Source organism: Pseudochaenichthys georgianus, chromosome 9 (assembly GCF_902827115.2).
Source record: "Pseudochaenichthys georgianus chromosome 9, fPseGeo1.2, whole genome shotgun sequence".
NCBI lineage: Eukaryota > Metazoa > Chordata > Actinopteri > Perciformes > Channichthyidae > Pseudochaenichthys > Pseudochaenichthys georgianus.
In genome coordinates this window covers 30,193,783-30,265,871 of record NC_047511.1, presented here as the reverse complement: position 1 = coordinate 30,265,871, position 72,089 = coordinate 30,193,783, and positions in this window count along the sequence as shown.

Genomic DNA, 72,089 nt, shown 5'->3' with positions numbered 1-72,089 from the left:
GCACCTGCACGAGAACACAGAAAGCCTCATACACACCCCTAACCTAGCCCTCACTAAAGGCTAAAGACTGGGAAAGGACAAGGGGCCGCAGCGAGGTGATTACCCTGATCCTGATCCGCACAACCCAGCCTGTTGCCAGTTTTTAGATCAGCTAGTAATAGTGTGCAGCTTGGCACTAATCCAGACAGCACGCCTGCTGCTCACTTCTGAACTGACCATATGAATAGACAACAAGTCCTGTTGTCTATTTTTGGAGCCAAAACTGCTCTAACAAAAGTAAAACCTGAAGTTGACCCCAGTTTTCTTGAAAGGTCACATGTGGGATTGAATGCTGCTGTGTGCTGGGAGGCTCTGCCATGCGTGTATAGATGGAATGCTACCCAGCATCCATCTCTGCTGTCTGTTGTGCTGTGAATGTCAAACCCAGAGGCTCTGACACCCACCACCCTTTCAACCCCCCCTTTACGCCCCCCTACCCTACCTGACCCTCCAGTCCCAAGCAGCCCCGGCCTACCTGATGAACAGAGCTTCCTGCCTGGGGCTTCTGTGCTCCAAATGAGCCTTATAATAATAATGTTACTTCAAATGTCAAAGGCAGGGTTATTAGCGCATGTGTGTTTGTTCCGGGGTGTGGTGCATGGTGTTTGGGGGGGGGGGCTGAGTTTCTTGTATAGCTGCCACAGCCTTCAATCCATCCTTCAGTGTAATCAAATGCATTAATGTGTAAAAATGCCATTTAGCACAACACATCCGACGGGCTGGTTAGTAGGCACTGATAGACAGATAGGGTTTGACTGACAGTCCCCGGCTGTGGCCTGTCTGTGGGTGTCAATGACACACAAGCCATTCTTCATGCTTAGGCTCAATCATAGAGCCCACTTTCTACTTGTGGAATAGCTATGCAGTGAAAACATAGTCACTAAATGACACACAAGGACACACCAACACACACTCATGTAAGACAATGCACACACTCTAACATTAACCCACACACTGTGATTGTTAATGCACAATATAATTGCTAATGGGACCTGTCTTAGGGGTGAAGTGGTGTTAACCTCTGATCAACCCCAGGTCAACCACTTATAGGCTAGATAGAATTCATTACATTTTACCCACTTCATCATCAGCATCTGACTGACCAATTTCACACCGGTGACAATGACAAACACTCGAGCCGAGGAATGAAAAAGGCAAGCAACGATTTTAGCAATGACCCAAGTAGATACAATTTATTCTCTGTCTCGCATATGAGACTCGTTGCATTTGTGATTGCGCCATGCTGGCCTGCTGGCCTGCTGATTGGATATTTTTTGTTTGTGTTTATGATCCGGCCAAAAATGTTTCCTCAGCCAGCTAGCCTGCCAGCTAACTATTCAGTCAGCCTCCAGTACTTGTGTCAGGAAGGCTGTGTTTAACTCACTGCCTGCCACAGCACAACATAGCCAACCAGGCGGCAATTAAGATGTTAATAGATAGCTTCATAAGGACGAGAAACCAGAAGGAGGAGGAGGGGGGGGCAAACCGCAACAGATTTCCAAGACTTCTAATTAATAGCGATGGCAATTAAAGTGTAATTCAGCCCATTTCCCTCTGTAGTGCTCACACTCCCTTGCCTCCAATTGCCTTTTCTCACTCGCCAAAAGCACTGTAGGATTATGACGCATCCTTTTTATAAAGTTAAATGTTTTCATGTATGCTGTTGGCAGTTTGGATAAAACACCCATGTAGACAAAGTGGGCAAATAACTAAATTACCGAGTCATCTCCTTGGGGCTAATCCTCTGCTGCTTTATTGAAGTATATTTTTGATATGGATGAATGTTTTGCATTTCTATCTCATGTAGATGTGTATGTGTGTGTGTGACAGTAGCGCCATGCAGTAAGGCAGGGCCAGGTGAATGATAGAAACTCTAATTAGCAGGGTTGTGGCTCCTGTGCGGCGCTGCTCAAGAGACAAGTCGTCGGGGACTCTGAGGTGCCAGGCTCAGTGGGGAGTACTCAGAAAAACAGCCTTAATTGGCGAGAGATATTTATAGATAAAGCACCTCTTTCAAGGTTAGTGGGTGAAGTCTGTTCAGCCCTCGATATGGGGACCATCATGTTGGTGGCAACAAACAGGCCGCTGCCAAAAAAACTGCCACACCTCCCCAACTCTCATCACCATACATACATGTACATCATACATCCAATGCTGCACACATGTACCTTCCCCATGCACATAGACATACTCCTGACACCCTCTGTGAAAAAGCGAGTGAGAGAATAATGGAGACGGGGAGAGAGAGAGAGTTAGGAAGATGTGGATGGAAAAGACAAGGTGGGGAGGTTGCTCCTGGGTTGAATCCCTCATTGGATGCGTCTTCATCTGCCGCCCAATCCTCCCGGGGGCCCCTGCTTCTCCATTTCATTAGTTTGTCAGCCTGCACGAAGGATTGTGCATTAGGCCTTTAATTTAGTGGATAGCCAGGGGCTGGTTGTGTTGCCTGGTGTGACTCTCAGCTCCAACAGGCTGGGATCTAACTAGGATCAGCTTAGCTCAACCTAATGCAGATACCCAGGCACGTGCACCCACCCAGTGCGACTGTAGGAGGTCCATTTATCTACTGTGTATGTTTATAAGAGCACTGCAATATATGGAAGAGATCCAACATTAATAAAACACCTCACTACTTTAAAACTGATGAAATGCCCAAAGCTTGAATTAAGCACCCCTATATAATGTTGAAAAATGAAGGAACCTGTTCTCTAGTTTAGTTTGTTTAATATTCTGATTATCTGTCTCAATACGACCACACACATTGGCTTTACACCTAGTATTATAATAATAATAGTTTACTTATATGTGATGTGTTTTGAAAGTCTTTTGGAAACCTGTGTTTTGTTGTGTAAAACTAGGAGTATTACATATATCTATCCATCTACTTACATCCATCAATCTCCTGTAATGTATTTATGTATCAACTGTTTGTAATGAGCTGTTATAGAATTAGTCACACTCTTTAGAGGGTCTAACCAACAGTCCAAGCTGATGGCAGCTTTCTTCAGTGAGTGTGAAGTGATGCTGGTAGCGTTACCCGTGGCATCAAAGGCTTTTCTCTTTCAGACTGAAGGAACTGCACTTTGAAGGCCTGTCTCTCAATGTCATTCAAGATATCTATTCATCAGACTGACATGCAGTGAGGACTGGGTGGGATGTGGGTGGACTTCCAATAGGGCAACAACTGTATGCTCCAATGCAACCAACAACAAGCGCAAGTACACATTCTGAACTGCCCAATTATAAACCCTGATGTGTGCATTACCCTGAAAGCCTTGCACCCACGCAGTGGCAGGAGCGATGTTACACGGAACAAAGAGCAAAAGACAAAGCCTGTGCGAGAGAGCAAAGTTGTCCATCTGACACCCCAGTTGAAAATGTCCCTTCACATCTTCTCTTGTTTTCTTCTTTAAGTACTGCTCCCCCCTTCTCTGTGACCCATCCCCCCCTCCGACTTTTAACCCTCCAGCACCCCTCACTCTCACTCCCCCGCCCTGGCTAGCTCCACGGCTCCCCCTCCATGTTCTTTTGGGATGGGAGAAGAGGCTAAAAGGGGTGCTGATGGTGGGGATGGGGATGGGGGCCCTTCTTTTGTTTCCTGTTACAACATGCATTTCATGGGGAGGCCTGGCTTCTGACCCTGCTGAGCACACACTGCGCCGTGGTTGGGAGCTCCGAGGGAAAGGCCCATCTGTGGCATCCATCAGGGCTGCGCTCCCCCGCTGAGGTACTGTCAGAAGCCGGAGGGGGTGATGGTGGTGGAGGGGAGACTTACGGGGGCACTAAAGGGAGGGGCCGGGGGGAAGAGGTTTGTAAAATAATGGGAATGAGGAGGGTAAAATCAGGCTGAAAAACAGACATAAGGATCACAGGGTCCTCCCCAAATTTGAAGTGGAGCTGGTGTGTGTGTGTGTGTGTGTGTGTGTGTGTGTGTGTGTGTGTGTGTGTGTGTGTGTGTGTGTGTGTGTGTGTGTGTGTGTGTGTGTGTGTGTGTGTGTGTGTGTGTGTGTGTGTGTGTGTGTGTGTGTGTGTGTGTGTGTGTGTGTGTGTGTGTGTGTGTGTGTGTGTGTGTGTGTGTGTGTGTGTGTGTGTGTGTGTGTGTGTGTGTGTGTGTGTGTGTGTGTGTGTGTGTGTGTGTGTGTGTGTGTGTGTGTGTGTGTGTGTGTGTGTGTGTGTGTGTGTGTGTGTGTGTGTGTGTGTGTGTGTGTGTGTGTGTGTGTGTGTGTGTGTGTGTGTGTCCGGCCAAGAGTGTATACTAAACATATGGAGCATAAGAATCTCAATGGAAGAAAGGGGTAAGGCTGACAACAAAACCAAAATTCAGTAAACAACAGAAATAATTTCAACTATTTAAGATGCTTGTTGCACAATATTTTACATATACATTTGTAATATGGTATTGCGTCATACAATACTGAAAAAACACAAATGCAACTTATTTTCAGTTTCTCACAGGGATTTTTGTTAGACGTAATGTTTTAAAAATGTAGCTGCAATGAATCATCAAATCATCTTCTATCACAAAGACCACCTGGATATTTGCATGAACCCTAGGACACACACCAGAGTTGACACACATACAAATGGATACAGATGAAACAATCGTTTTATTTTCTGAGGGCATACCAGAGACAGAGGTTTTTAAATACCAGGAGCCCAGGTAGAAGCTGCGGAGGGTGGAACTGAAAGACACCAGATGTTGCTCTTTGCCTTCCCTCTGCCATTCCTGTTTCTCTGAAGAGTCTCTTATGTTGTTGCACATACCTGAGGCACTACAGAGGGAGAAAAGTGGATTGGTTTGAAGGTCAGTTTAAATAAAAATACTTCAGCAAGTATGACAGGCAGGGTGTGCTCTGGATAAATGCAGTGCTCTCATGCCAGCTCGCTGAAACTGATTGATTGACTTGTAAGATGTCATGGACAGGCTGGGGAGGCGGGGAGAGTGAGGGAGGCAGAGAGATGGCGAGAAGGATATGGCTACTGTTAGATGGAATATGAGACATATATGCATGTGTCTGCACACACATACACGTACACACACAGCTGGCCAGCTCTGGCCTGGTTCTGGTCAGTTGCCCGTGGGCGCAGGAGTCAGCTGTCAGGCTGTGACGGATTGATACAGACACCCCCACCCCTCTGCCTCCGCCACCGACCCTCCCAAACCTACACCTCCATCCCTCAATCTCTCCAGCCCTCTACCCCCTCCTCCTCCTTCTCCTCCTCAGCAGCCGGCCCATGCCTGGTGGGCATGTTTGAAAGACCTATCGAGGGGGGGTGGAGGAGGGGGAGCCAGTCTCCATCTTCACTGTGGCCTGTATTAGAGCATGCCCCCATGTCACCCTCACTCAGCCACTCTGTTAGCTTCATATCTGTTAGCTGTGTTAGCTGCTTGGCTGTGGTCCTTCTATCACTTCATCTGGCCAGCTGACAGCAGCCTGCTGGAGGTCCCTCTGTGCCTGTTGCCCTGTACAATGTGGACTGGATGTCTTACTCTACTCCAGCATCTTCACTCCTATGTGGATGATGCTTTGGAATTGTATTGGACCATTCGTGGCAATGTTTTCATCGGTGCAGAAACATTTGTACAATGTCTTCTGGGGTTCTGGAGTATTTCTTTCTTATGTGGTCATCACGATAGAGCATGGAGATTAACATTGTGTGTTACAAGTGTTACAAACTGGGGGTGTGTAGTTCAGAAGAACTTGGTGTTTATTAGGCAGTCTCTAAAGAAAGACACCATTGAGTTACATTGTGTGAAGTTGGATCTGTTGCTTTTAGAGCCTGACCAATACCAGGGGCTGAAAATGTCAGCCTCTGTGCTAGTGGATTTTTACAATTTGATGTCCCGCTTACGTAACAAGCCTTAAACCTGACAAAGATGTTGGTTGACCTATGATTGATAACCATTCAAAACATCAGATAGTTTTGCCACAGTTCTTCCTGGAAGGATTTGTATAAAAATTAGGGCTGTCAAGTTAACGCAAAAAAAAATTAACGCCACTAATTATTTTAACGCTGCCAGACCACACTTCTGAGGTTACCTACTGTAACCCAGCTTCTATGAGTAAATGGCGCAGCCCTCTCAGGCTATCGCTATTGGGTTATCTCTCTGCGCCCCCGCGCAGCACTGAAAACTTGTAGTCCACGCCCACCCGCTAGGTGGGCCCCACCCTCGGGCCTCCTTCCGGTATAAGCAGGAAGGGGGCCCGGCAATCTGCTCCCATACAATATAACTTTTCTTCAGCTATTCGTAGAGCCAGTGGGGCCCAGCGCTTAGTGGGCTGCGCCATTTACTCATATAAGCTGGGTTACAGTAGGTAACCTCAGTTCTATTTCGTATATGGCTTCGTCCTCTAAGGCTATCGCTATTGGGTTAAGGGCGAAGCATGATGTAGTCTGCGCCGCACTGGGTCCGCCCGGCACTAGAAGCACAGACACACCTGCTCAATAACACCCCCCTGCCTGTTGTGCCATGGGTAATGGCGCATCACCGTCCCTGGAACATAGCAAAACATGCCTATCTTCCCGACGGGGTGAAGGCTGGGAACAATACATACCGGCCGCTGTGAGAAAGTAGAGACGAAGGTCCCACCTTGCCCAGCGATCATAGAGGGGGAACAGCTGCTCTCTGCGTGTCAGACAAGTAGGAGAGCGCACCGTTGGATCCCTGACGTCACTCACTCTGACCAGACACTCCGTACAAAGTGTGTCAGAGGAAAAAGGAACATCCCTCCTATAAGAGGGAAAAAGGGCCGCTCTCCGTGTGCCGAGAGGCAGGAGAGAGGCGCACAGCTGGTTCCCTGACGTCACTCACTCCGACAGGACACCCAGTACAGGGTGTGTCAGAGAGGATAAAATAAAAATGAATACATGAACAGGGGGAAGACCAAGATGCAGCAGTGCACATATCTTCCACTGACATTCCTCCGTGCAAAGCCGTGGAGGAGGAATTCCTCTGGTGGAGTGCGCATTAATGTTCTCCGGGGGCTCCACCCCAGAGGAGACATACGCCTGCGACACAGCCAGTGTGACAGCCAGTGTGACAGCCGTTGTGCAGACAGAGGTTGCCCGATCGAGTCCTCTCTATAGTGCACAAACAGGCGCTGAGAACGGCGCCAGGCCGCCGTGCGCGCCACATAGCAGGACAGCGCGCGCACAGGACAGAGGAGATGAGACGTGGCTTCTTCCTCCGACCTGTGAGGAGGGGGAAAGAAGCCAGCCAGGGTGATCACTCTTGACCTAAAAGAGTTGTGATGACTTTAGGCATGAAGCCGGGTTAGGGCGTAAAACAGCTGAACTGCCATCTCCTTGGATCCGGAGCTCTGACGGAGCCACAGAGAGAGCAGACAAGTCACTCACCCTTTTCTCTGATAGAGCCAAAAGTAGTACTACTTTGGCTGAACACAGTTTAAGGGGAACCTGATCAGGTTCAAATGGGGCTTTGCTTTAGTGCGCGTAACACCCGAGCCAAATCCCACTGAGGTGCCAGTGTGCGTGACACAGGTCTGAGTCTCAATACTCCTCGCATACAACGGCTGCTGCGAGGGAGTTTCCACACGCTGCATTTCACTCCGTCTCTCATCATGAGGCGCGTACACGCCCAGAGGATGAGAGGTGTGTATGCTGTCCACACGAGGCGTTATAACGGTGCTCGTGGATTTATTATGACCGTGTGTAGGAGGCATATCTGGGACAGAGGAATGCTGCGAGCTCTGCAGTTTATAAACCAATAGGTTAAAAACAGCAGGCTTCTGCAGCGAATGAACCACCTCTGGAATGTCCCCCTGTTGGAAGAGACCCAGGGGGATCATCACGTGACCAGCTGACGCCAACGCCGAGCACCTGCGTCACGGAGAGGGCTGTGTGGGTTGTGACATGCCGGAGGAGAGCTGTCAGTTTCTCCACTCGCTGCCGCGAGAGCCGCGCTCTGCTGGCTGAGTTTAATTCCACTCCCAGATAACATTTGTCTGAGAGGGAAGAGGACAGCTCTTCTTCCAATTTATTTAGAAACCCAGGCTTTGACAGATGTGATATGAGATGTACCGTCTTCCTCCCTGGAGCGAGCCAGCAAATAGCAGGTCGTCCAGAGGAAACCACACTCTCATCCCTCCTCTGTGTAGCGGCTCCAGCCTTCTCTACACAAAAATGGGAGGAGCCAGGAAATATCCGAACGGCAGACGATTGTCTGGTCTGATATTCCCTGAAATGAGAAAACGCAGGAATTTCCTGTGTTTCGGGATGAGGGGTATGTGGAAGTATGCATCCTTCAGGTGGAAGTGAACCAGTCGTCCTGGTGAACACATTCCAGCACCTGTTTGATCTTCAGTATGTGGAATACTGACAGATCGAGGATGTCTCATTGCCCCAGTCTTTTTCGGTATTAGAAAATGAACGGGAGTGAAAACCCCTGATTTTCCTCCCTTTGAGCAACCCTGGAAATATCCTCTTTCAACAGGAGTTCCAGCGGCTCGGATTGGAGCGCAAGACATAGCTTCTGGGAGGACAGGAGTGTTTCCTGTATCCCAGCTGAACTGTGGGGGGGGGAGAGGCGAACTGCAGGACGTATCCTCTGCTGATCAGCCTGCTCATCCATCTGTCCATCAGACCCACGCGCTGCCACTCTGAGAAAAACTCTGAGAGTGGGCGCACGTGCTCGAGATGTGTTTTTGGTCGTCATGGTGACGAGCCACGCCAGAGCCCCTGCCGCCGCTGCCCGTGAGGCAACCCAAGGTGAGCTTGGACCGAAAGTGCTGCGCGGGGGCCTCCACACGCTGCGTCTCACTCCGACTCATCAAGAGGCGTGTACTGTACACGCTCAGGGGATGGATGGAGGTGTGTGCAGTGTTGCCCACATGAAGCGTTATAACGGCGTTCATGGGTTTATTAAGGCCGTGTGTACGAGGCGTATCTCGGACAGAGGCATGCTGCGATCTCTGCAGGTTATTAACAGGGGTTAAAACCGGCAGGCTTCTGCAGCGAGCCCTGCTGTCTACTTAATCAACAGATTAGTGGCAGCCGGTGTCAGTACCAGATGTGTTCGGGCTACCAGATATGTTCGGGTGTATTTCCGTCATATCCTCACCTCCCTCTGCTCCCAGCGCTCTGCTGCCACACACCGGCCGTCTGCGGAACTGCAGCCGGAGGAACTCGGTACAGCTTGTTATGTGTGTGTACTCTACTACTTGTAGAACAACATATCTAACCACATGTACAGGTACCAACAGCATCTGATTTTGTAGCATCCAACCAAGCTTTAAAAACATGTAGTGGTACTAGCTTGGTAATTTTCCATTCTTTTTGCAGACTGTTCTATGTTAGTGGAGCTGCACATCTAAAAGCTTTCTTCCATAAGACAGTCCTAGCACTTGGCACATTTTAATAAAACCACAGCATGCGATCTCAAGCAATAAGTACTTTCAATTCGCGGAGAGATCAGGGAGCAGATGATCAGTGGGCCCTTGTTTTTACTGAATGATGTGTTTTTTTATGGAGAATTCAAATATGAGCTTATTTTTAGGATTTTCGGAGACTTTGCACACGTTTTCACAAACATGTTCACGCTAGGAGTACTTCCATTCGCTTCGTCTTGATCTGTATATGTGATTTGATGTGTCGTGTGTCTCCCAACTCCTCTCCAAAGTTCAGATACTATATAAAAATACTAAAGGGTAAATAAAACATTAAATAATTACAAAATAACAACCTGAAAGATATGTATTCTATCTACACATTTCGTAATTATCTAATCTCGTGGCCTTATAAAAGTGATGGCTAAAGTAACGCAGAATATATATATTTTTTAATTGTAAATAATTAGAAACATTATTTATGTGCACAAGTACACACACATAACAAGCTGTACCGAGTTCCTCCGGCTGCAGTTCCGCAGACGGCCGGTGTGTGGAAGCAGAGCGCTGGGAGCAGAGGGAGGTGAGTAGACGGATATGATGGATGACGGGGGCGACGGAAATACACCCGAACATATCTGGTAGCCCGAACACATCTGGTACCTACACCGGCTTAATTAGCGAGCTCTGCAGTTTATTAACCGATAGGTTAAAACCAGCAGAATTCTGCAGCGAGCCCTGACGCCGTGGCGCTGCGGGCGCTGCCGCTGGGGCACTCAGCCTGGAATACTGCTCCTTCCCCCGTTCTGGCTTCTCTGTTATGTGCCGTAATGGTCGTCATGGTGACGAGCCACGACATTGCCTTCGCCGCCACTGCCCGTGAGGCGAAAGGGCTGCGAGGAAGCCTCCACACGCTGCGTTTCACTCCGGCTGTCATCATGAGGCGTGTACACGCTCAGGGGATGAGTGGCGGTGTGTGCAGTGCTGTCCACATGAGGCGTTTATAACGGCGCTCATGGGTTATTATGACCGTGTGTAGGAGGTATATCTCGGACAGAGGAATGCCGCGAGCTCTGCAGGTTATTAACTGATAAAAACCGGCAGGCTTCTGCAGGGATCCCTGCTGTCTACTTAATCAACAGATTAGTGGCAGCCGGCTTAATTAGCGCGCTCTGAAATGTATTAACCGACAGGTTAAAACCAGGCTTTAGCAACAAGCCCTGCTGGCTATTAACCGACAGGTTATAGGCAGCTGGTTTACACAGGGCGTGAGGCAACCCCAGGTGGGCTGGGACCGAACGGGCTGCGCGGGGCCTCCACACGCTGCGTCTCACTCCGACTCTCATCATGAGGCGCGTACGCGCTCAGGGGATGGATGGAGGTGTGTGCAGTGTTGCCCCCATGAGGCGTTATAACGGCGCTCATGGGTTTATTATGACCGTGTGTAGGAGGCGTATCTCGGACAGAGGAATGCCGCAAGCTCTGCAGGTTATTAACCGAAGTTAAAACCGGCAGGCTTCTGCAGCGAGCCCCGCTGTCTACTTAATCAACAGATTCGTGGCAGCCGCGAAAGGGCTGCGAGGAAGCCTCCACACGCTGCGTTTCACTCCGGCTGTCATCAGGAGGCGTGTAAACGCTCAGGGGATGAGTGGAGGTGTGCGCAGTGTTGTCCACATGAGGCGTTAAAACGGCGCTCATGGGTTATTATGACCGTGTGTAGGAGGCGTATCTCGGACAGAGGAATACCGCGAGCTCTGCAGGTTATTAACCGATAGGTTAAAACCAGCAGGCTTCTGCAGGGAGCCCTGCCGTCTACTTAATTACCGGCTCTGCGTCCTCGGAGGCTCTCGCGGAGCAGACCAGAAGCGGGGGAGCCTCCCTCCCCTTTGACTCGCCACCAGGAGACCCTGTCTCTAGGGTGGCGGCGGAGTGGAGACGTGGGACGGAGCCCCTGCAGCCACCGAAGAGCGCTGACGCCGCGGCTGCTGTGGGCGTTGATGCCGCTGTGGCAGCTCAGCCGGCTGGAGCCAGTACATGCTGGCGAATGTCGTCCGCTTGTTCCGCGGCCGTCTTCATGGACTCCACCATGGCGTGGAACTGGGGTCCGAGCAGCCCGTCCGGGCTGATTGGAGCGTCCAGTAGCACTTTTCTGGCCGTCTCCGTAACAGACGCCTACTTCAGCCCGAGGTGGCGCTGGATCTGTGTCACCCACGCGGAAATCCTCGCCTGGAAGACAGCGACGGACGCACACAGACGCCGTGCTGGCCGCCTTGCTGGCCGCCGTGCTGGCCGCGTTGCTGGCCGCGTTGCTGGCCGCGTTGCTGGCCGCGTTGCTGGCCGCGTTGCTGGCCGCCTTGCTGATTTCCTCTGCCTTGGTGGTGGACCGCTCTACCAGTGTCCCCACCGAGTTGGAGAGCGCGATGTTATTCGCCGCCGCGCTGTGGTGACGGAGAGGGGGAAAGCATGTTCGGCCGCCAAGCTGGCACCCTGCTCCGACTCTGTCTCCCCCGTCCGGGGGAGAACCGAACGGTGAACCATGGAGGGAGGCGGGGCAGGAGTTGCTTTTCTTCGGACTCCTGCCCGGCACTCGGCCCCAGGGACACAAGGCCCCGTCCGTGGGCTCGTAAGCCTGGACGGGCCAATCGTCCTCCTCGGTCACAGCAGCAAGAGCGTCCGCTCTCCGCGTCCTGTCGCCCGAGGGGAGACGAGCGCAGTGTGTGCATGCTACCTGCTGGTTTAGAGCCGCGTACGGCGTACGCGTGCTCTGACCCCAGGCAGGATTCGCATACTGCTTTTATCTCTGCTGGTCATAACTCATTATGAACCCAGAGCCACATGAGGGACAATCACGGACGCAGTTGTCATGATGATTCTAAATTGCTGTGCTTCAGTAACTGTGCTGGTTTGCTGAAGAAAAGCGGGAGCGGATTGCCGGGCCCCCTTCCTACTTATACCGGAAGGAGGCCCGAGGGTGGGGCCCACCTAGCGGGTGGGCGTGGACTACAAGTTTTCAGTGCTGCGCGGGGGCGCAGAGGAATAACCCAGTAGCGATAGCCTTAGAGGGCGAAGCCATATACGAAATAGAACCACGCTCACCGGCAGGCACCGACTGGCTATTGGAAGGACCGGGAGGGTGTGTGTATGTGTGGCCCGAGCGAGCGAGAGAGAGACCTTACGTGCATTGTTGTTGTTAGCATCTGGTGCTAGCTAGCTGCGCTAATGGATATAAGGAGCTGTTTAAATGAAAACAGAGGAGCGACATTTCGCCGAGCACTTGACTGTATGCACTGTATGCAGGTAGCCAGACAGTGGGACATTGTACGAAAAGTTAGCACACTCAGCACGGATTTGTATTGTATTATTGTATGAGAGAGGTTCCAGGTTGAATTGAGGCGAATATTTGTAATGTTCAGAGGTTGTTGTGTTTAATATTCATGAGAATATTTGTCATTGTTCAAATGATAATAAACATTAGCATAAAGCATATTTGTCCACTCATATGTTGATAAGAGTATTAAAAACTTGAAAAATATTCCTCTAAGGTACATTTAGAACAGATAAAAAATGTGCTATTAATTTGCGATTAACTATGGACATTCATGCGATTAATCGCGATTAAATATTTTAATCGACTGACAGCTCTAATAAAAATATGCTGCCACTCCCGCCTTTGTTCCTGTAAGACACTAGTCATATTTAACATTGCCACTTGAGGTCATATACATCATTATACATACAGTATAATCAGGTAATTTATGGCATTTGCCATTTTTCTTAAGGCTCTCTGAATTTAGAGCCAGTCATCAGTTGAACTACCTGATATTTCTATATTTTCGAAAAAAGCTGATCCATTAGTGCTCACTAATCAACAGTATATATTTAGACACATGAACTTAGTGTCTGTTCCATTCTGTTTGCCTCTTGCTTTATCCCAGGCTTGTTGTCTCTATCTACATTGAGTTCTCTGCCTATATTTATCAGTCTCTGTCTCTCCTCCATCTTTCTCCGTCTGTCTGCCTGTCTCCCTGTCTGTTTCTCTCTGTCTATCTCTTTCTCCCTGACCGGTGTGAAGTGTAATTGAAGGAGCAGTCTTCACATGGCCCACAGGCATGGAGGGGACATTGTGTGCGCTGTGGCGGCAAATTGCTCTCCTTGCTGCTCCGAGCCTATACCTCTCCTTCACTTCTTTCCTCCTCCTCCTCCTCCTTCTCCTCCTCCTTTCTCCATACTCTGCCCATCCTTTCACTTCTCTATTAGTCCACCCTCTCTATCACGACTCACCTCTCCCTTCCAACTCCCTCCTCACCGTATTATTTAACAATTCCATCTTTGTCTGCAGACCTGTGATAGGTTTAAATTACTTGGTAACATTTAAAAATAAATGTTAAGCACACTTTTAGTTCATAATGAGGGCATTCATAGTCAGATATTCTATTTGCTTTATATCTTCACTCTTAGGTGCACAATCTTTTCTCATTCACTTTAAAAAACATTACAGATGTGACTGATAATGAATGACAATTGTCTTTACATGTCATAAACGATAGGTGTGCTGGTGTGGATTTATTTGAAACATACTATGCTATAAAATAATATAAAGTATCTTAAGGTATGATTGTATGTGTTAAGGGAAATAACTATGATAATGCATGCCTAATTATAATGTTTTACTTCTCATTATGTCAATATGTGCGTCTGCGTATTGTGTTTGTTCAAACGGTGTATGAATGATGATGTGTATGTCTCTTAATGTCCACTATGTTTGTATGTACATGTATGCGGAACTGCAGGACGGACTCCAGAACAAATGTCTTTATGGGGACAATAAAGTATATCGTATCGTAAGTGATTTTTTAGACATCACTATATAATAATCACTTATGACGCAGCACATATTCATCGTATTATTTATTTTTACCAGCCTTATCATCAACAACTAATTAATAATTAGTCAAATGCATCCATAAGATAGATTTAGTGCATTTTAGGTAGTATTTATGTTTATGAGTACATCGATGATGCATTATAAATCCCCTTATAATGTAATGTAGATTAAGAAAGTGTCCCAATATATTTCATATGATTTAATAAATTAAGAATACTTTGTGTTTATTTGTTAGAATATAGGGAAAAGTGGCAAGAGAGATGGAAAAGGACAAACTTTTGTACACTACAGTAAGTGTGTTACTTTAGACTGTATGTTTGTCTTCCAGTCAACTAGACAAAAGGCAAACCAACAGGTCTTGTCCAAACAAGTAAAACTGAAAGTTTTTTTAGAATTGAGTACGAATTGAGGGTACATGAGGAAGAAAAAAGGTTGAGAGGAGAGTGAACACACACCCACCTGGGTTAGTGAAAGTGAGTGTCTGTGATAGGGGATGTGAGAAGTCTCCTATATGAAGAGAGATTCGAGCAGCCTGCCTGGAGAGAAGCACACAGAACGGGAAAGAGCTACAGAGAATGAGTGAGGGAGATAGACATAGAAAACCTGAGGGAAGGAAAATGGGGAGAGTGATATTCGGGCCGAGACGAAGAAGCGCATGCTTCATTAAGTGAGGAAGTAATCCTGGCTAATTAAGGCTCTCCATGACAGCACTGTCAGGGATGACTGATCCTTCAAATGGCACCTCCTTCTCCTGACTGACAGCCAGTCTGCTCTCACTGCTTTGAAGGTGAGAACTTTCTTACTTATTCCCACAGCTTTTTTTCCCTTCGTCGCCTCTTATCCCCAATTCAAAGTGTTTTTCTTTGTTTTTGAATCTCATTATCATTGTGTAGTGTATGCGTGTGTGAAGGAAAAGTGTGTGATGACTTGTGTGTGAATGTGTGTGTCTGTATGTATGCTTTCTATCCTACAGTATGGATGAATGTGTGGTTACGAGTGTAGTAATTGCTGCAGTACCTGGGCACATACGAGAGGAAATCACTGGACGGAAGGCACAGCCCATTGATTGCTTGACTAATTAATCAGCTGCATTGGCTCCATGTGGATCCAGGCTTATTGAGTGGAGGATTGGCGCAGGGCCCTTTATGAGCCTATAATGATTCCTTAGCCCACTGAGTCAGGGCCTCATCTGTCCTTTAGCTCAGCTGTGGTAATAGTGCACAATATAGAAGCTTTGAAAGCAACCTTGCTTTGGTTAAAAGTTCATTTTGTCCTTAAACGTAAACTCGGATGCGGTTGGAACATCAATGCATCGACCCAAGCTCAATAAGCGTGTTTGACTGGGATCACATTCTCTTGTGGAGCAACATGTTTAGCTCTTATTTATATTTAGTGTTCATTTTCTCAGTGGGGTGCTTTCTCTACATGACCCAATGTGAGCACCAACGAGAAACCCTACAACCACATGTGCACACTGACCTATGCCTTTCACAGAGGAGCAATGTTGACAGTTAGTGTCCCCCTGCAGGAGAGCCCACATGAAATGGCAACCTGAGCTGAAACCAGAGAGAGCAGAGGCCATGGTATATGACCCAGACGCCCAGACAGGGTTGTACTGTCCTGCCTGACATCAATCCTTGCCTGCCCCCCCGCCCAGCCTAGCTCAGCCTAGCCTGTCCCAAAACGGGGGACTGCGACCGAACGCTCGTAAACATGCCTATAAAAGTCCTGTTTGTATTGCACCAGAAGGCTCCCCTGTCCCAACCCCCAAGGCTCACGTGAGCGCGCACTCACTGATGATCGACTATCTTGGGGCTATGGCCATCTGAGTGTCACAACAGGTGTCTCTGTGGGTATGTGTTGCACAATGTCCCTGCATATGTACCATATCATTGTTCTGGTATCAGTAAAACTATTTCATGTTATTAAAAGCATAGTATTATGTACTGTACGAGAAGCAATACATAACACTGTAAACGTGAGTCGTTCCATTTGCATATTATTTTATCTCGATGTATATTTATCTGTGAGTGCAAGCCTGTTGCTCTGTGTTCAGATACTTAAAGTGTAAGAGTCCACTTTCCTTGGCTCCATGGGGATGTTTTAATGGGTGGCTACATTAACACAGCCAGGCTCTAATAGCCTCCTTTTAGGTTTTTTTTTTCCCTCAGTGCGAGCAACTCATGAAATAGATGATTTAACAGCAAGAAGCCTCTGCATCACATGCAGAGTTTGAGATAAAAGCCAAAAGAAGATGGAGATGCAGTAAGCTATCAATCTAGGGGATTTGGCATCAGTTTATCCATATTCTCCAACCATGGGTAAAATAGATTATATCAATTGTAATTAGCGGTTGTTCGTCGAGTATAAGGTGTTTAAACCACATTGCATTCAATGTTCAAATTGTATGTTGTTAAATACGAGTAAAACAGAAGCATTAACCACATTGCTTATAGACAGGTTTAGCTATTGAACATAAATTGCAAAATGCTCCATCTTAGTGGGCACATGGTGGCATCAGAACAGCTGGCTGTCATGCTGCTTCTGAGATGGACAACAGTGGCTTTCTCCCATTCAATCCCATAAGCTCCCTCTGTAAGCTCCCTGGTTCCCTCGGGTGGCTGGACTGGAGTTAAAGCAGTGAGACCCAGGCAGTTAAAGTTTACAGTGTCGTAAAGAGGTCTGACGCGGGCCAGCTCTCTAAAGATAACGCTAAATACACAGTGATTACAGTGTATGGTCAGCGGTTGGAACTTGGAACTGCAGATGGACACGCAGATGATTTGTAGATTGTTACTAAACTACATGTTTAAGCATAATGTTTATAACACTGAAATTCTGCACATGTGGGTAAGTCCACAAGTATTTCATGCTTTACTATCTTAACACCACTTAACATATGCTGACTGAGCTTGATTGTACAAGCATGCATGTTATTATCATATAAAGGTTTCCCAGAATTATCATTATTATACCATTTGATTGTAATGATGCCTGTGACTAACACTGCAGAAATGTAAAATAAGCTAAACAGATGACCACATGAGACTTCTGTGGCTTTACATCCCCTAGTTTCCACGTTGCAGCTCCCCGGTGAGGCCTTGTGTGTGAATGCATGAGAGAGAGGGAGAAAAGGAGAGAGATGGATCGAGAGAGGGAGAGAGTGATTGTGTTTTTGAGTCAATGAGCACATAGGGCCGTTTTTAACCACAGTCACAAGACGCCAGTATAGGGTTAGAACAGAGATGAGCTCCTACTCTCAGAATAGTCCCTCGGAGGCCATGAGGCCCCCGCCACTGACCCTGGCCTGCATTCCAGTTGGCAGACACACAGTTGTTGGGTCAGACATGGTTCCTGGACTGGCGAGGGACAAGACGACATGGGGGGAGGGGGGGTTTAAGTGATGCAATGTGGCCCATTTTACCGCTGACAACTGCACTCCTATTTACACACCCCTATTAGGGGAAATGGAAAAGGTGTTGTGCGTGTGATTTATCTTTTTCTAGTCTCTAACTGCGTTTCCAACAAACTTCCACTGTGTCTAAGTAAACCTTTTTGCATGAGTCCAGTAGCTTCATGCTTCCCTAAATCCCACATCCCTACCTGTTCCTGCCCAGCGACCCCTTACCTCTTTACACCCCATCCCCTGAAGTTCAACAGTAAAAATATCCCCCTATTGCTTGCATTACGCATGCCTGAAATAGCTTCCATTGGGAATACAATGTATTAAAAGACTACAAAGAATACATCAGGACTATTTCTATTAGAGGACAGATAGGTCAGAGGAAGGTGAAGGGGTACAGTGTCAGTACAGAAAGCTGACTCTATTTTATTATGTCAGGGAAATGGAACGTTGTGCATTATTGGTGTCCTTGGCATTGCATGTATGATCTCATTCAGATCAATATAAGCCTTACACTTGAGGTGGTTCGGGCTCAAGTTTGTGTGCAACAACATCACTGACTTAACTGACTTTTTTTTTCAGATTTCACATGTATTTGTTGTTGAATATATGATTAACACAGTCACAAACAGGCACATCTGCAAACTGCCCAGTACAACCACAGTAGCACAGTAGCCTGGTTCAGGGGTTGTTGCTTTCTCATCCCACAGTTTTCACCCATTGGCACTTCAGTCACAAGCCAGCTACTCTGACCTATGAGCTACTGCCACCCCTGAACAGAAGTGTAACAAACACTCTGTGTGGGGACTAGCTGTGTATATGGAGATTGAGCACTGATCTGTGTCTCCCCAGTGGGAATGAGTTTATGGAGTGGCATGGAAGAGTTGTATGGACTCTGTCTTTTATTTTCAACACCCTACTCCCAGGTGGTGACAGCCCGGTGCTAAGTGCGGTAATAGCCAATTGATTTTGTTCTCTTTTTTTGTTGGTGGCTAGACATAAATCAAAGTGTCTGTCAGGACCTAGATGTAGTGTGTGAGTATGTGTGTTTTTGTGTGTGTGCGTGTGTAATGGGGGTAGTAAGGCTTCTGTTTGGACTAGGGGAGTGTCAACAATTAATCCAGCCTCTGATCTGCAGGCCACCGTTTTCATGACCCTCAGTCACAATCCAATTGGGACTGCCGCTTCATGAATGGGCTTATATCAACACAGGGAGTTCTCCTAGTTGCACTGGATTTGTACGCCATCGTCTTGTGCTTTCCCCTAGTATTTAATAAAAAATACGAATATACATGATGTACAAAAGACATTATTGAACATTTATTAAATGTTTATAATGTAATGGAGTAATATCTAAAACACATTTCAAAATCGCATTTTGCTCTTCGTCAAATGAGCTTAAATTACGCAAAATCTTGCATTTATTTAGTGGGATTTTTTTTTCTAAGAATCTCCAAATCCCCAGTCCCCCTCCCTCCAGAATCCAAGACACAGGGCGAGAGCTGGAATCATAGAGAACACAGATGTGAGCAACACTGGAACCATGTTAATCCTTTTAATTCAATTATGGTAAATAGGGACAGAGCTTCCTTCTAAACAAAACACAGTATGCAGGAGTTCAGCAGGCAGTGGCAGGGGGAGTCTCTGATGTAGGCAGGAACCCAGTGGGAGGCCTGGGGGTCTCCTGGGATACCTCCCAGCTCCCAGGACCCCTACTGGGGCTCTCCCCCCCAAGGCTTTGCCTGGACCAGCACAAGCCTGCGGACTAGGGTGGCAGGGCTGGACAATATGCCCGGGACAATGAGCTTTGAACCACACACACAGTGGGCCTATGTAGCCAGCTGTGGCCATTCCTATACAGACCTAGTAGGGAGGTGGGGGGAGAGGGTTGGGTGGCGTGTAATGTGTCAGGATTGAGTATTAAATGGGGATCTGCCAAAGTGCTTTGGGGCCTAGCTAGCTCATTCCTCCTGAAATGGTTCTGTGCAGCAGTAACCTGCTAACCCAGGCCAGACTGACACCAGCACCTCCTCCACTATGAAAGAGAGAGTCTGTTCCCCGGGATGAACACAGGACAGAGAGGGGGAGCAGAGGGGGCTGAGAAAGGGAGTATGTTTTTGAAACAGTTAGACAATCTGTTTGGATTAGGCCCACTGCCGAAGAGACATGGAAATTATTGGCGGGGGAGGAGAGGAAGAGGAGAGAGGGAAGGAGACAGATGGAGAGGAAAGGTGGTGGTGGAGGGGTTGAGAAGAGGCAATGGGGGGAGGTGAGGAGAAGGGTCAGAGACTGGAATCTCAGGATCTAAGGCTCTTTTGGCTTGATGGTTCCCAGATGTTTGCAGGGCCCCCCTCGCCCCTCCTTCCCCTCGGTGTTGCTCTGCTGTGGTGAATACACAGGAGCCCAGTTAGCCATGCGGGACAGATGGGTCAGTGGCTGTGTGGAGATGGGCCTCCTGAGGACCAGGGGAAATGGGAGGCGAGAGGCATACTGCTCTCCCGACTGCCACAGGCCAGAGGGGGCAGACCGGGCTATGTTTTCTTATCCTCCTCCTACCCCAGGCACTCTCAGATGACAACGGATGTGTGTGACTGTGTGCAGATGTGTGTCACTGATTTTTTTGTATATACCTGTATGAACTTATCTTTAATGGCAATGACCACAAACTGCTGTAGCAGCTTGGAGTGAATGAATAATAGTTGGTAGAAACGTGTCGCAGTCCTTTGTATATCTAGCGCACACTTCAGTGTCTACATTGCAGACTGCAGAACACAGGTGCCTGGTCACACTGTAGCCAGTGCTGACATTCTGGCGTTGCTAGATTTATGGCCTCTGGCTTCAGCCGGCCATGTTTCAGAATGACGGCGTGTTCTTGTCCACATATCTGCTAAAACGCTTTCATTCTGTAGCTCTGCTCCGCACTGCCTCTACTGCCTCAGTCTTCCTCAGCAGAAGAACATGTTGTGGTCGTATATTAGCAGGTTGTTGACTGGTGACTGAAGCATACATTTGTCAACATATTAGAAGGTGTCAGCACTTGAACAACAACGCTCCTTGCATCTTTCCATCTGTATTACCTCAAGTAGTATTACATAGCGCATACGTATACGTACCATTACCAACACTGTCTTAGGTTAAAGTGACTTTTTGTGGTTTCTGTAGTGATGTGCTGATTGTACATTTCTCAGCCGATAACGAAGCCGATGTATAGAATGACAATTTGGCCAATGTCGATACCAATGTTTCTCTGTTATTTTTTGGATTATTTATTCAGTTTTGTGGTAGGTTACTTGGGGGCAGTAAAAGTCATGCGCCACATGGATACATCTACAGAAACACAAGTTTTCCTGACATCTGCGCCACTCGGAGATGTGCTGGGTGGTGAGCTTTATTCATCCAAGTGTTTTTATCCCAATTGTGTGAGTCAAAGCTGGGTGGCTCAGAGAATGTAAGCCCTGTAGTTAGAGAGGGCTTTAGCAGGCTGCTGTATCACTTAATTGTGAATTGATGTTAAAGTGTTCCCACAAATGTTCGTTTGTAGACTGAAGAGTTTGTGTATACTTCTGGACACTTTCAAACCAAGAGCCACACGAAGGGAATATTTCACAGTAGCCCTCACTTAATTTGTGGTCATGGTTGCCAGATATGGAGAGAGACATTCTATCTCCCTAGAGAGGGGTGGATATCCTCCTCTGGATGTGGTGGGGGCAGGGTATTTTTGGAGCATCTCATGGTTATTACAGGGTGTGTGTGTGTGTGTGTGTGTGTGTGTGTGTGTGTGTGTGTGTGTGTGTGTGTGTGTGTGTGTGTGTGTGTGTGTGTGTGTGTGTGTGTGTGTGTGTGTGTGTGTGTGTGTGTGTGTGTGTGTGCGTGTGTGTGTGTGTGTGTGTGTGTGTGTGTGTGTGTGTGTGTGTGTGTGTGTGTGTGTGTGTGTGTGTGTGTGTGTGTGTGTGTGTGTGTGTGTGTGTGTGTGTGTGTGTGTGTGTGTGTGTGTGTGTGTGTGTGTGTGTGTGTGTGTGTGTGTGTGTATTTGGGGGAGCTGCTCTGATCAGGATTCCACAGCTGGCCCATGTCACTCCTTGACCCTTTCCCCAACGTATCCCCCACAAAATATAAAGTCTAGACTGCGCTTTGACTCTCGCCACTTCAGAGAAGGCATATGGAGAGATGGGCAAGATAAATGAAGTCGTAACTTTCTCTTTCCCTTAAGGACTGAGTTCAAGAGACCGTCTTCATGGCAAGACACGGTGTCTATTAAGCCCATTAATAAATAAAGAAAAGCAATAGCGCCACCAAAGAAATAGATATCACACTATTACTTATTTAACCACTCTTCTGAATTATTTATTGTTTATTCCAAATGATCATTTTTTTCGAGTGTACACTTTCAGCTTGGGTATCCCAAGTGAGCGCTACCAGCGGTGGATGATTTGGACAGCCAAGTTCAACTTGGATGAGTTTGTGAGGGGGAAACGCGTGGCTGCCTGTGCAAAACTACTGCAGGGGGTTGGGGAAAAGATCCTTGATGATCGTGTTACTGACATCAAAGAATCAGTACACCAAAGTCAACAGCCAAGCAGTATTAAACACCCACTAAAAGACAGACTCTCTCTCTTCCTCTCTCCCACTCATTTACTATGTCTGTTCCTGAAACATTCAGGGTCCGTGGAGAGAGATAAATTATGGGGCTAGTGGCTTTTTGAAGTCTGCTCGGCATCAACATCAATAAACGCCGACCATGGCCCGCCTCCCCGCTCCTAAATTAAGTACTTATTACCCCCGGTGTGACTTGGCCATGTGGACCATAGCCCTGTGTCTGGGCAGGGCTAAAGGCCTGAGTTCGGCCATGAAGAGAGTCAGTTGGAACAAGTGGAGCATATGTCCTCTAATGAAATAAAGACCTGGGGTACATCAAGCTGAATGATTTACGCTGATGCACAGTGACCTCTGAGAATTCATGAGACACCGCTTGTGTGTGACTTATTGACTACCTGGCACACATGTCCTTATGGATAATAATCATCCAGTCCTTCCATAGTCTTTGTCTGTTTTTAGTTGTTTGTGTTTATAAATTGTATACCTCCTGCTAGGGCACACACTTATTGTTCATCATCATCATCATCATCATCATCATCATCATCATATCACATCACACTGACACAAAAAGACCTGGGTCAGTTATGCAAGATCGGTTTCTGCAGAACTATAAACCAATAACAGAAGCTGGCACCTACATCAATTTAAATGCCACAGTTCCAAGTACAAAAAATGTTCGGCAGCCTTAAACAAAAAAATGGAGAAGCGCCAAAGCACACTGGAGAGAAGAGAGTGAAGTTGGGAGAGATAAGTAAGCTCATTCTCTCGGAGCACCCTTTAAAGTAGTGCCAAGGCCCTTTCTGGTGCAATTGCACTGCATCTGCCTCTAGGGAGAGATGAGGTGCTGAGTCCACTCCTCCTCTCCTCTCCTCTCCTCTCCTCCTCTCTTGTATCCTGACACACGCCTGTCTGGCCACTGCAGCAGGGAGATTGTATAATCCAAGTGTGTAAAACAGTCTTTTACAGCATTGTAAAGATTTACTATTGGAGTAAATAACGCTGGGAGAACAGGGCTTTTAAATGGAACCCAATCAATATGTCAGAGGACGCTGCAGTAGAGGACAGGGCTGTGTCTGACGCCACACATAGGTGGGCAGATCAGTGAGCAGTGCGCCCAGGAATACCAGCAGGAGCTCACAACACCTTACCTCAGCAGAAAACTGCCAAACAACACCTCAGCATGATCAATAATTCTGTATTTGGGATGGTAAACTGCTACAGAACCAACTACACAAGATGGGGTCCATTGAAAGTTAAACATGACACTGTGGGTCATGAACTTGTCACAGATGATAAGATCTGCAATTTGTGTGGTGTGATGTGTAACATTGTCAAAGATGAATAATATCCCTACGCACATGCATATACATTAACACACCCTGGTATAAATTCAACACTTAGCTCCCCCACACGGACGTGCACGTGCACTGGTGTGCAGAGAAATGCAGACATGCAATACATTTCCAACCCTGCAAAAGCAGAGCACACGCACACGCACGCACGCACGCACGCACGCACACACACACACACAGAGAGAGAGACAGCCCCTATAGACATTCACACAGAGATACCGCGGCCTCATGAGCAATAAATCGCACAGCCCATCCAACAAGTTCATTTCCGGAGGCCAGAGAGGATGGGTCCTCTGACTTTGGAGTCAGCAGCCTTGTGAGGATCAATGGCAAGAGACGGAGAGTGAGGAGCAAGACATCGAGCTGAGATACAATAATCAATCAGTAATTGAATCGCTTTGGGAGGGGAAGACTGAAAAATAGAAGGCAGGGGAAAATTCCACCGCTTTTTTACTTAAAAAAGCAACACTTTGATTTAACCCTTTGACATATTGTATACATCTCTCAGTTTTATTAAAGCTTTCCTCTATGACAGGAGAGGCTCCAATGGGAGCAGATCTATTTTCAGACTCAAGATCACACAACTGCTGTTTCTCTGCAGGCATAGATGAGATGCGGTTAATGTGTCAGGAATAGCACAAGGCATTAATGAGAAATTCCATTGTAGAGCTTGAGCTTTTAACTACAGGCATGCTTTTGTCAAAGCTTGCACACAGTCATTATGTGTAATCTGAGAGCGTCAGCAACCTCACTGAAAGATGCACATACATAAGTTCCTTTAGCTGGAGCTGTGAGGTCAGGGTGAGTTGTTTTGGGGGAGTTTTAGAGCATGTTACCGTTGATGGTGAAAGTGCTTGATGAAGGAACATGTCTGTGGAGGATGTGGTTGATTTGGGGCAGGGTGTTGAGGAGGAACTCCTTTTAGGTCAATGTCCGAGGCTTGGAATTGACTGTATTGAACGAGTAAGCTTTAGACTAATAAAATGAGTGACAGCCTCTGGCTGCAGAATCGAAGATATGGATCCTCTGGAGTAGTGGTTCTATGTTTTCCTTTTTCAAGCTTGCTTTTTTTCTCCTCAATCACCTTGGCTAGGGGAAGAGACTTAATAGAAAGTGAGTAAATTAATTGAAAAGGGTTGCCGTCTCTGTGTGTTCATATAGTTTTTCATTTAATGAATAGAATATTTTTTAACAATTAATACTAAATGATATACTACATAGTGTTATGTAAATGTATAAATGTATGTTCTTTGGATTACGTGTTACAGGTTTTTTTTGTATTTATGTCTGTTTGTGTGCCTAAGTGACTGCTGGTGTATGTACACGATCGTGCAATCGTGTATGCAAATGTGTGTCCACATATATGTTGGTGTGTGTGGGTGTGAGATTGGTGGGGCGTAACAGGCTGGTTCCCCCAGAACTCAGGCATTGCTGAAACTTAGCAACAGGAGCCAGGGGCCTCCTTCCCCAGAGAGACTGGCTGCCGAGACACATTCATTACCAGCCCAGAATCTTGGGCTGGATTAAAAATTCATGCTGTTTACAACAACAAAAGCCCCCCCCCCCCATAAAGAATATGAGCCCTTCTGAACAATGGCTTTACCAAACCGTGAGCAGATCGCTGACATCTCAAAGGAGACCAGCGCTTGTGTATAAGTGTGTGTTTGAATGTGTGTGCTGCTAACAGCGAGTGTTGTACTTGCTCAGTGTAGGCACACACCCTCATAGGCAGTGGTGATATACATAATGACACTGTTTACTGCAGCAGGGAGTGAAAACAGCTTAGGGCACTTGAATAAGGACATGATTTTCTCAAAGTCATACACCTTGTCATGCTGTTTACAGCCATAATAAAGGAGCATATTCTCTCACGCTGCACATGTGTCTGGAGGTGCGCTTTCCTTAGAATGATTTTGATGTTGCGAGTGTGTGACCCTGCCTCGACTCATTGACGAATGCCTGTGTGCTGTCCTTTTGATTGGTTGGCAAAAGGGCCGCGCTTATGAGCTCTATTCAGCCTTAATTAGCACACTCCACAGCGATCATTATATCAGGTTCCTGTGGTGACGTCTGATTGCATTGTCCCTGTGGGGGCGGGGGGGGGGGCAAAGCTTTACCGATGGGGGAGCACCACACACATACAGTACACGCACACATTTATCTCACAAGACCACACACGGAAGCGCATAAGGAGGCATGGACGTATAAAAACATACTGTACCGCATGAGTGCACTCAAAAATACAATGTCAAGATGCACTGATGTGAAATACACACGGATATAAAAAGGAAAAAGCACAAGGGTGCATAGCCAGGCGCTCACATGAACAGCTACCCCCCCCATTCCATTAATGCCACGGCGAACAGGTGCAAGGTCGAACCACTACGCCAATAATAGATGCTCCTCATCATTCTCAGAAATAGTTCTCTCATAGCCACTAAATGTTTCAGTAAGGTTGTGTGCGGTTTGTATTACCGTGACGTGGATGAGGTGAGAGGCCATGTGTGCAAGGGTCACGGAGATCTCCTCTGTGTGTGCCCAACCCTGACCTTTGACCTGTCTTCTCCATCAGAGACAAGAAAACAGCAGAGTGGCTGACAGCACGATGTTGCACTACCTTGGCCTGCGGGGCTGCTGTGTTCTGTTATTTCTGCTTGGGTTAGCATATAAGTTAACATAAAATAGGAAACACTTGCGTCACATACTCAAGGCATTGCTTTTTCACAAAGAACTAAAAGTGTGGCCTACGAATGGTGCCATTTGAAAGGTTCGTCAGTGGAACTCTCAGTTGGGACTGGAGTTCATTGAATTGATAGGATGGTGTTATTTCATCAGAACACTGCGTCCCAACCACTCTCAGCTATTCCTGAGGGAACATTGGCTCATGGGCCCAGTGACATTGCATGATGAGAAGAAAGGGGTGATGCCCCCCCCCAACCCACCGCCAGTCGCGTCACGTGCAGGACACCTGTTTTTTCTCTGTGGGCTGCTCTCATGGGGGCCTGGTTCAGGTTTCAACATGATTTTCCAGAGTTCAAAACCTGCCATCTCTTAGCCCTGGCATCCCACTGTAGCGGTGGCTGAGTGACAGGACGCTACCTTTGACTGTCATGTGCTCTACAGCACTGAGCCTCTCATCATGGGGCTGTCATCAGGGCTGAACTTCTACTGGAATAACAGTCCGCTTGGTATGAGTGTATTGGAGTGCATGTGGATGCAGCACACAGCTATTCCTTTTATTTTTGTTTCTATATTTATTTGCAGGCAGTATTAGTAGCATTGGATTTATTTTTCACACATTTTTACACTTCAAGTTAAGATAATGTTTTTTCTAATGTTATACACAGTTACATGCAGTGATGAAAATGTTTGCACTCGAGTCCACAAACTAAAAAGTTAGAACTAATCTAACTCAAACAGTGCTCTTTGAACAGTATGGGATAAAGTGTAGACCTATTCTGTAGACCTGGTTCTGTAGACCTGGTTCTGTAGACCTGGTTCTGTAGTGCCCGGAGTCTGTCTTTTTATTTGTTTTCCTCCAAACCCCATCCCCTCAGGAAGCCTTTGCCTCCTGTCAGGTCATCATTGTAAATAAGAATTTGTTCTTAATTGATTTTCCTGCATAAATAAAGGTTATACTACTACTACTACTACTACTACTACTACTACTACTACTACTACTACTACTACTACTACTACTACTACTACTACTGTACTACTACTACTACTACTACTACTACTAGTAGTACTACTAGTAGTACTACTACTACTACTACTACTACTACTACTACTACTACTACTGTACTACTACTACTACTACTACTGTACTACTACTGTACTACTACTACTACTACTACTACTACTACTACTACTGTACTACTACTACTACTACTACTGCTACTACTACTACTACTACTACTACTACTACTACTACTACTGCTACTACTACTAAGTGACCTCCAAAGTAATATTTAGTGAACATTTAAAAAAAAAGGAGCAAAATCAAGTAAACATTTAGTTATTATTATCTAAATGTATCTCTTGTCAAAACCATTAGCAATACCTCAAGTTGTTTTGTATAATGTAAACGGTTATTTAATATCCCAAACCTTTTATTTTTCCGATTTCTTTACATGCCACTTTGCACAGCAACGATAAACATAGACAGTGTTCTGTGATCATTATTCAGGTTTTGCCTTGTGCCTCATTAAAAGTGTATTTCTGCCTTGAGAAGGCCTTTGTCTGAACAAGTGAAGTCATGTTGCTTACTAGGAAGGAGTCTCTGTTCGACACGGGCCTTGAGCAAAAGCAAAGAATTCATTCAAGTCCTTGAAATTCACTACAGGACGTCTCAGGAAGACTTAATTGAAGCCTTGGGTTAATGTTCCATTAAATGAGAGAAAAGTGTGTAAAATAGCACAAATTAATTTTTTACAACATAATGTGTGTTTGTGTTAATCCAATTCATGGTTGAAGAGCGGCCTGCAGAAAACCTTTAGCTAAGCTTGTTTGCAGCCACTTGATGCAGTGTGTTCTGGGTTGCGACTATCATGTGGGTATGGTTCCCCTCGCATGTACAATGTAAAACTTCCCCTGGTAGCAGCTACAGCACCATGACTGCGCATCCTCATTCAGTCTTCAAGAGGCACCGGAGAGGCCACTTGATAGCAGCCACTGAACAAAACCAGAGGAATATGATACTAATGCTAAGCAGGTAAATGCAAAAGAATAAGCTGGCCTCTTTGTCACTGAGGAAAGAGCAAGTGGCTTTTGTGTTTGTGAATGAGGCCGAGATCATTCGATGAATACTCTGCTCTCTTGCCTCTCTGTGGGATTGAAATGCCAACTATCTCTCCATTCCACCCCTCGTTGCTCTCAGCCCTTTTTTGCCATCGCTCCCTAAATGCAAGGCCCTAACTTACACAACTTGAAAGAGAGACAGAGAGACAACACCCAATTTTACACATGCGTGCACACAAACAAATAAGGCAATATTGATTGGAGCCAGGGCTGCATTCACACTGATGCTTCTCAATAGATCAGTCATGCTCTTGCAGCTTGCCCTGCTGCAGCCCTGCAGTTTAACACCGCTAGCCTTCTCCAAAGGACACATTCAATCCACCTGACACCTAAATAGACCCACTAACCCCGCATACATTGCATACTGTGCTCCTTAGAGCATGAACAAGCTCTGAAAGTCTAAATATGATTGTTTACCTAACTGATGGCAATGCCAGTTCTAATATTACAATAACAAAACTATTGATCTGTAGGAACGATGCTTCTTCGCTTGCTAGCTTAACGGATGGGTGATAGTTAATAGCCTAATGATAAAAGAATATCAAAGTAAAACATGGAAGACAATTCATTAATTTGGGAATCATTTTCGTCCATGTTACTTTAGACAAATGATCACGTCTCCTGATCACTTCACTGTTTATTTACAAGTGGTGTTATTCAGTTTTTCTGAAATGTGTTTGTGTTACATAGAGGGCACATATAACTCTCCTTCAGAGCTCGAGCCTACTATAGTCACACTTACTTTTGATCCAAAAGACACATTTTACGTCTCAAAGTGTGGGAGTGGGAGTTTTCAACAGTCCTGATTCACACTGCCACCAACCCACAGATTGGCTGACACCTCTGAGGGAGTGAGAGCTGAATCATAAAGTGACTTTCTCTGCTGCATAAGGGCCAGAAGCATCTTTCCTCTGCCTGGTCCTGAGGGTGGATTTGGTTGATTTGGAGAATGTCAAACAGAAATGGCGTTTCACACACGTATGCTTGTTTCATGCTTTAACAAATCTGGAGTGGTCACACACATCTCTCAAGACAGATACATGTGTGTAAACATGTGCACGATACAAGATAGAAAAAAGTGATATGTCATTTCTGTTTGACCTTTTGCAGATTAAATTCTACACGCCGCTGCTCTCGTCTGTGCATCATGACTCAAATACGCCATTTCTTCAGCATAGAAAACCATACAACATAACTAATCTCTAATCCTTTTAATATTTCTTGAACTTGTTCCTAAATTATCCAAACACCCCCCACCCTCTCAGGCCAAGCCTCCCCCTCCCACCTGTGCAGTTCCCATAGAAGTTGTCTGCGGCTGCATCTGTTGCCTGCTTGGCTAGTCTGCGGATTAATGACTCATTAAGGAAGAAAGCGCCCTTACGTACGCATGCTCGCACACACACACACACGCACACGCACACGCACACGCACACGCACACGCAAAGTTTGTTTAGTACTATGTTGGACATTTATTTAGCATGTGTTCATTTACACGCCTTCTGACATGCAACAAACACATGAGTTTTAATATTTGGTCATGATCATACACTGCAGGAAAAAACACATGAAAAATATCACAGATATCGTATTAGATTGTAGGATATTACATTTTTGAAAAAAAAATCTACAAAGAGTGCTCGAACCAGTGCAAATCTGCCTTAGTCTGCAGGTTATGCTGACTCCAAATATCCATCTCAAATAAAGAAGTATAGCTTTTCACGAAATAGTTTTCTTTTTTAGTATGGATTTCTTTGATTGATTGACTGGTGTCTCCTGTTGCAGTCAGCTGTGGTTTGAAATCTGGGATTTAAGGGACAAAGGCTATGTTTTTGGGTTCCCTGTAAACAAAACTGGGCATATGAGGGCCAATAGAAGAACTGAGTTGGAGTTGAGATACAAACCCATTTTAGCAAGTGTGCAAGCTAAAAGGAATCTTCATCAGACTATAGCTGATTGGTTTGGAGATTGCATTTTAGCCAATGTGTTTCAGCCCTTTTGCTCTCTACAAGCACTGTTTACAGGCATTAAACCAAAGCCGGTTAGAACCTGATTTGTCAATGCTGCTCAGACTTAGAAACCAGGAGGATTCTGATACCAAGCTCTTATCCTGTTCCCTACAGATTCTGTTTATAGAGATTTAGGCGATTGTGGTTGCTACTTATTGCTCCCACTTCTGCTCCACCAAGTCTTTCTGTTCTTCAACTAAGTTTGGATTTTGTGGCTCTTGCACTGCTCCACCAAGATGACAGGGAAACGCAAATCAAAGCTCAAAAACATCCCTGTCAGGGACCTTTGAGTGATGGCATATATGATGCGTGTATGTTTTTCTTACGGTCTATGATTTGTACCCACAGTTATGCCATAGCAGCCACTGGGAATAGTTTCAGACAGTAGTGTTGCTATCTGGTGGACAGCATTCCTTCAAAGCAGGAACTGAGCCTAATGATTTAATATTCTGAGGTCAGGCAGTAAATCACATAAATCAGCAGATGGGTCTTCCCTCTTCATCAACTGACAAAATGATGTAAGTGGATGACCACAAAGTACTGTATGTAAGACCAGGGGCCTCATTTATAACGCCGTGCGTAGGATTCACGTGGGAAGGTTGCTTACGTCGTAGAAATCCAAAAAATAGGTACAGAAATGTTCTGACATTTTCCGATTCACCAAACATTGCGTACCGGCGAGGAAAGTGCGTACAGCACTTCCTACGCCGGTTTCCCTTTATAAATCACAATCGACTCCAAATGCGGCGCAGCTTTTGCGGGCTTCACGTAACGCCAGTCAAAGAAACGCCCATTCATTCATTCATTCTGACTGATTTATGAAGAAGATCGCAGGAAATGACGACAGAACAGCTAAAAAATACATCTCACACCGTGTCAGATTTTGGTTATTTTGGGGAGGTTGAGATAAATCATATTGTTTGGTGGATGCAGTTTGAACCAGAGTAGCAGCATGGAGGCCGGATCGTCACCAAAATAAATAAATAAGTGGCCCGAAAAAGGTTAATGACAAAAAAAATACACATAGCCTTCCTCAGGCAGTGTGTTTGTACCGGGGACAGGAGACCCCCCCCTTGATGAGAGACTGTAAGAAGTGATCGGGGAATCCCTCCGGAGTGGAGTCATGACGACTGGATCTGAATTATGTTTCTGTATTTGGTGGTTTGTGTCCCAGCTGTCGATCAGCTGTGCGCAGCGTCTCCACTGCAGCCTGTGCATCTCAACCCCCCTCTCCCCGCAGCAACTCTATATCCACCAGTTAAGTGAAATACAACTAATGTGTTGTGTTATATTAGCTGTACAATTTACCACATATGGTGTTCTAGTTTCCATACCTCCTGTGTTTTATGAGCGACTTATCAAGTCTTGGCAAACGGCATAAAACACGATTAAACATGGTAATATATAAAACCATGCTCGTACAACCTATAGAAATGCAAAACCGCATCATTTATGAGAAAACATTTCATAACATTAACACAACATATTCGAGGTGGTTTTAAATAACATATCTATAGGCCTATATCATATTTATTTATTTCTCCAAGTTATGTTTTTGTGTGCACTGAGGAGTCTCAAACAGGTGTTTGTTTAATCATTTTAAGATGGGCTTTAATCAATGTTTGAAAATGAATTCTTCATATATGATAAATGAGAGATAACATTTTGTTTATGGTATTATTTCCACATATTTCTCTCCATTCTTCCTTCTGCCAACGGTGTCGCAGTTTCTCATCTCTCCCGTTTTTGTGCTTAGTGCGTACGCATGGGTTAGAGTTTGCGTGGAGGACCGCACGTTTTCCCGTCAAGTTAGTATTTTATAAATCGCAAACAGTGCGTAGAAACTGGCGTACGCCATTTTTTGAGCGCCCCAGAAGAGACAGGGTGTTGCTATAGTGAGAGCTTCACAGTACAGCAGAGTCATGAGACATTTATTTTGACAAAGAATCGACTCCGTTGGACATTTTTTTCTGCTGTCAGACACAGATTCAAACAGCCCTAATGTTTAAAAACATTTTATATTTTGAAAGCAAGGCACTCTCTTGGACCAGAAAAATGCACAAGATTATCTTCCAACACACATACACACGCACGCACGCGCACGCTGCTGCTCTACCACCTGCACTGCAACACTAAGGTGTTTACAGGAAACATCATCCTGGTTGCTCTTGTGTTTTCCTGTTTCGGCCCTGCGGGGATAGACGCCACCTCACTATCGAGCAGCTCTGTATGTGTCTGCTCATGTAGGACATGTCCCGTATATGTGTACTGTACGCACAGCCAGTCTCATGCCTGAGTGAATCTGCAGCGGGCCCTGGGCTGGGAAGGCTGTCGAGGGCAGCCTGTACGGGCAGGAAAGAGGTAAACTCACATTCCTGAGTTTAGATAAGGCAATTCTTTTTTGGAGTTTATTCGCGGAGGAGTTTGAGCCTGAGCGCAGCGGCGTAGGTGTTTGCATCTGGAGGAGTCGGTGTCTGGCTCTCCCTCTATGACAAAGGCTCACACACATGCATAGACACACACATGCACACTTTTGCAGGCTTTAAGAAAATGCATGGATACAATGACAGACACACCTGCATGCGCTCTCTTGTTACTGCTCACCTGTGCTTCCCACCCAGGTTACCACTGACCTGAGGGTAAAAACAATCACTAATTTTGTCATGCATAATCCATGGTTTTGGTGATGAGTAAAGGCCCTGTCACACTGTCCCGAAATTGACACCCGATGGACACACAATAAAGGAAATGTTCAAATTCGGCTGTGATCGTAGCAACATCGGGCCATTCGTGAGGGCATCTAAGCCATCGTATAACCGCCGGTGGAGTTTCTCAGGCTCCGGCAGCAACTTCGTGAGCGCCAACTTCGTAAGGCACTCGTGAGGGCATCTTGTCAAATCGTGTCATCTTCGTGTTATCATCGGTGCATTCGCCCTCACTCTGATCGGGGCGAATGCCCGATGGCACCGAGGATAACAAGATGCCCTCACGATGGCCTTACGAAGGGCAAAATTGACACACGAATTCAACACGAAAATGAACCTTCGCAAGGTCCTTCGGCAATTTTTTGGCATGCCAAAGATTTTGCCTCCGCTCACGAAGTTGCTGCCGGAGCCTGAGAAACTCCACCAGCGGTCATACGATGGCTTAAGATTGTCAGGATTCTCATGTTTTGTCACGTTTGTAGTTTTGTATGTCTGGTTATGGGTATTTTCCTCCTTGTATATTGTCTGGTCTTTTTCCCTGTGTTTTTCCTCCCGTCGTTAGTTTCCCTGGTGTGTCTAGTTGTCTGATTGTTTTCACCTGTCACTCCTTGTGTGTCTCCTGTGCTCATCAGTGTTGGCCCCGCCCCTGATTGTTCCCACCTGTGTCTAGTTACCCTGTGTTTAAATCCCCCTGTCTCCCAGTGTTCAGTGTCGGTTCGTCTTGTGATTTGGCTTGTCCTCGGTGAGTGTTCTGTCTGTGTATATATAGCCTTGAAATAAAGGAATTATTTTTACTTTAATCTGCATTTGGGTCCTACCTGCTTCACACATCGTAACAAAGATGCCCTCACGAATGGCTCGATGTTGCTACGATCACAGCCGAATTTGAACATTTCCTTTATCGTGTGTCCATCGGGTTGTTTTATTGCACAACAAAATCATGTAAACATATTGTGTAAATAACCCAATTTGTGTTCTGTGAAACTGAAAAGGATATAATATATTATTTTGAAGGACAGTTGACAGGAAGTTGTTGTTGTTGTTATGGAAACAACATTACGGAGAAAACGTAATATTTTCTACATATAAAGACGGATAAAGTAAAGAACAAAGTCTGAAGATATCAGCACAGTATCATAGTACTGTAACATAATTGTTTTTGGTACTTTCATTGCAGTTGTATGTCTTAAATGTAATGTAAATGTTGCCTTCGTGTGTGGTTCGGGGCCATCTTCGTGCGAAATTCACAATTCCATATTCGTGTGTCCATCGGGTGTCAATTTCGGGACAGTGTAACAGGGGCTTAACAGAATCCTATTTATTCTGCAGGAAGGTATTAATGATAACCTATCTGATGAAATATGTTGTATATTCCAATTTTGTAGGGTTAATGCTAAACTCATTTAGAAATCCGAATAATATGTGTTTATTTTGATGTTTGAGGAAGTGATAGTTTATACTGATCTATTCCAGTGCAAAAACACAATAATTAAATCTTGTGCAGAATGAGTCAAGTAAAATACTTAGCCTAGATGGAATCTAAATCTAAAAAGAATAGTGTAAGCATATGTTCAAGTGGCATTCCCTTCTGCTTGCAGTCTTCTCTAAAGGCAAAGCAAATCAATATTAATAGTCCCTCACAAATGAGCAAATTTCCCAAAATGTTCAATATGTTTTTTAGTAATGACTATTTGTATTCTGTTGAAATGGTCCTGTAACAACAGTGTGTACTGCCCTCTCAGATTGCTGTCATGATGTCAGCCTGTTAACTGCACATGTTTTTTCGGCGACTCAGGGACTTCGCCATAAATATCCCGCTCTTGCTTGTGGTGTCTGAAATTGCTATTTGCATAGCTCTTAACATAGTATTGCTGTAGTGTGAGCCGTGCCTTGAATGGCAGAAGGAAAGAGGTGCAGTGGCAACAGCCCACAGTGCAAAGCTTGTCACTCATAGAGAGGGAGCCCAGATTGTTCAGTAGCCTATGAAGTGTCAAGATGATGTGGAATGTGACTTTCAGGTTTCAGGAGCTCTGAAGGCCACAAGTTTAGCATCTTTCCTCTCTTTACCCTGCATGGTACATTCCTCTCTGGTGTGGAGGAGGTGGGGAGTTGTTGCACAAACACACCCACACACACACGCACGCACACATACACACACACACACTGGGTTGTATCTGGATTTCATCACCATTGAACAGTCCAGCTCCCAGTTAACTCACACAGAGAGGTAATTGAGGCAAGAGCTCTTTAAAGTGAGAGCTGTCGCAATCAGTGTTTAAATACTGATCTTGAAAGGGAATGACAAGGGGTTGTGGTACATAAAAACCGCAAGGACCTTTTTAAAACGAGAGCTAAACTCACTGGTTTATCTCTCAGGCATTACCCACTGTTAGTGGTGGATGGTGACTTGTATGTACACACATACAGTATTCAAACAGTCTCAATGGCTACAGATGATTTAGCTACCTGGATTATTCAGTTCTGTTCAATGGTTGGAAGGTCTCAACATGGTGTAAAAAAGGTTTGCATTTCGAAGCCAAACCCTTTTCACTAGAATAAACTACACCTTTGATTTACTTTTCCTCCTATCGTAACATTTGGTAATTAAATACAGATCCAGTGAATGCTAATTGGAATGGGAACACACTGCCAAAAGCTATTGTTGCTTTCCAATGTCAGCAGCCAGATTTGAAATGACTAAAATGTGTCACTTCTGTTTGCAGGAGTATTTTAACGTAAAACAATGGGATAATAAATAAAGGACAAAAATATTGACAAATATCTCCTGCAATGTATGATTGTAGAGCTCTACTTGTTCATTGCCTCAGCCCCCTCCCCTCATCCCCACCGCAATCCCCCACATTACAGCCATTTACCTAATTGGATAAAACGACTCCTGGATGTAAGCCAAAGGGGTTTTATAGTCCATGTTTGCGATTCGGATGTTTGATTATAAGCTCTCTTTGATAATTACTCCCGGTTTGCTACCAGCCAGCCAGGCCCACTCTTTTTATCGTTTCCTCGCCGTGCTGTGAGCAGCAGTTGTGTGTGCCCAAAATCAGCCACCGGGCTGTAAAAGGTACCACAGCATGCCTTCTGGGCCCAACATCATAGGCGTGTTCCATGCCCAGTTTACCGAGGCTAATTATCCCTAATTCGAGGTAATGGCGTGATCAAGTGTTTGCTATTATCACAGATCCCCACTCACCCGCCTCTTTCAAACTGCTAGTCCTTCAAAGGTTAGCATTCCCTAGCTTTGTTGTGCTTCTCCTGATTGGTCTCCTGTTTCCACTTCCTACATACTAACACATTCCATCAATTTCCCCCATCTGTTCCCTTTAGCCTGGACTGCTCTACACTCACATGCATCTGAAACACAGTTAATGCATCAAGGATTCATGATTGTAAGTGAGAGAGATAGCTGGCCTCACCTGCACCGGCCCTGAGGGGGTCCTTGAAGCTGATGTGGTTATCAGTGTGCTGAGAGGAAAGGAGACATAATCCATTCTGTGGCACATGGGGGTCTTTCATCGACCTTTCCTGCTCTAAAATGAGTCTTTCCTGCAGGTCCTACCCAGGGCTGCGATAATAGCCAGTCCTTACCATCCCACAGCTCTGCTGATATGGCCCAGCTCTATTAGTCTCGTCTGCATGCTTTAGCTCATGTCAGTTATGGAGCCACTCTACCCAGGGGGCATTCATTGGCAACTCTGGAAGGTGAAGACCCTAAGGACATACTGAAAAGTTGGAAAATGTTATAACTTAGTGCACTTTCTTAGCATAGTGCTGGGAAGCTCAGGGGCGGTTCTTTCCTAATTATGCTCTGTTCAGACTAAAACACTTTTTCTTCACTTTTGCCTCTCACTGACTGAAAGGTCAGGTTGTGTTAATCGTTTCTGTGTCGAACGAGCTTCCATGTTTCTCTTACATTTTGGATTAAAATATTGGATCTGTGGACAATTATATTACTTCCTCTTCTATATTTTTTAAGTAGAGGAAATGACTCTTGTTGGAGGTGTTTTGACCCATAACAGATTCAACTCAGATTTTAAATACACCTGCATCTTTTGACTTTTTTCCTTTTCATTCTTCATTCTTCATTCAGCCTTTTCTAAGATGATTGAAACGCTTTTTTCTGCACTTCACTTTCTGTCACACTTGCATGCATTCCTGCATACACACACAGGTAAACACACACTTACACACATGCATGCAGCACCAGTGATTACCATTGTTCTAATCCTTTTATTTTATTTCCCTCCCCATCGTTGCCTGCTCTTTGGCAGCTTGCATGCAAATGTGGTGGGTAATGAGCAGAAAAAGGCATTGAGAAAGAGGGGGTAGAAGAGAGAGGGAGAGACAGAGAGAGACAATTTCTATGCCTCTGAACATTCAAAAGAGCAGCACACCCCCATTCTTTGTACTTTCCTTTGGCGTGTGAGCGTGTCAGCGTGTGTGTGTGTGTGCGGTGTATTGGTGGGTGGGAAGGGGGGCTGTTGCTGTCATGTGTCTGACAGATATTGAAGATAATTGTCCGCTTTCTTCGTCTTGCCTGTGTAATTCCACTGCTGCTGCAGCTTGAACAACACTCACCTGGGCAGAAGAGGAGGGTAGGGCGGATGCAAGAGGGAGTTGTTGGGTGGGGGTTGGTGTGTTTCGTGAGAGGAAGAGGAAGAGGAAGAGGAGTACACTCTAGTTACTGCTGTTAGTGAAATCTATGTTATACTCCAAGTGGAATCATTTGGGTTTTGTAAGAGGCGGCCTATTCTAACATATAGAATAGGTAGACTGGAAAGTGTGTCCAGTCTACCTTAGTGAGTAGAAGTCAAGATGGTGTCGCTGGAAGAGAGCACATGGCGAAGTTATAGAGACCCGAGTTGCAGAACAGGTGTCTCATTGGGTGGAATACATTTGAATCACAAAAACCCAGGAGAGGATTATCCCTCCAACCCTGGATGGAGGGATCGACTAGTAATGAGATGGAGGGATTCAGATTTCCAGTCCAGCTCCTGGCTACGCATGGGAGCTCTGCACTGTTAAAATGTTGACTCTGGGGGACAAATGGATTCGGGTGGGTTCGTGTCCTGGAAGTTCCTCAGCGTTAGTTACGATGAACCGCTCACACTGAACCCTCTCCAAGCGCTGGAACAGGTTCAACTTTCATCTAAAGCAGCTACAACGAAGAGAAGCTACAATAACCTGTCCTTAAGAAAAGGCTTTAATAACATTGTTTAATGGGTCTTGCTTTGAGAATTTGGCGATGTAAATGACTGATTGAAACTACAGAGAAAATAATGGAGTTTACCGCTTATTACTGGTGTTTTAATTTGCTTGGTTACACAAGACACTTGGCACACTCATTCATTCAAACATGTGTGCACAAAATAGCATGGCCTAATGATTTCCTCCACTCTGGAATGTATTTCACGTTATTTCCCTTGATTAAAGATACCTATCACCATCTTAGTCATCTTGATTCACTAAATCTGCTGCAACAGACGATTGAAACAAGCTGGGAATTATTGTTGGTACCAAATGGACGAGAAAAAAAGGGAAAGAAACAGAACTTGAACTCAGCCCCTGCATCTGTTGTTTTTTCCTAAGTTCTAGGAAAGTTGGGGAATGGGAAGAAGGCCGACTGTATACTGTGGACTCGCTTCTCCTCCTTTCATTCCAGACTTCTTCAGTGCTTCCACTTACCCCTCCTCTTTTAGGCTACGCTGAAAACACTGGAATATGCAGCCAAATCAAACAATAGTGGGTCCCATTGCTAAGCAGTGTCTAGAAGGACTGGGCCAGCCTCCAAGCCTGTGGTCACTGGAAACACTGGTGAATGCTGGGATAATACTAGGCTTTAACAGAAGCAGCACACCCCCCTCCTCCACCCACATGTACACTGTGACACACTGCGCGTGCACAGACACACACATGAACACTCAGCATGGGCCGGGCTGCTCATCATTGATTCCTATTTTGCTCAGTTCTGATGCAACACCAGCTGGAGAGGCTCATTTGTTGATCCCATCAAACTGAGTCCTTTATGATGACACATAGCTTCAGCCTAGTTTCTCAGCTCAGAGGTGAGGTGAGGTGTCCACATTGAGGTCACCCTGTGACTGTGGTACTGTTTGAGGCGGCCCTGGTGTCTGTCCAGGACTCCATTCAATCAATGGGCTGCGAGTTCATCCTCTAATTACTGCAGTGGGTGCCCTCGCCTCCTCTCTGCAACTTATCAATAACACACTTCCCTTTCTTCCCCGGGAGCCATAAATCTTTGGTGCTCAACCTCCTTCAGTCTCCAAGTAAACGGCCTAGAGGAAGCCTGGACACATGTGTTAACAATCGTTGACAGGTCTACCCCCCCTCTCTTGTAAAGACCGTTAGAGAAGGGAACATGTTTACGTTTTCTTGTTGCTTCACTGACTTCACAGCATTACTGTTTGCTTCCATACTTCTTCTTTTTCTCTGTCCATTTACCTCTCTCTGTGTTTACTCTGTGCTACTTCTTTTTCTTTCTTTCTTTCTTTCTGTCTTTCTTTCTTTCTGTCTTTCTTTCTTTCTTTCCGTCTCTCTGTCTGGATCTTCGGTCTCCCCCTCTGTGTCTCTATATGTTGTTGTCTATCTGTCTGTGTCTGTGGCCCTTTCTTTCCCTCTCTCTCTCTGTCTGTCTTTCTCTGCCAGAGGGGCCAGGATTATGTCTCGAGTAGGGGGAGATAACCTATGGGCCATGGATGAAGGGATTTGGAAGATGGAAACGTTTTTTTGTTTTTCTTAGTAAAGGTGGAAGGGTGGGCAGAACGATGCTGGATGGAGCTGTAGGAATGATCAGCGCATGGAAGGTGGGGTATCAGGGAGAGAATGACGCATGGATGAAAAGAGGAAAACCCTAACCAGAGCACATGCTCTTCATTTAAACACAGACTTGATACTCACAAAATAAGCATCTTATGATATTCATTAAAACCTCAACAACACAATGAATTGCAGACTCCTAATCTTAGAGCAGAGGTAATTCACCAGGTCCCTCAGCGCTGCGGGGAAAGTGAAAAGTGAACAGTGACAACCTGTGTTCTATAGATAGAAGAAACTAAGGGGAGAAAAGGGAGTTATAGTTAATGTGAAGGATTAGAGAAACAATGCTTCCTCGTCCCCTTTTATCTCCAAGGTGCAGATCCAGAGTTGACGTAGGGAAAAAAAAGCCATGTCATGACACTTTAGTGCACGCATACACACAATCTTCTACACATCATTTTTTGAGAACATTTCTTTCTATTGTCCTTTTTGTTATTTATTTTGTACAAAGATGGAGCAGTGAGCTTGTGCAGGTTGAACAGTTCCTGCGTGGAGTGGTGCTCCCCAGACACATCCCATCGTGCTGTCCTACAGCTGAGAGCTCCTATGGCTTTGAACCCAAACAGGGTGTGGCAATGCCATTACCTGCCTGTCCTCTGCTGTTCGCTCACTGCGGCACGGTGGAGGAACAGGGCTTTGAATGGACAGGTGGTGCTGTAGGAAGGTTGACATGCAGAGGGACAATATAAATTGCTGTCTTACCATTGAAAATACTACAGCGTGGTTTGATGTCACAGTACAGGTAGAGGGTGTAGATAATGGAGGTCATGGCTTGCACTTATGTTGCTAGTGGCTGCTGGCAAATTGAAACTTGAAACTTGAATTGCAATTTTTTTGCAGAACTCAATAATCCATAATGGGAACAATACAACAATTTAAAAAGTGTAACAATTGTAAAAAAATTGTTGCAAATGCTATTATAATGTATTCATTTAGTTAATACCAGGTTAATACACACAACTATACTGTGCATGATCTCTACAGTAGAATATGACGGCATACTAGCAATAGTTTCACAGAATAAATGTCTTCTGTGTAATGTTTGATATAATGTTTCAAGGAAGGGAAATAAGATTTAGTTTTTTAACCTTTAAAATAATAAAACCAAGATCCCTCTTTTTGAATTCAAGTTGATGTCCAAAGTACTCGCTAATATTTTCCAGTTACTTACCCAATAGAAATATACAATTTTTTCCCGTGTAAGATGATACTCTTCTACCGAGCTGGGTTGTTTTGTAGATTGTGTTTTACTGTTGTAGCAACCCTGGTGCGTCTATTTTGGAGAAAAAGAAAAAAGAAAGCTTAAATAAACATTCATAGCTGGTTTTGTGTGTAGTCTGTGTGTGTATATGTGCGTGTGTGTGTGTGTGTGTGTGTGTACTACATATGTGTTTGCATGCTCCAGCAATGTGCAACGCATTATGTCCTGGCAGCCTGTCCACATACATAAGTTTGATTCATATGTACAGTAGTGCTCCAAGAGACTGGTTTTCTTTCCAGGAGTTGCCAAAGATGACTCACTTTAGCACTCAGGGTACTCTGTCGAAGGCACTGAATGCCCTTTTTAGACCAGGAGGACAAACAGGAGAGCCAGTGGTCAGTGACAGCAGATACATCTTTGACAATAAGCCTCTGCTGTGCTTGAAATACAGTTACCTGTCTTGTTTTTGCTCGATCCCAAAGCATAGCGCCTTGAGAATTTGCCCAGAATTAGCATTCTCTCTCTTTCATGTTGTGGTGGCAGTGCCTGGATGTGTGTGGGAGAGAGGAGGTGAGTGCAGACTTGGCACATGGCCTGAGTTCCCACTGTTCAGAACGCGTCATGCCAAGGTTCTTTTAATTAGGCTGATCAAGTGTTTTGTGGGAACTGGACCCACGTTCCATGCCACTAACACATCCTCAAACACGACTCCCACTCCCCCTCTGCATCCCTTTCCTTTCCTTTGGGCTTTTCATCTCCTTTTATGATCACATTAGAGACACTTGCTACATTTTCCCTTACTGTCTGCCAACTGATTTTTTGTTACCTGCAAAGAATTGAGATAACACATTAATACTGCTATTTTTCTTCCTTTGTATATTCAACAAAAAAATAATTGGTTGTGAACTTGTGATTATTGGAGTCCCAGGCAAATGTGATTCTTCAACATGTAAATGACACCAATTTCTAAACAGATTTGTAATCATTTTCTGTCATTTAGTTGTATTCACAATTTCCCAAACTACTGCTTTGCTAAGTATAAACAGTCATGTTTGAAGGCAGTGATAAATAAAATCTTCTACTCACCAAGCACACATTTTCACTGGACACAACAAGACATCTGAGCTGTTAAGTCACCTGACCCAAGAAAAGAAGTAGCTTTTGGCAATGTAATTTTCTTTGTATTTAAAAACATTAGCAGTTTCTTATTTTTTTTTTCTTTATGTTATGAAAGAAAATAGCACCTGTGCACCGGCCTCCTGGAGTGTGCTGTCCATCAGCACGATGTTGTGTGCTGCTGTTGTTAAAGGTTGCCGTGGTAACAGTCTTCTTTATTTCTTAGGGGGCCCAGCGGCTTTTGGGTTGCATATTTTATGCGTGGAATGTAACTTCCAGAAAACGGGGAGGTGGGGGGGGATGGGGTTATAAAGTACAAGTGGAGCAGCTGATCTTTAGAGTATAAGTGTGTAAACTCACGCCTCTATGCATCTCTACTTAGCAGACATGATATAATAACAACTCAAGTCATGGAATTTGGACCCAGACTTGTTCTCTCTCGGCCGGAGACAAATGAGCTTTACGGGAAGAGTGTAGCGGAGTGCTCTGCTGTGGCACCTCTCCTCCACTGACACATTTGCCTGCTCTCTACTGACTCCTACAGCATTTCTGCCCTCTGTGTCAGTGCTTTCATTGTGAAGATGTGAATCTGTTTGATATGTAAAAACCTTTACTGCAACAATAGGCCATGGCAACAACAATATGTTGGGTCAATATCCTTGTCGTAATCAAATCAATTAAAGATACAGTTTGCTTAACCAGATCCCACTCTCTCTTCTCAAAAACACTAATTCACTCATTTGTATATATATTGTTCTCAAGTTGTCCCTTGAGGATTTCAATGTAATGTATAAGCTGTAATTACTCTGCTGACTTAAATGTAAATTGTGTATTGTATACATTGTATCAATGTTTACATTATTTGGAGTTTGTAATAATGTACAGTGCCTTACATTCTGTATATTTATATTGTTTATTCTATACATATACTCTATGGATATATATCCTTCACTATTGATATGTATATATTTACTGTTTAACTTCTACTGTTAATGTGTTTGTTTGAATGTGTTTGTCTTTACTGTTTGTTCATTTTCAATTTTATTATATCTACATGCTGCTGAAAACACATTTCCGAATTGGGTTCTAATCTAATGATTTAATGCACAGAACTGTCTAACTAGAGCTAAATATAAAAAAATATAAATCCTCTATTGTCTACTCTACAGTAAAAGTGTTTCCTTCTCTGGGATCCTAGACGTAGATGTGACTATTATTTGTCACAAAAAGCAAGGGGGTAGAGGTACGATTTATGGCACAGCAAAAAACATAATTTTCTTTCAAATGGTATTATGACAAGTGACAGATATAGGTTCATTATTTATCAACGTCCCTCCCCTGCCCTGAGGACCCCCCTCACAAACCACACATATGACGTAAAATAAGTTAAAGCCTCTCATTACAAGCCCAAGCTTGGTATCCCCCTGTGAGTCGGGGAGATAAGATCCTGAGCGGTAACATCCCGGGCCCCCCCCCCCCCCGCCCACCAGCACCTCACGGTCCACTGCCCAAGTCCTGCCATGAAATACAAGCCTACAGAGGTCACAGTGATTGACCTCTGTCGTAAAACGCCAAGTGTGATGCATGCTCAGACACTGTCTGTTCACAGATCCACGGCTCGCTGTGTATGGCACAGACATGTGGGGCTTTGTACAGCGTGTTTGTGATCGTTTCTGAATTTGTTTGATATTCTTTGGTGAGTGGATCCATCCAAATGGCAATATTTATTATTCAGCACATGTGTGTCAAATATTGCAGGAGATTACAGGGAGGGATTTTGATCATTTATTTCTTCAAAAAAAAAAAAAAAGTATTCCACCAGGGCTTGTACCTTTGTGTGTTTTTGTATGGATATTTTCTTGTGCAGACAGATTTAAGAGTAAGCATGCCACTGGGTTGCTTTCTCTCGTGCTGAGCTCACTGATTTGCATTGAATATCCTTCTATCCATCCTTTATTGCTGGGATAAGCTGAGAGGAAATGTGCCATCGCACAGAAATGCAGTTTCTGTTAAAAAGGGAAAACTATTTGTGTGGGTCAAAAGGAGTCTATTCTCATGTCCTCATCTGTCACCAGTTGTGTCCCCGGTGTGTCTGTACAGGGTGTTTGAAGTCCCATAACACCGGGCTGTGTCTGAACACCATCTAAAGACCAGCACTGGCTCTGTATATAAACACGAAGTTGGAAATGATTTCCAGACCCCAATTTTTTTATCAGTCTACCATACTGCTGTAGTCTCTCCCTTGTTTAACACTTTCGGCTCATCTGGAGAGAAAATATTTCGACATGTATATCTAAGACTTCAGCCCAAATGGTGCAAAATACAATCATGTGTACATCAACTCTTTCTTTGCAGATTCCTCTCCCCTTGTCAAGTGGATGGCAGTCACCAGGTGGATGTTGGATGTGAATGCAGGAGCAGCACGGTCATCACTACGGGCATACAGAGGAGCGAGAGGAAGGACAATAGAGGTGAGTTATCCTCAGGGGGAATCTCACAGGGGTAAATGAAGAAAGCCTGTGTTGCTTTGGTTGAGAGGTCGGTGTTTAGCATGCAGGGGGACTCTTCGTGGAGGCACGTAGAAAGCCTAACCATATCAAGGCAACTTGGAGTGAAGTGTCAGAGTCAGCATTAGATAGGGCACCTTCTTTAGAGGTGCTGATATGCAATGATAACGGCCACATACCCATCCTGTTATGTTCATCAATAGAAATACAGTAGAGGGCTTGTAACAGGGGAAACCTGCAATGTCCTCAGTAAAGATTGTGTGTGTGTGTGTGTGTGTGTGTGCGCGTGCGCGAGGTGTGTCCTAATGAAATTCAGTATCGATCCGGGGAAAATAGACTTTATACATCATTCATGCTCTCGATCAATCACACCCTGCTAAGTTTTCCAAAGCTGTTTGTTTTACAGGAGTAGAAAGAAAAAAACTCTGAGCAGAGCAATAATTACTTTGAAGAGATTGTTTTAAAGTCTTTCCTTTAGCCTTTTCTCAATGTGTAACAAGCTTATCTGTCAAAGACAATGTCCATTGAATGGACTGCTTAATTTGAAATTGATTGAAGTTGCTTTGGTTTAGTTGGGGGAAAAGTATTTTCCGCAGACCTGATAGAGACTTGGGAAATTAAAGCTACGCCAAAAGACAGGTCACAGTAAGACAAGGCATGGTCCCTCTTGGAGGGAGAAGTATATCTCTGAAGAGATAAAGATAAATTTGTCCTCCCTATATTGGAGATAGTGCCATCTTCTCTTTTGTACGATTTGTTGGATGTTAGAAAAATCCTATAGGGTGGATACAGACGAAAAGCAAAGAAAATAAACACAGGACGTGGTAACCTGACACAGGAAACCCAGTGAATGCTGGGAGTGAGCAGTGAACCGTACTTCCTGTAGGACAGCACAATGGTGAGCGGTGGCCCCGGATTCCTAAAAGAGGCTGTAGTCACAGGGACAAGGAAGGGCAGCCCGTGTCCTCCGGTCCAGTGCTGATAAGAGCATAGATAGAAATGACATTTATGTCCCTCTCACTGCTTCGGGAAAGCAAAACATCCTGAGGTTGCCTTGGTTACCCATTTAATTTAACATTAAAGAGCAAATAGCAAGTGAGAGCCATCAAATGTCCAAAGGGTCAAAGTACGGTTTCATCACCACATGTCCCCTTCTGAGACGAACACTTCCAATGGGTGGGAAAAGTCGTTGAACCAACGTCTCCAGTAGAACAAAACATCCCAGTGTCAGTCTTCTTCACTGAGTTTGCTCCAACACTTGGCATATTTCCTTTTTTCTCCACTTCTGTCACTCCCTTCACTTGCTTTACTTCCTCTAATTCATTCTCTAGACTTTTTGGTTTGCAGATTTTCTACAATGCTTTAACCATCTGTCTTTTTGTCCTCTTCCTCTAAGTTGATGCTGCATTCACTGCAGTTTGAAAAAGGTGGGAGAACAGGTTGACCTTGATCACCAGGGAGAGGCCATGTTCAAAAGCACATTGGTGGTCAGTCATAATTGAGTGAAAACAACATTAATAATATCTGATGACTTAGTTTTGGAGATGTAGAATTACTGCTTGAGATTGAAATTACGTTATATTGGATATCTTTTGCCACATTGTTTAACCACTTAATACTTATACTTACTTATACTCCACTCTCGTTCATTCTTGTACTTTTACTACATTTATAAAAAAAAAAGATTTGCTACATGACAAGATAACAATATCCAATATTATGAAACACATTATTCTAAAATGAGCCATGCAGCATTGTAAATACTAGTAATTCAACTCATTGTACTTTAAGTATATTTTGATGCAGTGCTGTTTTACTTTTACTAGAATACAATTTCAAATTGAGGACTTGTAACAAAGTATTTCTATGCCGTGGTATTGCAACTACAAAATATCTGTGAATTATTACCCCTGTCTAAAACCATATCATACTGTTAGGGTCATTGAGAAGCACTGTACAATTACATAACTTGGCTGCTAATTCGAGTACGTTTTTGTCAGTGTCTGCTCCACCCTTCCTCTTCATCCCTTCGTCCTTCCTCACTGACCTCTCTGTCTCCTACTTCAAGCATGATAGTGTGAAACAATACATGGTGCTATTGTCTTGTAGTGATTATGCATGATAATAATAGTATATTATGTGTACAATAGTATAATAATGTGTAGTGTATAATAATAACATAAAATCATTCTCTTTGGTTCTAATTTCTCTCCAAATATGCTCACTTAAATATTGTTAATGGTTTATTATATTCAGCCCAAATATGTATTTGTGTTACCTGTGTAGAGAAAGGACATCAAAGGCTTATTCCTAACAAAAAATATCTGACTTATATAATAGATAAACATTAGCTTGGTATTTCAACGTATTAATGTGCAAACAAATGGTCAGTTTCTCTATCTGATACACAAACGCGCACACACACAAATACACACACACTGAGATCTTAGGAATAGTGCTTGGTGTCTGCTCATTTTTTTCTAAATGCCACGTCTCTGTGTTTTTTCCATGATACCCACACAGACCAAATGAAAAAATGGAAGTGGGATGTCTGTGCTTCTTATCTGCCTGTTTTGTTTTGTTGTTGACCCCGTGGCGTGAGTGCGTATTCACGGCCAGTTCCTGCAGGCCCTCCCTGTCAGACCAGGCATGCGTGTTAGCTCGCCCACACCTATCTGCAGCATTGTCCATTCAATATGATTATCGCTGACCCACACAGCCTCCTGTCTCCGGGGCTCACATGAACCAGTACTTCCTCCAAGGAAGGAAACGTTCGTTACCCACAAGCCGGTGTCACACGACTACACTGTACAGACCCAAAATGGCAAGTTTGACTGAAAAACTCATCTGCAAACGGATTGTTTATACTCCCTTCCTAGATAGGAATTTACGCTTTCACGGAGGAATCCTAATTATACAGATGTTTCACAGAGAGAGGCCCACATGAAATTCACTTTAGCACCATTTTATTATGACGAGTCAAACTCCCTCTCACTTGATGGCTCCCACTTCTCACTGCATGCACAAACAGTTGGGCAGTGAGACTCCGAGGAGAGAGGGAGATCATTTGTCTCAATCTGCAGTGATGATAGTATATCAGAGGCTGGAGGAGTGGAGTGGGAGCAGGTGGTGGAAGCAGGCTTGGTGAAGAGACCACAGAAATCAGATCAGCAGCTCCACTCAGAGCTGGGGGAGTCTGGTGCTGACCCCGGTGCTGACCCCCCCCCGACCAACCAAACATTAGCACAGGGTTAACCTACCTCCACCTGAATCCCTGTCAGGCCAATTAGAGATGGCAGACACTGAGCAGAGGAAGCAGGATCCTCAGACACAGACTTCCACCTGGACTTCCAGGAGATGGAGCTCCCAGCTTTCAGCCTCTTTTAATGTGACCAATTTAAGAAAACTTAAAGTATATTACTGTGATCTCCACTTGCTAAAAAGCCATTGTATCCTTACATCTCTCTATAATTTCCCTCCCTTGAAACTATATTGATTTAATGGCATTTAATGTATCATCTATTTAACACTGAGTCGCTTCCTCTCGCCTCATAGTCATAGTCTGTCTTTTTCTCTCTGACCCATCCACTTGTGGCAACAATAGATGGTCTTTCTCTCATTCATACAGTGTAGTAGTGTATAGTAATAATGTGGTGGTTGCTATAGCAACCCGCTAGTCAGACGATCTCATTACTGGCCCTTAGACATTTCTTTCTCACTCCCTCTCTAAGGAATTACCACTTTTCATTATGATTTCCCTCCCCTCTCTCGCAACTACCCCTCCTTCTTTATCTGTGTCTCCCCCTCTCTCCCTCATCCTCCCTCCTCAAAGGTCAGATGTCCTCCATGGTAGGGAGAGAGGAAATCTGTAAAAGCGTTGAGGTCTATTCAGTAACCCCCGTCTCCCCCCGATTGCACCCCACAATCATTCTGTTCCTTTCTATAGCTGCGAAGAAAGGAGCCAGAAAAGAAGGGAGGGAAGAGAGGAGCCTCGAGTCTGCCTTTCTTTAGAGCACATTTTTAAATCTGTTTCTTTTTTCTGCCCTTCTATTTTCTCTCCTCAAAGCTTTTCTTTTGTGTGGAAAATAGCTCCTTGAACTGATGGCGGAGTAGTGGTCTATGTTGACTTTTTTTCTAACTGTTCCTGTCCACAATCGGCAGACCCTAAATTCACACACATGCTTATACTGTAGCTTTACGCATTGAGCCCATACGCATTCATGCAGGTATATAAAACACACATACACATATTTTGCATTGTCCGATATTTGCCAAATTATGCATAAATGTTTATCAATTCAATATTATTTGTATTCATACACATCTTAAAAGCCGGTTATTCTTACTGAATATAACTTTCCTTAAAAGACTAAACTGGTGTGTTAGCAGGTTTTTTACATTAATTTGCATACAATCGCTGTGTACTGTTGAGTGGGGTTTTCCCACCTTCCAGCTAGGCCATTCACGGTGAATGGTTTGAAGATCAACTTGTAGAGACAAGAAACTTGACTAGGAAATCCATCTCTGTGAACTTTTTGTTCTCGTCTAGGTTACATTGTGATTATGGTCCAATTGAAAGTGCACTCATTTGAACATGTAGGATATCCCATGAAGCCATGCTTTCCCCCTGCTACCCAGCTCATTGATGAAATAGTCTGTTATGGTAAAGATGGCAGACCCTGTATTGCCTCAGTCTTCCCTCCACTGTATCTCAGGCTTTCACTCTTTCATTTTCCGCCTGCCTAAAGGGGACAGTGGACAGTGGGCAGATCCATAAGCCCTATTGCTCCATCAAGCATTGATCCATATGGGGCTCTATTCAACTGCATTGCCTGCACAATTGATCCAGGCCTCTCTGCTGCGGTAAACATTTTACTCGGCTTGCCTCCATCCTGATCAATAGCCTTCTTTTAATAATGTACCTCATTGATCAGTTTGGCCCACGAGTAAATTGATCAATTATTTTAATCTTTTTTTTTTTTTGCCGAGGTATCAAATGAGGGGCAAACTGCTCTGAGTTAAACGTTTATTTCGCTTGTTCTCTTGGCTACTGTAATGAGCTTCCGAATGATCTGCGCTCTTCAGGGGTTATGAGATATCATTCCAAATATGGTGTTTTATTAAATCATGACACTAATGCAAAACGGCAGGGATTATCAGTGTTATCAAGGCAAGGACCACATTGTATAGCTTGTGACAAATCATTTCCTTCTTGTCAGAAAGGACAAAAAGGACAACTTCTTTTGAATGCTTCGTGTAAGGTGCTATTGTTGCTGTGTTTCTCTGTGACTGGCGGCATGCTGATCAGGCTCTATCTGTATCTTTCCTTCATGTACTTCAAGGGCATTGGTCATCAGCATTGGTGAGGTAAACGCACTCCACCCACCACATCTCATTACTAGTCCTAATTATCCTGACAAGTCACCGTGTGTGTGTGTGTGTGCCTGTCTTGATTTCAAAGACACAAGCAAAGCTGTAAGAGCACACCGGAGCACACACACCATTATTCTTGGCACAGACACAAACATACACTGAATGCATAGACATGAAGCAGCGGATCAATAGCCAGCTTGTGTCCCTGACTTCATGGAAGGGAAAAGAAAAGGTATTTGAAATCCAAAGAGTTATCAGAGGCAAGAGAAAAAACAGGGAGGAGGGGTAGTCTTTGTTAGCTTGACCTTGCTGGGATTTATCTTCTGCACAGATATTTTCACAGATTGGACCAGGATAACACCGAGCAAATTCGAATGGTACAAAAGAAAAGGCAGATATTCAAATACTTGATCATTACACATACGAATTCCCTCCGCTTATGCTAATACACACAAGCCTAAACATTCATTTCTGGCAGATTCTCTCTGATCTGCCCATGTTTCCATCAGGATTTTCTGTCTCTGCTTTGCCTCCCCGCAGGTTAGGGAACAGACCATTCCCATGGCAATCAGTAGCTGATCAGGTGTGGTGAGCGTCGCCATGTTGAGCACTACCTCATTAAAGTCTCATCTTCATACCCTTCCATCCCCACCTATCTCAGATGAAGTGACAGAGCCCAAGGCATTTTAAACGCGTCCCAGCCACCCCGCCTTTCCCCATGCTAGCCACGCCAAAATGCTCTGATGATCATCTGTCACTTGCATAAGATGCTCCAGTACGGCTCGCTCGCTCTTCCAGAACATGGATGTGAAGTATTTGCCGAGTGGAGCTGAACTTTTTCTACAATGCAACACACGCCTTTTCACGCTATTGTCATGCAGAATCCCAGTGGATGCACTTCACTTCAGAGAGCATGACAAATGTTTGACAACTGTTGCAGACATTAGTAAAGATGTTAAAAAGAAACATAATTGAAAGAAACAGGATTTTCCTCATTTGTCTGGTTTGTAACGACATGACGGTTTTGTAAAAACTCACATAAAGCTTCTATGAAAAGTAGTCGGGAAGATGAAGGAAAGCAGAAATGAAATGAATGAAAGGCTGCTTCATTTCTTTCAACTGCATTTTTAAGTAAATTTAGGTTTTGCATGTGCAAACGTTAGAACATGCGTCTTTGTGTGTGAGTTTGACTGCGTTGGTGTGCACTATAGTGTGTGTCTATAGCGAGGGCGCTAATTGTAAAGGATGTGGCAGGTTAAGATAAGGTTATCTTGACGCAGAGAAACGTCTGAGAGAGAAGGCCAGAGCTTGCAGACGGAATTAGATTGATTAGAGGAGCCATATTTGGGCCAAAGTGCTATTTCCAGATAGCCCTTGGTGAGCCTCAACCGCCTCGCCTGGCAATGCTCTGCTTTCGTCTTCACCCTCACCCCCGGCTTTCTCTCCCTGACACTCCTGCTGTGCAGCAGGACAGCTGATAGTGCCACAGGCTGTCACACACACTAACTGACTGGCCACTGCAGGGCTGAGATAGCCCCAAAGAGTCCCGCTCTAACATCCTCTGTGGGAAAATACGAATAATTAAATGCAACGATGTATGCACCGTTGCAAGACAGAGTTCCTTTCTGGATGCAAAATGGTGTCCTGTGATTACTTTAAAGGCTCAACACTCAATTCAACTTCATGTGTAGTAGAGTGTAACTTAGCCTAAAACTGATTCTCACCGCAATTCTGTGGTTTAGTGGAGAAAAAATTCTCATTTTCTAGACTTCATTTCAGACGAGGATGTGGCGAGGGAGTCAATCCCCAAAAATCCAGCACTCAATGCCTGCCATCAGGATCCTCCATTAGCCAAGCATTAGAAACAAATTAACTCTTCTCAGTTGAATGGCTTGTCAGAGGAAGTGTGGGAAAATCCTCTATTAGGCAGGAGTTAAGTGCCTATTGGGAAGCTGGAGATGGAATCCTGCCTAATAAAGGAATAGTCAACCATTGGAACGCCGGCTGAATGGAGGAGAAGAAGTGCTAATTAAGAGAACAACGTGTCGTCTTGCAGGCTAGTCCATTAATGCGAGTTTTAGGGCTCATCTCACTGGCATCCCCCGATTTCCTGAATATGACAAGGTTGTGTGTGATTGCGTGTGTACCCTGCGTATGAAAGACAGTGATAAAATGTGTTTATTTCTGGTGGTGACAGTGTGTAAACAGATAAATAATGAATTTTCAATGCTCCCAGAGGCCACACTTTTTTATACTAGTCTCATCTCTGTTTTTGACATGTCATAAGCCTTGCAATGAACACAGTGCTCTCAAACTATTTGGGGCGTTATGTCTCAGATGAGCCGAGCCAAGTCAAACCACAGCTCCAGTCTCCCCTGCCTCACAAACGCTGAGCATTTTCCAATATTCAAGCTGTGAAAAGTGAGAGGGATGGCGAAACAGCGTCATGGACCGAACCGGGCGGAGACTCAAAATAAACTCACGCGGGTTTGGCTGAGCACAGGCTCCATCTTTGTTTATCTTAGGGAGAGTGAGCATGGGAGCCCAGTGATGAAATCAAAAAAGGGAGAAAAAAAATTAAACACAGTTGAACAGGCCAGTGTATTTGGTTGGTGTTGCCATAGTAACAGAGTGCAAGGATGCAGATAAACAGCACGTTGAGTACTCATGGAGGAATGCAGCCCTTCTGCCTGCGGTTTGGAGAGGAGGTTAACACCTCTCTTTCTCAACAGCTTCACCACGCAACAACATATGGGATTGAGAAGGGGAGCAGGAGAGGAGATTGCACTTTAATTGCGCACATCCACGGATAAAAGGGAATATGTTGGAATATTTGGAGAAAGAAAATCTGAGAAAAAGAGAACGATGTGTAACGGTCGATTGCATATTATGGCACAAGTTGTTTCAGTGTTTTCACTTAAAAATTGGAATCGGAGAGAGAAAAAGGGGGAACATATGAAACAGAAAAAGGACTATGGAAAATTATAGAATAGACGTTCTTCCATTTTCTACAGTTCTCACAATGAAAGTTTGACTTCTCTATAGTAGATTGCACTAAAAGAAACCTGTCATCATTCCTCATACAGTGCAATGATCTGTACTAATGAAAAAACTGCCTCCGAGTTGTTCAGTTATATTAAAAGTAACAAGGATGGGTAGGAGCTATGGATAAGCAGTTGGGAATGGTGGCAAGTAGAAAGGCAGAGTGGCAGAAAGGGGGAGATGGCAAGGAGAAGCCAATTTGATGAGGAATGGTGGCTGTGGCTGGCTGATAAGAGGCTCTTCTTCTCAGCTCCCACTGACAGAATGGGGAGGCCTTGTCTGTCGCCCCATTAGCAGCCATACCTACAAGACCCTGCCTTTTCTACAAGGCCAGCCTTCAATAGAGGGAATACATGGAAAATGGCTACTTAACCAATGATTACCCGATTGAAAGGTACCTGTCATGGGAGGGAAGGGGAGGGGGGAAGGAGAATAGGAGGGACATGGAGGGGAGGATGGGAGTGAGTGATTTCGGTGCCGTCTCGGCACTGAGATGAACGTGTCGCTGTGAGATTAAACCAGGAGTGCGTGTTTATTAATGCCATGTAGAGGGGGGGAGGGGGTGGGGGGAATTACACAGAACTGGGATGGGGGGTAGCAATGGATGTACAGTAGACTGGAAGTAAAAACAAGCCTGCCCATGTTTTTTTTACAATGTTCAATGGATAACTTCCTGCTCCTCTTCTTGCTTTTCTAATATTTTATTTATGTAATGTGTTCATGTAGTTAGTAAGCCTTTCATGAAAACTGGTTGAAAAGTCCACACATCATCCCAGAGAATAGAAGTGCCATGCTCAGCTGTAGTCCCTCCTAATCAGAACAAAGAAATGTTAATCAGAGTGCAGCTCCATCACTGCACGGCATCCACCTGTACTTCATTTTCCTGCATAGTGGCTGCCTTTCTTCTCCTCTCTAATTGCTTGTCGTATCTGTCCCTCTGGCTCTTTGTTTTCACGACTCGCTCTTATCACCTCACCATGCTGCCACCCACCGGTGTCAAGCAAGCCACAACATTTCTGCCCGGATCTTGCGAGGGATGCCCTGAGCCGCAGCATTTTTAATGGTCCCTGTAGGCCTGGCCCACAGTGCCATACGAGTGGCTTTATGGAAGCTATTATTAGTGTTTACTCGCTGGCACTTACTGGGTCCACAAGCGTCCTGTGCCTGTTCGTGTGCAGTGAGGCAGCGCAACCCTGACTTCTGATTTTAATGTTATGGGTAACGTTATGGCTCTGTCTCTTCGCTCAATCGTTAACTCTTTGACCATTTTATGGGGTATTAATTGAGTTGTAATTTTGACTCACTGAAACCATGTAAGTGTTTAATGCCCCTTTAACTTGGGATCTAATTGAAAACAGGCTCTGTGCTCTTGCACCGTGTCCAATATGACGGAGATTAGCTGTTTTTAAAGTTCCGTGTACTATTTATTCTTCACAAGCCACATTCTATGTGTTATATATATCTAACGAAAAAATGCATGCCAACTCAGCAAAATCATTTAAATATGTTCTTGCTATCTTTTTACCTTAAACAAAAAGACAAATACTTGAGACACACACACGCATACATGCGTGCATACGCACAAAGGAAGAGAGTAAAGAGCAGTTTTGGATGGCGCTCTGGACTGATCACATTACCTCATCTCACATGTATTTCAGAGGCCTGAAACCTGATATGCATGCAATTGTTATTTTAAATCACCGTCTGGGAAAGTTGGACCCAAGGTCTACAGAGTCACTAACCCAGGGGGGGTTTGGAAGGGGGAGGTGCAGAGACAGGATAGGCCACAGGGGCAGGTGGTGCGTTATGAACTGACAAGTTAAGGGCTGCAGTTTCAACGAGGCAAGGAACATGTCTTGATCGTTCAAAATATCCATTAAATCTTGACTTTCTCCATTCATACTTTTACACCTTTGTTGACGATTATATTAATGCAGTTGAAAGTCCAATTCCATTAGAGAACTCAAGGAATGTTTGTTAATTCATGATTGAATGGCTGACTGTGAAGTAGTCTGGAAACTGCTCTCCCCTCTCTTCCTTCCTCATCTGCCACCTTATCTCTTGTATCCCTTCTATATCATCTGTCCCAATCTCTGTTTATGTTCACACCAGCAAGGTTAATGTGTGTGTGTGTGAAGGGAGAGAATATTGCGTGGTGCTGATTTCAGATCCATAAGAATATATTTCACCTCTCAGGGCTGGACAGGCACGGTGCCAGAGGCCACAGGATAACTGCTCCTTCCCTCCTATCTGCAGCCCAGGTTAATTAAAGTTCCTCACCTCCCCCCAAAGTATGCTTTTAAACAGAGTGCTATGTGTCATTGGATTGTATTTTAGTCCTTATAATGATGGACTCATCGTGTGTATCTGTGTGTGTGGACATACTGCACACTTCATTTCATCAATTTGTGCACACACTTGAAGCATGCATGCAGATTTAGATGCTGAAATTACCAGTAGAATTCAGCCGTCTTCCGCAAAACGGCGTTCTGTCTCTCGACGACGTTTAACCTTGATATGTTTGATGAATGCATTATGCGTTTAGCCCTACAGCATCTGTGTGTGCTCTAACTGTGTGTAGTACTCTACATGCCCACAGGGGAGTGATTACTGCACCCGCACAAAGACGTTGACGTAGCATCACCTGCATAATGAATCCACCAGAAACTTGCCACCGATTGGGTTTCAAGTAACGCTACACCAGAGGCCAATGGGAAATACTGTAGAAGAAGAGACTGGGGGTAAATACAGGAGTTCGACTTGTGGATCTCTCTCTTGAATAAGCCACCACGCCACAGGCCCTCACATTCCTCTATAATGATGTGTAATACTTTGTATCCACAAGGTTAAGTATGAGTACAGTAGGCTGCCTGCGGACTTATATTCGGGAGTCTTACTCACACCAAGGCAACTTTTTACACTATCAGTGTAAAGTGTTAATGAGCGGGATGAACGATTACCTGGGGGAGAGTCGGGGTGACACACACATGAACACACAGACATAATACCATGCATTTGATCATTCAAACATACAATAATATATACACACACACACACACACACACACACACACACACACACACACACACACACACACACACACACACACACACACACACACACACACACACTCAAAATATACAAACTGTTACGAACACATAAACATTTACGTTAATACAAACACAGAGGTAAATTGTAACCAAATGTTGCCACAAACACACACTGCAATCATAGATATGTGCACAACCATGCACACACAACACACACTTTATCCTCATGCCAACAAATAAACAAACTTTGTAAAACTACGGTGTATGAAATAACTCCATTATGCAGAAACAAACATCGCATTCAAGCTTGTTTCAATAATTTCCACTACCATAAAAAAACTGCCTCATCCCATCTCTTTTTCAAACTAATTTATTTTAATTTCGCCTCTTTCTTCCATCTCCTTTCCAGATCATTTGGCTGTGGCTACTAGCATAACTGTACTTACTTTAGAATCCACATATAGAAACCATAAGCATTCAACTTTATTTCATCATTTACTTTATTGGAATGGTTGAAACTCTGTACTCTGCTGTAGGGCAAATAGCTTGTATGAGGGTACTAAAGTCCTTCTCTCTCTATATTGCTTTTTTCTAGTTTCCACCTCTTTTTCTCTCGCTTTTCTCTTTTTCCTTGGCTGATTTATTGGATGATGATCCCTTCTTTTCCCTCTAAGGGTGAGCGTGTGCTATGGGCAACCAGCCAACAGGACCTGCTTTAATTGATGTCAGTAATCTGGTCACCTTGAGAGATAGTTAAAAGGGCAAATCTCTATTAGCTGTAGTTTATGGCAAGCAAATGAATACACACACAGTCGCGCACAACAAAAACACACTCTTGAAAGGCAGTTTGTTGAAAGCTGCACAGGACAGAGAATGTATATGAATGTAATACATACTGCGGATATTAGCGACACTTTTCTGAGCGCTAATCTCTTCGACTGCTGTTTGCTGTGAGTAAACATGAAGGTGTAGTCTCTCTGCCGAAACCCCTGTTCCCTTAAATGCTGTAAGAAATACATTACGACTAGCGCAGAGCCAAGATAAGTTATTTCTGGTTGGATAAGCACAAGGGGATGTATCTGAGCCAGCCAGAAGAATCTACATTAAGGAGAGATATCTGTTAATTAAATCTGTCCCTGCCTGATCTCTATCTGTAACACGTAACTTACACCGCTGCTGCTGCTGCTGCTGCTGTTACTGCTGGATGAACGCACACTCACACACACACACTCGTGCACACAAACACATGCACACATACATACAACTTCTCTCTCTCTCATCCTTTCTATCGCCCCACTGAAAAGAAAACACATTTCCTGACATAAAGGCAATACAGAGTGCCTTAATATATTTTCAAATGGGTGATATTGTACGTACTATGATACCTAATGTCATGGTCTTTATGCCAATATAATGTGCATAAAGCATAATGATCATATTGCCAGCCAGACAGCTTTCAAATTGTGTTTTCTTATACATGCTATGTAGAAGTAAAGAGCTCTTCATTTATATTAAGAAGGTGGTAAAAAGCAAAACTTTATCGATCATTTCAAATCATTTTATGTTATTACAAATACAGCATCTCCACGTTATAATACAGGAAAAACAAAGGTTATATGAAGCTTTCTGTGGCTACGATTATGGCTTTTTCTTGTGTGCGTGTGTTCAATTTTCTTCAACGTCTTCTTCTGCTTCATATTTATGTTTTTCTTCTTCTCCATCCCCTTGTTCTTCAACCTCTCAAATGTCTTGGGATTCTGTCTTGTTCCCGGGAAGGACAGGGGCTTGGAGGTGACTGGAGGGGGGTGAAGACTTGGGGTGTATGCGGACCAGATGTCTGGGCTTTCATGAGGCTGGGGAGGGGTAGTGGGAGAGGACGGCCGAGAAATGGGGGGACATGGCTGTTCTCAATTACGCTGATCAATGGAAGGGGGGAGGGGAGTTTGAGTGAGCAGGGTTCCTTGGGTGGAGGGCGAGGGGGGGGGGGCACTCACTGTAAAAAAATTAAATAAAAAGACACACTTTGTTAAGAATGAGAAAAGTTATAAGTCATCACGTAAAGACAGATATGTCATATTTATTATGAGATCAACCTTGTTTGCCTCACTAAAGTTTCATAGCTGACATTCTTTCCGTTTGAATAAAAATAGTAAAAACATAATCATGCTGTGTTTTAAGGCTCTTAGTTTAAGGCATCTTCACATTATTTACTCAGAAAGTACCTCTAATGGATTAAAGTCGTTTTCATGCATGCTTTGAAGCGTGCAAATGCTACAAATAAGCGTTTGCATAAAGTGAAGGTATTCATTATAGCAGTGTAGGATAGCAGCAATGACCGCTTGATTTTCTTCTTCAGACTGTGACCATCATTTCATTAGAGTGGCTTCAACAACAATAAAAGATCCGGGACTAGATGACAGTTGAGCTAAAGCCCCCTTAGATCAAGTGGTAACTCTGCTCAGTGTTTTAATTAGGATTATATGTCCTCTTTAAAGGATCCTTTCTCTGACGCCCTTCCCATTTAGAGCCCTATAGGGTTACATGAGATTAAAAGCACTTTTCCATCTTTACCCTCCGATACATCTTTGAAATTGTGCTTGGTTCCCTGTCTCTGGAATGCTTTATCTGAGGGGTGAGAGGAGGGGTAAGGCATGGTTTGGGTGGTATGCCAGACTTTTCTTCTTCTTTTTTCCTTTTTTACATCATTTGCTCTGAATTGACTTATACATTTAGTGACTACAAGGTGGACGTAGTAGTATTTTCATTCATAATATCACTTTGATCCGACGCAGGAGAGTGTCGCATTACACACTATAGCTTTACTGTGTCCTCCACTTTTGATACAACAGGCCTGTGTCCAATCACAGAAATCTTCCAGCGTGACCTCCGACCTTTACTCCCGTGAGCAGAAAAAGAGAAAGGAATTGGTTTCAGCAGAGGGAGGGGTTCAGGCTCTCTGTCTCTAGCTGCAGACAGCTCAGTCCCCCTCCTCCCCCTTACATTTTTTTGCTTCTTCTTGAAACTAACTTTATTCTAAACACTTGAAAATCCTCCACATGTGCAAGCAATTAGGATTCACGACTTGCTCTGGATGAGATAGACACACAGAAACACAGCGAGGCTAGCACACACTTGCATAAAATATATAGACGGGCAACGACAGAGACACAAATAGATAATGCATTACCAAGAAATGCACACATACACAACGATTTGCCTAACTGAACACATACAATACATGCACACACTGAACTGTATCATGAGTATACTGTATAATTTAACAATTAAAATAAGGATCGGTGAATCTCATCATATTCATTTGATTTATTCTGCCCACACATGTCACAGCATTACTCACGTTTCTCATTTAGCACTATTTGTTTTGGTTTGTTGACGCCAGTTCCTTTCCAAGTTCCCAAAGGTTCTTAGGGTAACAACTAATGCGTTCAAAAGCTGTGGTTTCCTACATGTGCTCTCTCACCATCATGTGTCAGAAAGAATCACCCAAATGTACCAGCTCAAACTGTCCAGAATAATAACCCAACAACAGGAAGGAAAACAATCACAGATTGACAGAACTGCCCTCTGTCCGTGGAAAAAGGTCCAACGAGGTTCATTGCCCAAGAAAACGCAAAAAAAAAAGATTTCTCTCTTCTTGCTACTGTTTTATTTTCTTTCAGATTGGCATAATGTTGCCCTGAAAAAGGAATTAACAAATGTTTTGATGCATCAGGAAACAAAAGTGTGGCAGTGGCGCTCTGCCATGCTGGGTCTATGGAAAGCTGCAGACTCCGCTTCGGGCTAAGTGGGCTGCAGCTGTTTAATTATTCGACGTGCGGCCAAAAGAAAAACAATTGGATAGTTTAACTATTGGTGTTCAATTGTGGCCACAGAAAAAACTGCAGCAAATGTACAAAACTCGTCCTGTGACTCCTGGGACATGTTGACCAATGTTGCAAGCAATATCTTTCTCGCCTGACTCTCATTAACCAACCCCCTGCCCAAAAACAGTAATAATTGTGGTGTACCGCTCTGTGCTGCTACTTGTTGCTTTTTAGCATGAATGACTTTTCCTTCATAAATCATTTTTGTGGCAGATTATTTTATTTTTTCCCGGTTCCTCCGAGCTACTGAGTTACCTGTCGGGGTGTTCTGTGTTCAAATTGGATTTAATCAAATGCAACCTCTGAAAAAGTCCGCTAGACTTTTTGTTGTGCCATGAGCATGAAGCACTCCCGTAGCCTACTCAATGCTCCTCTCTCCATGACACAAGCCATTAAACATTATGAAATATATTTGAGCTTATTATTTAATTTTTGTATGTGAATAATATAGTTTGTATTGGATGTGTCAATTGTAGATGTTTCACTTTTGTTGTTTACAAAATAATATTACGGGCAAATCTACAACCTAATGACAAAGAAATGAGAGAAAATGGAAGCATGCCATGCAAAATTGCCTGTAAATGAAAAGTAGTGCAATTGTGAAAATGACTCGGGGAGAGAAAAACGTAATAAGCATCTGTAAACAGTTGAAAGCTAGATTTGGAAAATATGCAATTTCTTGGGCCGTTTGCCCACTAAAACGTTTTTAATCAAAGGTAGGAGATTTGTTTGCACTACTCATCTTGAAATAACCTTAGCTACGTTCCAAACAGAAGCTTTTCTAGCCCTAGCCCTGGTTGACCATTAGAGGGTAGAAGCTTTTGTACATGCTCCACATTAACAACAATTTAGTTAATTAGCTAACAGTGATTTGTATACCAAGGGCTAATTCCTTAAGTGGCTGTCAGATGGACATGTGGTGGCTTTGGTTTAATTGATTATATGTACTTTTACCCAACAGTTTGTAGAAGGAATTGGCTGTAGCGTTGTACTTTACCAAGATGTCCAGGGAATAACCAGCAGATGGCTGAAAAGACACTGACCAAGAAAACTAAAAGTTGCTGCTTTTGCTCTTAATTTGATGTGTTCTTGAAGGAATCTCCTGGAAGATGTTTGTCTGAGCAGATTATGCCGGTTTGATGATGAGTGTGACATGTCACCTTATCAAACCTAAATGGTTGAAGATTCACTGAGGTAACATTGGTGCGATGTGGATAATCATTACATTAATGACACACGCTCACATGGAGTGTAATCTAAAAGCAATTATGAGATCAGTAACCTTTTTAATCCAATCATCACCCAGAGTAGACACTGTGTGTCACGGTGTATCACCTGAACGGGTGGCAAATGGAAACATTAATAAAATGTTAATCAATCACAGAGAAGGGGAGTAAGCTGACAGGTAGGTCAGATGGAGTTAACATATTGATATAGGCGTTGACTTTCTGGGCGAGATTCTGGAGACATATTACATTACACACATCTGCCCAGAATGTGTGTGACAGATTTTCCTGCTAGTTTAATTCAATATACCTTACACTGTATTTTCCAAAAAGTGCCATTCACGGTATATAAATAGCAGCAGACGCTCATACAAATGCACACTTATGAATTCATGCATGCTCAAACACAGGCCTCCAGTTTTGCCACAGGATGCTGTTTTCCAGCTGTTTAAACCACGGCTCATATTAGCTGCTCAGCCATTGGAAGGAAAGGCAGGCAGGATACCAGTAATTACTGTCTGATTGGTAGAGTGGATGCAATTAGCAAGTTTGAGTCGTGAAGATTTGCATACATATAAAAAGCTTGGTGAAGCAAGGTGCGGTTCCTGTAAGGCCTCTTGTGTAAAGCGGTCCACTCTAAGAGTAAGAAGGAAGAAAATATTATTTAATTGGACAGAAACTATCCAACAAATGCTGTGGAAAATATCTGCAAGAACAATGATGTCATGTCAATGATGGCCAGGGTTTTTCAACCCCATCCTTGTGTCATTAGAGCCAAATCAGCACCAACCATGAAACCCATATCATCCAATAAAAACATTTCGGAGGAATCTCTTTGCTTCCTGTACAGTATCTGTGGGCTTCCACACCGGCAGCCCAGTCTCAGCAGTGGCCCTCCCTTATCATAGCACATTTAACAGAGAGCTAATCCAATCAGGTGGGATAACAGGGTGAGTGGAGGAGGATCAGGCGAGTGCTCCTCTGCTTCCCATTAGTGTATGTCTCTCCAGCCGGGCCTATCCTAATCCCATTTCCCCATCTAAAGCCTTAACCCAAACAAGCACACAGGACAATAATCTCGGGTCACACTCCTGTCGGCTGCCCCGGGACTCCTGATGCTGCTAATGGATGGCTAGCCGGAGAGATGCCAACACACTGCAAGGGGGACGAGATGTGGCTTTTTCAGCCAAGGAAAAACACCATCCAACAGTTTTTTTTCATTTGTTTATCCCTCCCCTATTGTTTTTCTCTTTTCTCTCTTTAGTAGTGTGGTGTATTGTTTGAGCTTCTACCAAACACATTTAGCCACACAGGAAATCTTAGCATAGATCCCTTTTCAATTGAGTGTGTCAACAGCATCGCTCTATAAACACATTAGTCATTTTATTACTCAGCATTCCTATTGCCGTTTAAAAAGGACATTAAGTTGTAAAACAGAATAGATATAGATTTGTGGCATTGTCAGGATATAAATGATATTTTCTGTTTCAGACAAAGGAAAATGAGAAAGAAAGAGGGAGAGGGGAGAGAGAGATATTTTGGCTCTGGATCCCCGTCTTTCTGTCCCTGTTGACGGCACATGTGCCCCAGATGCCGGGTCCCAATCCAAACCCAGGCTCATCCACACGCCACCCCGAGTGTCTCAGATCACTTACACACTCTCCAAGGACCTTGGAAAGAACAGCCTCATCCACATTTCTTTTGGTTTCCATTATAAATATGTAGCCCTAACTTTCTAATGGGTTCCAACTGAAATATGTTTGGTGGTGCAAGAGCGTGTACCTCAAACAAGGCTTTTCAACTCTGCATTTTCATGTTCCATGTGGAAGATATTAGTTTCCCTCTTATGCCATTGTACAACTTTGATTGTTGGATTTGAGTTTTCGGGGAGAAGGTGGAAAATCTAACCAGACGTAGAAAGTCAAATATGTTTACTTTTATTTTGAATATTTGCTGCCAATTATGGATATACTTAAAGAGCCTGTGACACGGTTTTCCCCCATCATCCAAACCCATCAATTTGAGTACATATTGTCCCCTTGAAAACCGTTACTGAACTGATTTTGGATATTTGTACTTTGATAACCATTAATCTGCCTTCAATGTTGACAATTTTCTGGATCTTCTCGCGGATTTTTCAAGTCCCGCCAAATGATGGGTGACGTCATTGCGGGCACAGCGCTCCAGCTGCACCGTCCAGGATCCCAGCATCTGCATGTAAACCTTTATATATATACAGTCAGATGTAAACGCACGACGGCGCACACAGCAGCAAGCTCAGACAGCGATGGCAGGTTAATGTTGAACGTGTCTGAGAGCTCATATGAGGCTGAAGGATCGGTTTATGTTGTATCTGTTAGAAGTTTAGGAATGAGGTGCGTCAATATGGGCGATCATATGGTCATGTAGCCAGTGGTGGAATGGGACTACAAATCATCCCGGGACTCTCGACCGGCCCACTTCGGTACCGAGCTGTCAACGGGGGGAGTGGGGGATGTAAAATACAAATATAATGTATAATGTCTGTGTCTTTGACATTAGCGCTGCTAGCCACCTGTGCCCTGTACTACGAAGCCAGTTCAACAGACCCTGGATATGTTTGAGTAACAAACAAACTAACAACAACAAACTAACAAACGAGATCTCGCTAAGCGGTCCTACGACGCTGGTTATCAACTCGGTAAATCAAGCCAGGGTTTCTCTCTCCAGCTGAGAGCGCGTTCACGTCTAAGACACGAGTGGATCTGACTTTAATTACATTTGTCTCGAGTGTTTCGTCAACATAATGTGTTAAATAATACTTCTGCATACAGTCTGTGACACTGTGAGTGTTGCACGGCCAGATGAGGCTGGAGAAGCTGACTCGGATAAGGAAATATATGATATTATATGATATTATCTGATCGATGATCTGATTGATGATGTAATATGAATGATAAGTGCGACACGTCGGCGTCTTCTCTGCATACGGCAGTTTAAACTGCATTTCCTTTATCCTGTAATATGACTTGAGAGATTTAAACTCCGCACACTGAGTGGATCTCTTTTCTATAGACGCCGGAGGCGGGCAGCGTCAGGTAAAAGAAGTTATTTAGCCTTCTCAAACCTGAGCCTCACGCGCCGCCTATGGGGGATGTGCTAGTTACTTATCCGACCGGCCCACTTCGCCACTGCACCCAGCCCACGTAAACTGTCAACGGGGGGAGCCTCGCTGCGGGGAAACGGTGGACCTAGTGTCCCGATCGGAGTGGGAATAATAATAATAATCCGTGCATTTTATCCATTAATTTCCCCAACATTGTGGTAAAAAACCACACGTTTAATCCACGTTGTTGGTGTACTACAACTACAAAAAGCATCGGTTTGTTTTCTCATCAGGAAATGTAGACCGGCTCAAACAAACGATTTTTAATCATCATCCTCACTCATCATTTAATGTATCATATGTTCGCCGAATTGACATGAAAGCACTAATAAATGTAGTTTCATCCACTTGAGTTTATAACCACAAAAATAATCGATTTGTTTTTATATCACATCCGACGGGAGGAAATTCAGCAGCTCTCACTCCCGATTTTTAATCCTAATGTAATCATCATCTTCACCACGATCATTTATATTTATGTCGCCGAATTGACATGAAAGCACTGACAAATATGAATATACTGTAGTCAACTTCATTAAAACGTTATTAACGTGCCTAAACTCAGTAATTCACCATTTCTACGCATGACACAACACACTTTGTCCGTGTTTGGCTCTCGAAGCGTTCCCGCATTGACGTCACTTCCGGCTTCCCCCAAAACTTCAAAATGAGTGAAGGAATTTCCCCGCGATGTTCGAAATTATTGATATTTAACGAAACGGTATCGCTTTTTCTTTTTTAAACTGACGGTTCGAGATTACTAGTAGCCCAATATTTCATTGCACAACAGTTGTTGGGATGGTGTCACAGGCTCTTTAAGGAAGACTTGTCCTTACATCTTTCCTTATCCACCCCCACTTCGCTACCGTCAGCTAGCTGAATGAATGGCTGAATGGTAAAGGTGCTTTCAGTCTGTGTGGACACAGCTGCCAACTGAGCTAAATCACCGCTATTAGACTAAATCAATTATCTGCCTGATTTTTCTCCTCAGAAACAAAGCTAATACCTTAGTCTGATTGCTGTCTGTTTAAGATGTCCTGTTGAAACAAGACTTGTATTATAGGTTTGGAACAATCTTGTGAAAAAAAAAACCCCAAAAACAAAATGTTCTTGTTTGCTTAGATTAAAACAACATGTTATATTAACAAGGAAGTACTCTTGCATTTTTATCCTGCAGTGAAAAAGTAAAAGGTGTAAATGGTAAATATACCTAGTTTTACATATTCTGTATAAACATGTTTGCTTTATTTTACGAATGTCTGAGTAAGCTCTCAAGTTAATCAGACAAAAATGGACTTTCCTATATATTCCAAAATGATACCTTTTCCAATCGGCCTATTTCAGTTTATGTTTAAAATGTGTCAATTCAAACACTTAAAGTGAAAGGTTCAATGTTAAATATGGGAAAACATCATCGGTCATATGGAATTGTTGTTTTATGGTAACAAAAACGTCAAGTTCTGCTAATGCCTTTGGCATACATCGAGCCAACAGAGCAACCTGAGCATTCCTTAAGTTTCCTCTTTTTTTGGCGCTTTTGGGAGCTTTAAACTGCTTCTCATAGTCTTTATCAGCAGATGGAGTTTGCTTTGTTTTTATGGATGAAGTCCAGCTGTCATAACATGTTACATGTGACAGCATGGAGGCACTATTTTAGGTGCATACAGTCTGAATGGTAACAGGTGGTTGTATATAGTGCATTGTAGCCCCTGTATCTGTTCAAAGGTGGCTCTTTGTTTTCATGCTGTACTGCAGCAGCTTACATTTGGCTTTTGTGAGCTTGTGTAAAGAGATTGTTTGTCACAATACTATTGTATACTGGTAGGTGGTAGCTGAGAAGAGCTAATGGTCAACCATTTGCTTATGTAGTTTCTACATGGGATTTGCACTAGCCACCCTTGATTCAGTTCCATCACAACCTCTCATTAGCACCTAAATAAACGGTAAACATGTTGGAGAACCTTATTTTCCTTGGTAATTGTCAACAGGCTTATCTCCAATTCTTCCCTCAAATAGACAATTTGAGAGGTTTTCTGTTGTCAATTAACTTAGCATCAACTAATGACTGCATTGTAAAAGGAAGATTGCTGCGTTACTAACTTTTCAAAATTGTTCCAAAATTGTTGACAGCTGTGGAATGTCGTAGGGGGAAAAGTTCAGCCATCTAAATCATCAGGTTTTGGAGTCAGTTGATTACAAAAGCATGGTCTTCTTGATAAATGCACCATTTTGACCTCCATTCAGCAGTGTTATAGGAAGACATTCATAGTAACACTAACCCCAGTTTCTTCACCAACAACTCAATTATACATTATGTAAGGCATTTGCGTCAGGGAAGACTCACTTTTTTCTCAACTGGCAACAACACTTAGCACTCTGTCCACCCACATGTAAACTAGTTAAAAAGCTGTGTGCCGCCAACATTAAGCTCCATCAATCAAGTGGTTAAGGTTACTGAGGGGTTTGGGCCATAAAGTGTGCCAAGTGAATTTGTACGAAGCTTTAAGGCAGTGCTGCCTCATAGCCTGAAGGGCAAGAATGTCCCTGGCATCCTCTGTACGGAGGTGTTTGGGAAGGCATACTGCTGCCGTTACCAGTTTCTATTTGCTTTATATATTCCTGTAGCTTTGAAGAAAAAACATCAAACATTTGCTCGAACTCCAAACAATTGTACACACTTGAAGAAGACTACAACTCAACAGTCATGCCATTGCCTCCATGAGGCACACTTGTATTCCCTGTGTGATTATCATACAAACACTTTGTTGTGACAATCTGTTATATGTTTCCATTTGCCTTTGACTCCAATACATACCAAGAAAACCCCCAAATTAGGATTCTCAACCCAACATTCAAATGGGAATAAAAAATGCTCTCTAAAAGAACATTTTGCTGACATGCAGCCACGGTGATTACCAGAATTTGAGAGGTCAGCTCAGGCAAGGCTATTGATCGTTACATTTACTGCAATTTGATTGGATGTTAGGTAAATTAACTTTTGAGTGTCTCTCAACAAACAAACAAAACATCAACAACAACGTTTTTACATATCTGCTGACGCTCCCATTAATAGCCTACGGTAACTATATTTATTATACAGCGAGCTTGGCACTGCTGGAAGTTTGACTTGGCAAGTGACCTATAAATCATAGTTGGGTTGACTAATCATTTACTTTTGAATGATGTTGATACAAATCTCCTATCCAGCCAGTTTGAAGCCAGTATCACTGAAGCATCTGTTGTTACACTGACAGTCTATCTTGGCTGAACATCAGACAGACAGGCAGCCATTTGATTGTTGTCAAATATCAGTCCAATAAAAATGCCCATCAACCATAGTGGCAATCCTACTGTATTAATCGTCTAACATCTCTGCTCTTCAGTCTTGGGTGTCTGACAACACATATGTGGTACGTAAATAAAAACATTGCAGTCATGTTTGATTGTAAATATGACACGTCTTTTATTCTTCTATAATTTTTCCTATCTAATAGTTGTGTTGATGACGCCTTAGAAAACAGGTACTGAATGCACATACTACTACCTTTACTGTTTGCCAAAAAGTGTCAGAATAACTTGATGTTTGGTTATGCTGCTCTTCATGGGAATTGCATATGATTTAAAAAAACAGCTTTGCTACATAATGGCTTCTGGGAAACATAGTTAAACTGGTAACGTTACTACTTGAAGTGCCACTTTGCAGTTTACCATGTGCATAATTATATGCTCATCTTCACTGTGTGGCATCAAACTTCCAATCCAAAATAACTGTGTATATGAAATAATATTTGGCATGTCATGCTTGGGAAGTCCCATAATCTCCAACTGTTAAGGAATTGCTTTTGCCCACAGACCAGTGTGGGGCCTGAGGATCAATTTCCCCTTTCAAAATAAACACAGTGGTCTCAATGGAGACTGCAGAGTACGCATGAGGGCAGACGAAGAAAGTGATGGAGGTATGGGGGAAATGGTGGAGGAGAGTTTGGCCCTGGAAGTCTCCACCTGGTGAGGTGGTTGAGGGCCAGTGAGGAGGCCCCACAGTACACAAAGCTTGCCTTGTGTGAGATAAGCGGCGGGCACCAGGAGGGCCCTACAGCACTATTTTCACAATCAGAGCCAGTTTGTTTTCTCTAGGCCTCAGAGCCGCGCTGTCAGGAGAGCAGCATGCTGGCAGGGCAGGAGGTTGTGTTGTGTTGCAGCATTAGGGGGGAAAGGGGGTCTCCTGCATGGTGGGCCAGGGGTTTTAGGGGCACCTCAACATTTACCTCCTTTTTGACTGTATTTGTTTACTTAACTGATCCCTTACTAGGCAGATTTCCGGTTTAGTTGAAACATGTTACTGATTATTCGATGTAGATTTCCTATCTCTGTAGTTTTGAAAATTCATTTATTATTCATTTATTCTTCTAACCAAATAATTTGGGGCATTATGTACTTTATTATGAGTTTACAAATCTGCACATGCCAAGAATATACTTGTTAAATATGTACTTATATTGTTACCTTTACTTGATAGTTTGCTGCCAATGTCTGATTTGTTTTTCTTTCTACAATAACAGCCCTAGTGCTCCAAGTTATATACCAATACTGAGATTTGTTTTTGCTCAAAAGTGTATTTTAGAGCTTGTTGGTTAACTCCATTGCTAATGTTTCAGTTTTTTTTCTTTTGGCAATACAGTTGTGGTGTAATATTACGAGTGTTTATAGTGAAAAGCCGCAGTGTAAAAGACTCAGAGTTATAAGAATGTGTTCTTGGTAAAGACTATTCGGGAAATGATACTAAAATGTAATTAGAAACAGTTGTTTTACTGTTGTGAAGATAAGATTAGTATTTTGAGACCCCTAGGTTTTTTTCCAGAAGAACAACAAAGAGAATACAAAGAGGTAATATACAAGGAAAATAGATTTTTCATAGAAATTGTGGCTACAGTTAAGAAGCTGCAATATGCAGCCCATGATTCTTTTGAGTGCTTATCAGATTTTAGGGTAATTTCTCATTAGGAACTAGCGGGGTATAAGGAGTTGTACAAGCTTTGTGTAAGGATTATTTAAAAGTGGTTTCTCTGCAGGCAGGTTTCATGATTTTCCTTCCCGTTCCATAGTATGTCTTGGCCCATCGAAGGGGGCCGGCTGCCAGGACTCTTCTCAGCTCGCTCCCCATAGACTCCTGGCTCCACAGAAACAGGAAATGGTAATAGTATTGCTTTTCCTCCCCCTATCTGTATCCCAATTTCTCTCTCTTTCTGAATGAACAAAAAGGAGAAAAAACAGACATGTAATAACATATATGTGTGGAAAAATCGACCTAGACCGTAAACTAAAAGTTCACATTGTATTTGTGTGCTTTCTTTGAATCCATGAAGAAAAAAAACTTTCGGTAAATGTTATATAATCAATAAATTATAGTTGTCAGGCTGTTGTTTGAAGAACAAATCTTGACCTTGACATAAGTCCACCTAATAGTTTCCACAACCAGAGATTTGAATTATATGATTTTATTGTTTTCTTTTTTTCTATCAGAAGATGCACAGGTTTGGAAAGTTGTTTGAAAGTCATACGTGTTATCACGACAAACACAGCCTTTTAAGTTTTTACTTAGTTATGTGATACGTTGTTCATTTAACAAAGGATGGTTGAATTGATAAAACAAAAGAAAACATTTGTTGTATTGGTTGTATGTTGTCTTTCAGCCACCATTCAGAGGGTCAGTTATGTCCGTTTACACTACAGGCTGTGTAGTCCCTCCACAGGTGGATGAACACACACACGCCCAGCCTACAAGTGTTTATGAGTCCCTTCACCCCTGGCCAGCATGTGGGGAAGCCACCCAGCTCCAGTCATATGAGAGGGATCTGCTAACTAGCCCCTGCGGACACTGCCAGGTTTTATAGTAAATCAGGGAGCAAAACCACAATTGACTAAAAAGAGATAGGCTTGCTCTGACTTCATAGCATTTTGTGGTCTACATTTCTCTTTGAGTTCTTTTTTCTTCAGAGTTCTTTCCCTTCTCCTTCTCCCTTTCATCTTAATTTGAAATGCAGCTGGATCCACCACTCCTCGGAACGGTTTTCTTTGTTTTAGCCCTTTTAAAAACAGCGTTTTATCGTCTTGGCTTTTGGAAGATTTATATTTCATGAAAGCCTTAATGTGTTCAAGAAGTCCCAAAGTCAGCTGCTATAATGGTTCAGTCACCATTTTTTTTCAAGGTTTTGTCCTTCAGCACAGTTCTATAGGTTGTTGTCCACACCTTAGAGGATCCTGCTAAATATGATCCACATACTGCTTTTTTCTAGTAGAGACGTGAGTGAAGAGTCAAGATGACTTCTGTGGGTCACAGATGTGGACAGCTCAAGCCAAAAGCACCAGTTCTCTATGCCAAAATACAACCATAAAAATCTGCTTGCGATAAGTATGCATGAAACCAAAATGTCTCTTTTCCTAGAGCAGAACTGTGGGATCTGCCCCATCAACCATGAGCCTAAGTTACACAGGGGAGCTGGAAGGGAGTGCTGGGGCCTGATTGGGTGGAAAACCATCTGAGAGCCTGAGTTTATACTGAACAAAGAAACCTGCACACAGAAGTCATAAAACATAGTGTGTACTCGCACATTCTCTTACAGGAACCTTGAGTTTTGTGAGGCATATATTCCACACAGACGCCACCTGTAAATACAATCAATCAATCAATGTTTATTTATATAGCCCAATATCACAAATGTTACATTTGTCTCAGATACACCAAATAACGTAACTTTTGCTCAGGCTTTACTCTTGTATCCATTTTTGGCATTCCTAAACCTATAAGTAGTGCAGCTCCACAGCTCTCAGCCTGGGCAGAGGCGGGCAAAGTACAGGGCGTCTGTTCTTGTTCCCAGAGTTGGATTCACTGTGTTGCGCTCTACCCCTGTGGCTCCTCTCAAAATGCCAGTTAGGTGTTTGGCAGAGGAACATTTTTCATGTTATTTCTCCACGATGCAGTGATGGATTGGAGCAAAAATCCTGCTAACACTTATGTCTGTAAGTGTGAATGCCCATACGTGTCTGCTCAGTTGTGTTTATTTTTCATTTATTATTTAAAATACTTTGTTCACTGTGTTGTTACTTATGCACCTCGTTTGGTGCAATACAATAGATCCACACAATTATGGATTTGAAAAATGAATCCTCTTGTATCATGTAGACATTATATATGAAAAATTGTTGTACGTTTCGTCATTTATTATTTTTTTTAATTGTGTGGACAGGCAATGTAAATTTTTTTTTGTGAATATTCATTAATGAGTACTTTCAATCCTATACTGTACCAACACCTTACCATGTCTTCAGTGAGGGAAGCTTGATCGGAACATTTTGTCTTTATGTAATAATATGCAAATTGCCTGCTAATTGGCATTATGCAAAGTAAGACTTCCATTTAGTTCGCTGCTATTGAAACATATATTCGCCCTCGTCAGGTCTCTCCTCTTTTTCTCTTTGTCACACACACACACACACACACACACACACACACACACACACACACACACACACACACACACACACACACACACACACACACAC